Source organism: Chrysochloris asiatica, unplaced genomic scaffold (assembly GCF_000296735.1).
Source record: "Chrysochloris asiatica unplaced genomic scaffold, ChrAsi1.0 scaffold00141, whole genome shotgun sequence".
Classification (NCBI taxonomy): Eukaryota; Metazoa; Chordata; class Mammalia; order Afrosoricida; family Chrysochloridae; genus Chrysochloris; species Chrysochloris asiatica.
Window position 1 is genome coordinate 59,297 of NW_006408659.1, and position 72,089 is coordinate 131,385.

The window sequence follows — 72,089 nt, forward strand, 5'->3', positions numbered from 1 at the left end:
AACCCATACTGAAGGCTGTGGTCTTTGATCTTCATCAGTAAGTATTATAAGTCCTCTTCATTTTCAGCAAGGAAGGTTGTATGATCTGCATATCGCAGGTTGTTAATGAGTCTTCCTCCAATCCTGATACCACAGTTTTCTTCATATAATCCATCCTCTCAGATTATTTGCTCTGCACAGAGATTGAATAAGTATGGGGAAAGAATACAGCCCTGGTACACATCTTTCCTGTTTTTAAAGCATTCAGTGTCTGCGTGTTCTGTTCAAATGACTGCTTCTTGGTCAACATACAGGTTTCTTCATGAGCATAGTTAAGTGTTCTAGAATATCCATTCTCTGCAATGTTGTCCATCGCTTGTCTTGAGCTACACAGTTCGAAGTCTTTACATACTCTATAAAACACAAGTAAACATCTTTCTGATGCTCTCTACTTTCATTTCAGATCTATCTGACATCAGCAATGACCTGCCTCATTCCACATCCCATTAGTATAGCAGAGCTGAATAACTTATGCCTTCCAGGCCACCAGTATGGAACAAATACACATAATATTGAAAGAAATCTTCCATATTACACAGTGAAAAATGTGTGTCAGGCTGCACTCTAATACCCACTAGAGTGATCTAAAGCATTAAAGGCAGACAGAATGAGAGAGAATTGTAATCCTTGAATATCTTAAATTTGGGGCATCCACTTTAGATATTTTTATACCTCAAGTCTAGATATACACAAATAAGGAGATAAACAAAATGCCTACCCTCGAGTTTCACTTCCAATTTTGGAATGGTCCATAAATCCCTGAGATGCATATGGACCTCTATTAGATAGAGAAAGGTATTGCCTACTTGCTCTTGGAATGTGTGGGGGCAGTTGGTGAAAAGAGCCCACAATAGGTCAACCTCAAAAAGTATGAATGAGAATGACTTTCCCACATGACTGATTTTCCTGAGAAACTGAAAGTTCAGACATATGAAATAGAAGTATTGGCGCAGGAAGGATCATTTTACTTTACAAACATACAAAACAATTTCAACACTCAGTGAAGACTTGAAGAGGTTACATAGTTTAACCTTCACTTCATCGGAATCCATCCCTGTATGCAAGTCTTCCTATTCTTAGAAAATTCAAGTGTTAGAAATGTTAACACTTTTAGCTTCTCTCACCAGATGCTACTGTTAAAACTAACTCCTTACTGGTATCAAACTGAGGATCTGCATTAATAAAAATAGAGTATTTTAGAATCCATACATAATAGTAGGTCCCAAAGCTTGTATGTTGGCTTGTCTGTTATGGTCGGAGTCACTCATGGTGACCTTGTGTATAATACCTTGCATCATCTTCATGATCGTTGGTATGCTTGAATCCACTGTTTTGGCTATTGCATTTTTGAATAATAGAACAATTTTATTGAGTTTTTGGTGGAAGTTTACACAAGTTGGATTTCCATTAGACAGTTTCCTAATGTTCAGGGACATTAGTTACATTTATCCCAAAGTGTCAGCATTCGGTTTTTGTCCTGTTTGTTCTATTTGTAGTTCTCTAGTTACCTTGCCCCTTATCTTCTCATCTTTGATTTTGAGTAATTTTTTATCTTTTGTTCTCATACTGATGGTTTTTAAGTAAAGCACCAATTTTATGGGTAATAACTGCAAGGTTGGCAGTTCAAGCTCACCATGGGTCACTATGGGTCAGAACCGACTCAACAACACTTAACAACAACAACAATCCTTTATTTTGTGTGCCACTGTGCTATTTCACTAAAAGGTAATCTCAGGGTGAGATTTTCTTGGTTCAGAGTGTTTTAGAGTGATAGTCTGCTTCTATAAAAGTTTATTGTTAGTGTTGCTAGATACCATCAAGTCAATTGCAACTCATAGCAACCAAAGAATTTCCAAGGAACAGCTGGTGGGCTTGAACTTCCAACCTTGTGGTTAGCAGTTCAATGTTTATATTATGGAGTCACACCAGACCTTGGAAATTATAAAGCAGTTCTGTTCTTCCCTGTATGGCTGGTATAAGTTAAAATAGATGTGATAGCGATTTTGTTTAGACTGATAGACAGACAGACATATAAATGATAGATCAATAGATCAACAGATTGACCAGTAGGTAGATAGATATGCATCTTTCTTTCTCTTCTCACCAATGTACTCACCTGTACCTCCTCTTATACCAATGTGTCTGTACCCATCCATATGTACTCAAAGACTTGTTTCTACATTGGTTGTGCTGTGTGCTCTTTATACACACATTTAGTGTCACTTTTACCCTTACCAAAAAAATATAAATTAATGATAACAAGTCTCTACAATCCAAAGCATACTTATCTCTCCTTCTTCCTCTTCCTGGTAGCCACCAGAAACATTGGTTTCCTTATACACCTACGTATCAATTAGCAATTCTCTTATCTGAAATTTTGTATTTACAATTATAAAAAATCTACCATATGACTATTTTGTGCATTAACAATGTACATTTAGCAATGATAATTGCCAACTTGTCAGATAAGAGTAATGCTGATGATTAAGGTTATATATCAATTTGGCGGGATCATGATTCCCAATGATTTGACAGTTATGTAGTGATACAATTTGGCAGTTATGTAATAATATAGTCATCTTCCATTTAATAAACTTATGTGGTCATCCTACATTTTTGCATACTGTCAATCTTTGCATAATCTGGTTTCTAGAACCTAACTATGCCAATAAGTTGTTGTTGTTATTGTTGTTGTTATGTGCCATCGAGTCGGTTCCGACCCATAGCGACCCTGTATAGGGTTTCCGAGGGTGTAAATCTTTACGGGAGTAGAAAGCCTCATCTTTCTCCCGCGGAGCAGCTGGTAGTTTCGAACCGCTGACCTTAAGGTTCGCAGCCCGATTCGTAACCACTACGCTACCAGAAGTAAGAAGTGGGTATTATTACAAAAAAATAATTACATTAAAATGCAGTACTCAACATATTTTAAATATGTGAGAAAATAAGATATGTAAACACACTAATAATATAATCAGCACTGTGGCTGATAGCTATCATAATTTTAAAGACATGATGAGCATAATAGCTATTTTGAAGTACTGCAACAATGTAATATATATAAAGACATCTTTGTTAGTCTGTGTCAAATCACAGGTACTGCTGATGCTGCTTGGACTTGTCAACATTTGAAATAGATATAATGGCGTGGTACTTTGAATATATTTGATATGATTTTCTATCCAGATTCTCCTTAATTCTCACCAAATGATAGGGTGGGACCATGCAGAGAAGGTGTACAGGACTCTAAGTCTGGGATTGGTTAAGTTTTGCCCTCCAGCTATGTTTAAAGGAAGCCATCTTAGAAGCAGAGATGGAAGATCCCAGGACTATCGTGAAGGAAGAACATGAATGAAGCATGAGATCCCTACCTAGAGAAACTGTGATGGCAGAGGCAACAGCAGAGGCAGTGGCATGAAGAGACAGAGCAGCTTTGGGGTTTAGGCCTATGGACTGAGTAAAGCTGAATGCCACAGGTAGGAAACTGGCTTGCAGAATGTGTCCTTTGGGCATTCACAGACTGGCTAAAAGAGCTTTGTAACACTTGCCTGAGCAGGGCAGAGGCCAAGGGACCACAAGGCTGAGAGGCTGAAGACAAGAGTGAGGTGTGCCTACCATATGGAAGACATGAGGTGTTCCTGACTGGAGAAATTGCTGCATCCTGAGTTGATTTGGATCCAGAATTGTACCCTGTTCACTTCCCTAGTAAACCTGATAATCATGAGTAGACTTATTAGTTCTATATGGACATTGCAATGGGTTATCGAATCCGGATGTAAAGCAGAGAATGCTGTGGGAGGGAGGGTTGGTGTCAGAGTAGGGTAGAGAAGGTTGTAGGGTGGACGAATGCGTGACCTCTACTTATTAGGAATCAGCTGTCGATTGATTTTTAGTTTGATTCTCTTTCCCCCTTGTGAAGCCACGGGAAGTCCGACATGGTCTCCACAAGGCTATAGCAAATGGCAATGTTCAATTAAAGTTTAATGAAGAAATATAATTATTTTCCCATCCAGGTTAACAGCTTCCCTTGGATTCTCCGTAGGGGATTCCTTGTTTTCTAACCTCTGGATCAAACAACCTGTACAGTTCTCTTCTAGCACTGTGAGTCTGTCACTCCTAGATCTTCTCTAGTCATACATCCTGAGGAAGACCTTAATGGAACATGTGTGTGTGTGTGCCTCTCTTCAGGGACTGAATTTTAACAAGATATCAAAATAGTACATTTGCAAGTCTTGGCTGTTATACAGCAGCTAGCAAAGGAAAGACAGTTTTCCTACTTGAGATTGGTCAACCCGAGGTTCATTTGTCTAGCATTTCACAAAATATTTTCCCACATTTGTCCAATTGCAGTTTGAAGGCTGTAAGTAACAATATAAATGTGCCTTAAGGTGGAAAGTCCAACCCCATTTCCCTGAGTGATCTCCAGAATTGGCCATTACCATGCAGATGCCAGGAGTCAAGGGATCTCCCAAGATTTGCTAATTACTCCCCAGACTTTTCCACCAGCAATAAAAATCCCATTTGTTGCAGCTTGTTTGCAGAACAGCCCCCATTTCCACAGTGGTGGCATTAATTAGCAAAAACCTGTGAAAGTTACCAGAGTTTATAGGTTTTAAGGGAAAAGAAGAAAAGAACCCTGAGTAACTTCTAAATATTCCTATAAATGCTCCCACAGCCACCAGAGGATAAAAGTCCACTTGTCTTAGATGCTGCATTTTTTCATGTTTTTAGCCCTAAGTGGGAATTAATCTAGGTCTCAGGTTCTCATGATAGAAGTGATTTTAGAGAATCCAGAGTACAAAAAGTTGGTGAATTTCTCAAATAATTAATCATTATTTCATGATGGTCTAGTGACACCTCATGCTGAGGCTGCAAATATTCTGGATGGCCCCATTATTGGAGAGGAGAACCTTGCTCAGTGAAGTGCATAGACACAAACCATTCCTTTAGGCTTCCAAGAAGCTCCTCCATAATCCATCAAGAGGACATTGGTAGTTGGGGATGGGAAAGTGATAAGGAAAGTCCCTATCCTCCAACTGGGAAAGTACACAGTCTTTAACTTGAGACATATCAAATTCAGCACACAAGGAACTGAGGCTGATGGAGAAAAAAGTGAAGCGGGAGACTTTCTCATCAATGATATTAGCAAGTGTTTGATTCTAAGTATGTTGTTTTTTTAAATAGTGGTGGAAATGTATACTCTAAAGAAATAATGCATGCTATAGGGCATTCGCAAACCATGCAATCCCCTTGCACATTACTTTCTTATATGTGTTATGTACATTATATGCCAAAATATAGTCTACCACGACATTTACCTATTCAACAATTATACATATTCCGTTTAGTGATCTTGATTACATTCTTTATATTGGACAACCATCATCACTATCCATCTCCAAATTATTCCACTGCCATTAACCTACATTCACTACTCCCTAAAGTAAAAACTCTTTTCTCCCTCTTTTCTACCCCTAGTAACAACTAATAATCTTTGTTTGCTATATATGTTATTGTATATAAGTGAGGTGTAGTGTTGCTCTTTTACAATGGACTTAAATTTACTCAGTATGTTTTCAAAACTCATCCATGTTAGAGCATGCATCAAGGTTTGTTCCTGTTTGTAATATTCCACTGTGTGTCCGTATCACATTTTGTTTATTCATTCATCTGTTGATGGACATTTAAGTTGTTTCCACCTTTTGGCTATGCTGCATGAAAGTTTCCACTACAATGAATATTTGTGTACAAATTTCTGTTTGCATTCCTGCTTTCATTTCTTTTAGGTATATGTGGGTAAGTAAAAAAATATTGCTACTAGGGTTCCAGTACACATATGCATGGGTTTATTCCAAACAAAACATGTTTAAACATGTCTCTGCAATCAGAGAGTAGTTACAGACAAGTTCTCTCAATATTACACTTGTTTTAGTCTTATTAAAGGAGCTCTGGTAGCGTAGTAGTTATAAGTCAGGCTGCTAACCTCAAGGTCAAGCAGTTTGAAACTACCAATCATTCCACAGGAGAAATATCAGGCTTTCTGCTCTGGTAAAGATTTACAGCCTTGGAAACCCTATGCAGCATCGCTATGAGTTGGAACCAACTCCACGGCACACCACCACCCCACCACCAATCTTGTTAAGGTGTTTTCAAAAAAAAAAAAGTCTAATAAAAAAATAGTGGGATCCAAGGGAATTTGCTAGGCCAGTTAAATTCAAAGCAAAGAAGCCACTTAGAAAGTTACGGTGACCATTTCATGGGACTCACAAGGGGTCATCTTGATAAATGTTCTTGAAAAAAACTGGATGATCACAGAGGCTTCTGGTGAAGTTTAAGAAGCCTGAAAATTACTTTGGTAAGAAAAAGGCCAGAAATGTTGTGTTGAGGATTTTTGTTTTTCTCCAACATGACAATGGTACTTCCCATTCTTCAAGAGTAGCAAGGGAATTTTGTTGGGAAACTTTACCCCATTCACCCTATAAGCCGGATCTTGACCATTCAGACTTCTTTTTATTCCCAAACCTCAAAAAACATTTCAAGAGAACACGATTTGAGTCCCCCAGGGACACTCAAACTGTCATTTTGATGTGGTGTAAATAAGACTGCAGAATTCTTCAGGGAAGGATTAGAGAAATGTAAACATCACCTTTAAAGTGTATAGACCTAGATGGAGGCTATGTCAAGAAACAATAGCTTCACAGTATGGTTTTTTGTTTAATGAAGGTTTCTAGGATTTTTGTGGTGTCCTGGTGTGGTCCTGTAGGAAAACTGCTAGACTACAAGGTCGGTGGTTCAAACTCACCAACTGCTCCTTGGAAACCCTATACAGGGTCACTATGCGTTAGATTCACCCTTATATATCTAGGATTGGGATTACTGGTTACATAGAAGATCAAACCCACCAGATGCCCCTTTGAAATTCTATACAGTAGCACTATGAGTCAGAACGAACTCAACAACACTTAACTACAACATAGTAGTTCTATGTTCACCTTCTTGAGGAATGGTCAAACCACTATCCACAAAAGTTATACCATTACATTCCAACCAGCAAAAGATGAGGGTGATTGATGGTGGTGGTTGTGAGGTGGTTGGTGGATGAATCAGTTCTCACTTATAGAGACCCTATAGCATTTCCAAGGCTGTAAATCTTTATGGGAGCAGAAAGCCTCATCTTTCTCCCAAAGATCAACTGGTAGATTTGAACTGCTGATAGGGCAGTTAGCAGCCCAACACGTAACCCACTATGCTAACCAGAGCTTCTTATAGATGAAGATAATGTGAATTTTTTTTTTTTAAGATTGTTGTTAAGTGCCATCGAGTTGGTTCCAACTCATAGTGACTCCATATAGAGTTTCCAAGGAGAAGCTGATGAACTTGACTCACTGATCTTGTGGTTCAAACAGACCTTGCTGTCTAGTGCATTCATCCACATCGTGACACCAGGTGGTTTTATTTTCTAAGTGTAACAGCTTATCTAAAAGAGAAAATAGTCTATCTATCCTAGTAGGATAAGCACTGGACCGCAAGGTCATTTTGAACCACAAGGTTGGAGGTTCAATCTCAGCAGTTGCTCCTCAAAAACTCTGTACAGAGTTGCTATGAGTCAGAACTGACTACTCAGCACTTAACAACAACAACAACAACTCTAAGAAACCCAGGATTTCATCGCCTTCTAAGCAAGTGTAACTTTAGTTTTACTCCTGAAGGGTTAAGCAAATGGATAAATGGGTAATAAATCTTCTCTTTTACTTCCAATGAGTTTCAGAATGTTTTCCTCCCTAATTTCTACCCTGAGCCAACAATCACTGCTGACTTTAGCTAGGAATTTTATTTTTTAATTTTTTATAGCTGCAATGTGAGTTTCCCAGGCAGTTTTTATTAACTCCCTTTCATTGCAAAGCCTTGCAAGCAAAAATGGTCCTTATTTTATTTGGAGAAATCTATTTTGGTGACACTCTAGCCTCAGGGTAGCTATATGTCAATCTCTTCACTCCTTTTCCTGTTGAAACAAGCATGGGAAAGTTGCAAGACAAATGCCACACAAGGCAGGGCGGAAGAAGCTAGCTGCATACCAGCCTTCATCTTTGGTCAGCTCAAGACCAGAAAGTGAAATGAAAGCGAATGATGGAGAAATCCAACGGCATAAGGTGGAATAAAAATCCTGTATTCATACTAGCTTTTATTCTCAACAGATGGAAGGTTTTAAATTCTCACCATTTATCAACTTGTCCCTGAAATGCCATTGTTTGGGTTTTCACTGGGAGGCTGGAGTGCAATGTTTCCAATAAGAAGCTTGTCTTCTTAAAAAGGCAGTGGGAGCTAGATGCTTGGTGTGTCTGGGCAGCAAACCCAGTAAGTCCTGAACTCTCTTTTCACCATGATCCCTTCTTACCCACTGCCATTGAGTCAATTCCAACTCTCAACGGAATTGCTGTGTAGGGTTTCAAGACTATACATGTTTACAGAACTAGAAAACTTCTTCTTTCTCCTGCAGAGAAGCTGGTGGATTTTAACTACTGACCTTGTGGTTAGCAGTCCCACAATCCACACCACCAGGACAACACTCCTTAGATACAGCCAAATCCCCAGGGGTAGGGATTATTGGAGATCAAAATCCCAGCACATCAAGTTACAAAATGGCTGCATGGCAGCTGAACTGATCTGCACATGCAAACATCATGAGGCCAGGTTCCCAAGACACACACATATGAAGTCTTAGCTGCTTGAGAGTAAACATTTAAAACTTCAATCTTCTAAAGTCAAACTATAATGACAGGTGAGTACAGCTATCACTTAGTGAGTCAACCATTGTTTCACCTCCTTATATCTCCCATCAACACTACTCAAGCAGGCTTTATATAAAGATGTGGTGTGCAACAGAATTAGTTAGCAGAAAAACAGTAATATAACTTACTATGTTCTCTCTATCTGGCATAATCTGAGAAAAGCAAAGCTGGGAGGAACTTAGAAACCATTGAGTTCTACTTCTCATAATTTAGTTGATGAGTAATGGAGAAGGAACATTTCTAGTCTGCCAACCACCGGCTGAAATAAAGTTTTATTGGAACAGAACCACACCCATCCATTTACATGATGTCTATACTTTCACATTATAAAGGCAGAACTGAAGAGCTGTGATAAGATCATACAGTCCACAAAACCTAAAAGACGTACTATCAGTCCTTTAAAATAAATGTTTGCCAAACCTTGCTAGAGATCAATATGAGGAGAATCAGAATCTTGATTTTTCAACCCATGTTGCTGTTGTTCTCCGTTTTCTTAGGTCTTCTTCAACCTCTCCCTGCATTTTCATATGTTTTTTACATTTTTTGAATACTTTAATGTACAGGTGTCATAAATGTTTGTTAGTATATTATAGTTCTTTTTGATGCTACCTTAAGTGGTGTTTTCCCCATTTTTCAATTATTTGCTACTAAATATGCAAATAGAATGGTGGTGTCGTGGTTACAAGTTGGGCTGCTAACCCCCAAGGTCAGCAGTTCAAAACTACCAGCCGTACTGTAGGAGAAAGTTGAGGCTGTCTGCTCCCATAAAGATTTATAGCCTCAAAAACCCTAGTAGAGTCGCTGTGAATCAAAATGGACTTCAGGCACATAACCCCCACCACCTTGAATACTACAGACTTTGTAAATTCACATATCAGTTCCAACCACTTTTTTGTAGATTGCTTGTTAAGTGCCATCAAATTGATTTCAACTCATATCTATCCTATATAGGATTTCAGAGGAGCAGCTGGTAGGTTTGAACTGCCAACCTTGTGGTTAGCATTCCAGTGCTTATCCTACTGTACTATAGCTGGACTATTTAGTTCTAGCTGCTTTTTTTGTAGATGCCTTAGGAAATGCCTACATAAGAAAAAGAGAATGACATCTGTGAATTAATAGTTCTATTTTTCTTTTCTAACCTTCAAGCTTGCTTTTCTTTTTCTTGCCTTATTGCACTGGTATGATCTCTAGTACAATGCCATGACCTTAAGAGAGAAGTATTCAAAAGTCACTTTAGTTGGCTTTTACTGCTAAAGAGCTCTGGTAGCATAGTGGTTATGAATTGGGCTGAGAACCACAAGGTCAGCAGTTCAAAACTACCAGCTGTTCTGCGGGAGAAAGATGAGGCTTTCTGCTCCTGTAAAGATTTATAGCCTCGGAAACCCTATTCAGGGTTGCTATAGGATGAAATCGACTCAACGGCATTTAATACTAGGAGTCCTGGTTTGGCACTGTAGAATACATACTGAAATATGAACCTCAAGTTTGTAGTTCAAACCCACCAGCTGCTCCTCAGGAGCCCTACCTATACATGGTTGCTATGAGTCAGAACTGACTCAATGGCACTTAACATTAAACACTCAGCATTCAGTATAACATTAGCTGTAGTTTTCTCCTTGATTTTAGATTTTGTATTCTTCCATTTCTTTGTATCTTTCAGCAAAATGACTAAAGAGCCTAAATAATCTGGGATGGGACTGTTTACCAACTGAGTCCTACCACATACTCAGACTCACTAGAGCTGGTCTGCTTAACAAGAAGAGAAGGAGCTGTGGCCTTAGAGGGAAAATAGCACAAGGGAGTGGGCTTCTGGAGCATCCTGCCTGCCTGGCATAATGAATGGTGTCTCAGCCTTGTGTGAATTTGGTTCCATGCCAGGCTATGTATGCTACAGAGTTACTATATCAACTCTGAGCAGTTAGCTTACTTGCTCCTCTAAGAAGTATCCTCAGCCCAATTTCATAGATAGAAAAATCCAATGATCCCAACAATTACACACTGTTAAGTGCCATTGAGTCAGTTCTGACTCATAGTGACCCTGGATAGGGTTTCCAAGGAGTGGCTGGTGGGTTAGAACAGTTGAGCCTGTAGTTAGCAGTCTAGTGCTCATCCTACAGTACCACACCAGGACCCCAACAATTACATAGCCCCCTGCAAAAGTGTTCTAACGTCAAGGGGGATAAACAGCTATGCTTAGTTTTATGACAATATTTTATATTGCTCTCATCAAACAGAAAAAAAAGTATATTTAATTTACTGATATGAAAGTATCTACAGTTCAGTTTCAGAAATGGGTGTCTAAAAAAAGGGATTTGTTCATGACAGTTTTTGAAAGTAGTAGCACTGATGACAGAAATCTGAATATAAGGCAGTAAGTCAAAAAGTAAACCACAGAAACCTTTATTAAACAAAAATTTTTAAATGTAAAGCTATCTTCAAAAAACTAACTCTGAAGGAGAAAGTTAATGGCTATAACATGCAATGGGTAAGGTTTTCCAAAGAAATTCTCTTAGAACAGTCCCTGTTTCCCTCAAAGAATGAGCAGCTGCATTGTTGTGACAGAAAAAAATATCCTTGGCACAACTTCCCTGACCTTTTTCTCACCACTGTAGTTCTCACTTTTCTTACAACTACTTCCTAGTAAGCCCCATGATCATCCTGCATCCTTTGAGAAAATCTATTAAGATCATCCCTTTGGAGTCCCAAAAAACAGTTGCCATAATTTTTTATTTTTAATTCTTACTGGACCAATATCCCATGTGAATAAAGTTTTACTAAAAGTAATACAGAAACGGCTACAAGCATACATTGACAGAGAACTTCCAGAGGTTCAATCCGGATTCAGAAGAGGCTGTGGAACAAGGGATTATCATTGCTGATGTCTGATGGATCTTGGCTGAAAGCAGAGAATATCAGAAAGATGTTTGCCTGTGCTTTATTGACTATGCAAAAGCTTTTGATTGTGTGGATCGTGACAAGCTAATGGACAATGTTGAGAACTATGAGTAATCCGTAACACTTAATTGTGCTCATGAGGAATCTGTACATGGACCAAGAGGCAGTTGTGCGAACAGAACATGGGAACACTGAATGTTTTAAAATTAAGAAAGGTGTGCAACAGGGTTGTATTCTTTCACCATACTTATTCAACCTGTATGCTGAGCAAGTAATCCGAGAAGCTGGGTTCTATGAAGAAAAACGTGGCATCAGGATTGGAGGAAGACTCATTAATAACCTGCGATATGCAGATGATGCAACCTCTGCTTGCTGAAAGTGAAGAGGACTTAAAACATTTACTGATGAAGATCAAAGAACACAGCCTTCAGTATAAATTGCATCTCAAAGTAAAGAAAACAAAAATCTTCACCACTGGACCAATAAACAACATTCTTATCAACGGAGAAAAGATTGAAGTTGTCAAGGACTTCATTCTTCTTGGCTCAACTATCAACACTCATGGAAGCTGCAGTCAAGAAATCAAAGGACGTATTGCATTAGGCAAATCTGGTGCACAAGACCTTTTTAAAGTGTTGAAGAGCAAAGATGTCAGCTTGAGGACTAAAGTGCACCTCATCCAAGCCATGATATTTTCAATTACATCATATGCATGTGAAAGCTGGACAGTGAATAAGGAAGACAGTAGAAGAATTGATGCATTTGAGTTATGGTGTTGGAGGAGAATATTGAAAGTGCCATGGGCTGCCCATAGAACCAACAGATCTGTGTTGGAAGAAGTGCAGCCCAAGTGCTCCTTGGAGGCCAAGATGGCCAAACTTCATCTCTTATACTGTCATATTGTCATATTGTCATATTGTCAGGGGAAACCAGTTGCTGGAGAAGGATATGTTTGGTAAGGTGGAGCATCAGAGAAAAAAGGAAGACCCCCCCAGTGAGATGGATTGGCAAATTGGCAGCACCGATGGGCTCAAGCATGGCAACAATAGTCAGGTTGGCCCAGGATGGGGCAGTGTTTCGTTCTGCTGTGCATAAGGTCGCTATGAGTCAGTACTGACTCAATGGCACCTAACAACAATCTATGAATTCAGTGAAGGTTTACAGAGCAGATCAGTTTTCAATTCAATAATTCATACACATTTTTGTTTCATCTCAATGATTGCAATTTCCATAATGAAATATCCTTTCTCTCACTTCCTCCTATGTTTTGCCATAACCTTCTCTACTGATCTCTCTGCCTTGAATTTAACTGGTTCAGCAGATCTCCTTGGAAGTTGCTGTTGTAATTAGACCTTTTTTTCTTTTTTGTTTCAAAAAGAGAGTATCCTAATGAGACTTAAGACAATTTGTATTACTGAGAGAATTTGCCTGTAGTTATCCACTGATTAAGGGACATGTTTAAACATGTTCTGTTTCGAATAAACCTATGCATGTATGAACTGCAAGAGCAAATCAAAAATTACCCACACTCTGGTTCTCTAGTTGTAGAATTTATTGTTAGCAACTTTTAGAAAAAACAAATACATCATTTTTCAACATAATCTCCTTACTTTTCAATATACTTTGTCCATCTATCAACAAGCTTTCATATTCCTTTATTAAAAATTGTTTTAGGCTGGCTGAGAGCCATGAGTAATGCACCACTGTCTTCACTTCTTCATCAGAGATGAATCTTCATCCTCGAGGGGCTACTTTCAGGAGACCAAACAGGAGAAAGTGCAATGAAGCAAGATCATGACAGTTGAGAGGATGCTGTAGCACCTCAAATCTAAGTTTTTGCTGAGTGTCAACAGTGTGGGCAGAGGTATGTGGACATGCACTGTCATGCAAGATCACAGCACCCTTGGACAGCAGTTCACTGCATTTAATCTGAAGTTTAGGCTTCAGCTCTTCAGTGAGCTATAATGAGTACTGTTGTTTGTTGACCCTTTTACCTGATAGTATTCTGATACTGACCCATGAGAATCCCAGGAAACTGTAAGCATCAGTTCTCCAGCTGATGGTTGACTTTTGAACTTTTTCTTGGTTGGCGATTGGGATTGTTTCCATTCCACACTCTGCCATTTACTCTCATTCTCGTAGTGATGAATCCATGTCTCATCATCAGTAATAATTTTTGTTTTTAATAAACATGTACCTTCCTTCAAGTATCAGTCCAAATTCTGTTTGCAGATGTCTAAATGCTTCTGTTTATGCATTTTCATGAGTTGTTTCGGTACCCATCTCACACCAACTTTTCCAAAATTATTTCACAGGCAGAGTCATGGCTGATTTGCAAATGATTTACCACATAATCCACTGTCACTCATCTATGTGACAATCATTTCATATCCTCACTCAATGTTGTCATCAACTGTGGACATGGACAGATGTTTTAATATAACTAGAGTGTGGATAATTTTTTACTTACCCTCATATAGCCCTAGAAGTAATTTTTTTTATTTACCCTCATATTTTTGAGAATTTGCTTCTAACCTGGTAAAGGAATTCCATAGCTTTTCCTCTGCAAAAGTTAATATTTCAAGCTTAGACATTGGCTACCCAAAATGGGGGTGGGGGCCTTACACAGGCACAAAGTGACTGGCTTACAAGCTTTCAAGAGGAAGCCTAGATGCAGAGTGTGCAAGGGAAGGTAGAAGCTCCATGGAGTAGTATCCAATCTGCCTGGGCGGGGATGATGAATGGAGATAGGGATAAGACTCTTGTGGTAAAATAGTGAATAATTACTATCAGGACTGACTGTGAGGGTTGGAAATGTAAAGGTATACATTTTGTAACAAAAGGAGGGGAGTGGTTGATTTTACAATCCAGGAGTAGAGGTTTCTGGGACCATCAAGGGAGAAGAGCGGAGTGTGGGACCCTATCCAGAGAAGCAGTGACACCAGAGGTGGAGGCAGAGATGATGACGTGGAGAGATAGAGCAGCTGGGGACTCTAGACCCAGAGAGGGAGAGGGGCTGTGCGCTGATGGCGTGTGGGGTGGGGGGCAGGCTTGCGAGGTGTACCCTTTGGATGTTTGATGATGGATGGAGGGGATTGTAATCACTGCAATGAAACAAAATATGATAGGATGAATGTAAAGCTAATGTTCTCCCATGTAAACCATCACATAATTCACAATTAAAAACTTTAAAAAAACAAGTTAGGGCTTCAGCTATTTTTTTTTTTTTTTAATTGAAGCAGGTCCCAAAAATGATTGGCCAATCTACTGAATGATTTGAGATGATTTAAGCCACACAACCAAGAGAGTGTGCAAGCAAATCTCTTCTAATCACTTTCCCTACAGAAAACTCTACATGTCCCCATAGCTGGCATTTCCATCTGTATCCACTTACTTTGTACTTTCTCATTCAGCTTAGGCCTCCTCCCTCACCACTTGGCCAAGTCACTAGCTCATCTGGCACAGCACTTCAGCTTTCTCTAGCATTTCCCTTCCCCATTCCTCCTCCCAGCTGACCCTGGTTGTCACACTGCTAGGGGCTTGTCCTGCATGTAAAAGTATTTAACAGATGGAGGTAGCAAACAAAGGCTTGAGGGGTCTGAGGGTCTCCTTTCCAGGGCTACTGGCCTTGTGAAAGTTAACACGGAGTGAGAGTGCAGAACGGCTCAACTGTTTTTGAAAACTGCTTGGTTGTTTCCTGTGAAGTTCACATACTCCAGTCTCCTGACCCAGCAATTCTACTCCAGGAGCACTAAGGACATATGCCCAAAAACCCTTGTTCATAGAGTCTCATATGGCTTTATTTATCCTAGGCTAAATTGAGAAATAACCAAATGTCCATCAATAGTTGTGGTATATTCATACAATGGACTACTACTCAGCAATGCAAAGAAACAAACTCCTGCTTCACATATCTACAGATGGTTCTCAGGAATATTATACTAATGAAAGAAGGCAGACTCAATGCATTATTCTACTTATATGAAACATCTACAGCAGGCAGGTGTATACTTTAGAGACCAAAGTTTATTAGTTGTTGTTGTTAAGTGCCATCAAGTCATTTCTGACTCATAGCAACTCTGTACAGGATTTCTGAAGAGCAGCTGGTGGGTTTGAACTGCTGACCTTTTGGTTCCCAGTCCAGTGCTGATCCTACAGTGCCACACCAGTAGTAGTTACCTGGAATGGGAGGGAGGAATAAGAAAAGGAGGATTCATTGCTTAAGAGATACTAAACTTCTGTTGTTGTTGTTGTTGTTAAGTGCTGTCGAGTCGGTTCCAACTCATAGCGACCCTGTACAGGGTTTCCGAGGCTGTAAATCTTTACGGGAGCAGAAAGCCTCATCTTTCTCCTGCCGAGCAGGTGGTAGTTTCAAACTGCTGACCTTAAGGTTCGAAGCCCGATTCGTAACCACTATGCTACCAAAGCTCCTAAACTTCTGTTAGGGTGATGAAAAACTTTGGAAATGGATAATAATGATAGTCAAACAATATGACAAACATAATTAATGTCCATGAATTTTACATATGAAGAATGTTGAATGGCAAATGTTATGCTACAAATATGTTTACCACAATAATAAAGAAACCAGACTCGAAAGAGCACATATTGTTTGATTCCATTTATATAACATTTTATTGCTTCAGCTGCATGTGGACAAGTCATTTCCCACTCACAGGGACCCTGTATAGGGATTCCGAGCCTGTAAATCTTTACAACAACAGAAAGCCTCATCTTTCTCCCATAGACCAGCTGGTGGATTCAAACTGCTGACCTTTCAGTTAGAAATATATAGTGATAAAATTCAGAAGAGTTGTTAGCTGGGCTGGGCAGAGGGGCAGGGATTGACTAGAAGGAGGCAGAAAAGGATTTTCTGGGGAAATGAAAATGTGCTGTATCTTGATTGTAGTGATGGTTCCATGGAAGGATGTATTGTATAAGGATGTAAAAGGATATAAAAAATAATTATATATAAAACTGAAACTGTACACTTAAGACCTATGAATTTCACGCTATCTAAATTAATTCTCAAGAAAAAAATTAATTTAGAAAAAGCAAACCCACAGGGGAATGACAAAGTACTAATAAATGTATTTTCAGACACTTTTACTACTGGTCCAGAGATGATTTGCTGAAAACAAGTAAAAGTGCTAATGAACAGCTTTGTCAGTGGGGCTGGGACCCCATAACTATCTAACAGTTTCCAACCAAGAAACATATGATCTAAGCAACACCAATCTGAGCTTCAAACAATCGAAGCTTCAAATCAAGTTCATAATATCGTGCTCTAGTTGAATTGCAGACCCTTGATCCCTCCTAATCAGAAATTCTGGAGCCATTACTACAAACTTCAAATCAATGACACAGCTAGTTCCCTAGTCTTAAGTCCTGTTTTCCTATCCATTTTCAAGCCTTTGTCCATCCTCTCAGGTTCCTGGACGGCACAGTTTGCACTGAAATACTAATCAAAGGGACTGCTGATGTGGTGCTGTAGGATTAGCACTGGACTTCGAACCACAAGGTCGGCAGTTCTAAGCCACCAGCTGCTCCTTGGAAACCATCAGAGTTGCTGTTAAGTTGGAACCAACTTGACAGCCCTTTACAACAACAACACTGCCACTAACCACAAGGCTGGCAATTCAATGCCAACATGAACCCACTCAATGGCACCATGGAAAACAGAACTGATGATCAATTTCTAAAACTATAGTAACCAAGAAAATCTTGTGTAATTCAATTCTACTCTGTTACACATATCACCACCATAAATTGGAATTCAATAAACAGCAAAGAATTTGATTTTTGTTTTTCTGATCCAACTTCTCAACATCCTAGATTCATTCACATTCCCCATCCCAGTGGATGGGGTTAACGTAATGGAACCAATTGACAAAATGAGTAAGAACAAGCCAAGTAACACACAACAGTGCAGGAGATGTAGAAAATGTTCACTAAATATTAGATACTATTATGAACTTCCACTTCATTCTTTCCCTTCAATGCTTCTTCCCCAGTGCTTAAGATAACTGAAGATATGGATATATTTTCTTGACTTTTTGAGAATTTCCGAATGGGCTATAGGAGCCTCCCTGGGGAGATAAGAAACCAGATAGTTTTCCTTTATGGAACCTAAATCCTAACCCAGGTTCAACACACTTTAGAATTTCAGAGGGCTTGTAAACATCAACATGTGATTCTCAAGCAGAGGTCCAAGCCAGTATTGAGTTTCACCAAGCTCCCTAATCTGTTACCTGTCAGGACAAAGATGACACTGGTTTTCATGTTAAGACTTTATGCTTCGCTGTCCAAATTTGTTCCCTCAGACTCAAATGTAGTTCTTGGTTGATCAGGTGCTCAATAAATGCTTTCAAGAAATGTGTACTGGGCTGAAGAAAAGAGTAATGAGGAATTCAAAATGTGCTATAACATAGCTGCAGGTCTATATGAATTAAAAATTGTCGAGTCATGAGAGTTTTAATTTTTCATGAGTAGATTGCTTTAGCCATTTAAGAATCCCCCTTGTATATCTGTGTTACACAGGGCATCTTGGGCAATTAAGTTGAAGTATCTGCTATTATTTCTATTCTGAGAAAGTCAGTGTAACATAGGAAGAGTAGCAGACATTTGATGGACTAGTCCATTCTAGCCTCTGACCTGGAGCTCTGGTAGCGTAGTGATTACGAATCAGGCTGCTAATCTTTACGGTCAGCAGTTCAAAATTATCAGCTGTTCCGTGGCAGAAAGATGAGACTTTCTGCTCCTGTAAAGATTTACAGCATGGGAAACCCTATGAAGGGTCACTGTGAGTCGGAACCAACTCCACAGCACATAACAACAATAGCAACAATCTGCTATTATTTCTAGTCTGAGAAAGTCAGTGTAACACAGGAAGAGTAACAGAGATTTGATGGGCTAGTCCATTCTAGCTTCTGACCTGGAATACAGCGCTTAAAACCACTTCATTGTCTGAGCGTAGCAATTGACTACATTGCAAGGTTATTATTAAGAGCTTGGACTGTGCCTTGTGTAATGCTTGGCACACAGTAGGAGCACAGTAAACAGATATGTTTTTAAAAGTCATAGTGCTTCCTCTTTCTCTAAACACTTGGGACAATTGGCGCTGAGCCTCATCACCCTCAGCTCATCAACTCCAGTCCCAATTCAATCAATTCCAGGGTCAGAAAGGCTCACAAGCAAAGTAAAAACATGAGGAGTGTCTCAAGCTAAAAAGAGATGAGGTCATGTTCTGGTCCCACTGTAACTGAGGCCTTTAGGGACCTAGAGGAAAATAACGCCTCAAGTATCAGGAATAAGCAAACAAAAGACGAAACATGCTCTGAGCTCTAAAATTCAAACCTAGACCAAGTAATGATTCCAAACAGCCTCAAACTAGGACACAATGAAACACTATGTAGCCAGAAGCCTCCTTTATTTATTTCATTGGCAAACATTCCCTGCTGGGTTTTGTGTAAACATCGGTGCAGAATTTCCTAGCAGTACTATCTTCCGTGGGGCCAGCTCTCATTACCCTGTTTGGTTCAGATGGTTGATCTCATTGTCTTAGCAGTTCTCTTATCCCACTTACAAACTTTTTTTGGTGTGTTAGCTCCACTTGGGGACAGTGGTTTGGGTTCATACTTTGGATTAATAATATAGCAAGGTTTGGTTGTTCAATGTAACATTAGAGCAAGTGAAAAAGCCTTCCTCTAGAGAATGTAGAGCTCCTGTGCCATCCCTCAGCTTGTATGAGAAAGAAAATGAAAGCAAAGATATACAAGGGCTTAAAATGTACGTGGGGTTCCTTCCACCTTGGTAAGGCCAAGCATACATGCTGCTGCTACTATGTGCTGTTGAGCTGGTTCCAACTCATAGCGACCCTGTCGTGAGTTACTGAGGCTGTAAATTGTTGTAGGAGCAGAAAGCCTCATCCTTCTCCTCAGGAGTGGCTGGGTGATTAGAACTGCTGACCTTGCAACTAGCAGCCCAGTGGGTAACCCACTACACTACCCTGGCTCCACTTCATATATAATAGGAGCTCTCCTAAGAACTCCTAAGCCCTGGTGTGGCGCTGTGGGCTAGTGTGCCCGACTGCAAAGCTGTTTGCACTGCAAGGTCAGTGGTTCAAGCTCACCAGCTGCTCCTTGGAAACCCTATACAGGGTCATTATGGGTCAGAATCAACTCGAAGGCATTTAACAACAAAAACAACAATCCTAAGATCTTTACAGGTATTGGCTCATTCCATACAACAACAGGCACACACAATCCTATGAGAGACACTATTTTATTCCCATTCTAGAGATGAAGAAACTGAGGCACAGGGAATCAAGGTGATGTGGTTAATAAGTGTTTGTTGTTATTGTTAACTGCCATTGAGTCAGTTCTGAGTCATAGTATCCCTGTATAGGGGCGGCTGGTGAGTTAGAACCACTGACCTTTCAGTTCAAGCCAACCTTAAGGTTGATTGCTTATCCTATGGCATCATACCAGGTCTCCAATAAGTGGTAGAGCCCATAATTAAACCCAGGCAGAAGAGCTCTAGATTCGGTGGTCTTATCCTAGGAAGAAAAACTATAGGTTTAACTATATCTTGCAAACTATCCCAGTCCCTTTTCTGACTCCATTCCCCTTTCGTGAGAAAACCATTTATTGAGAATTTCTCATATCCTGTGTCATTTCCTTGTGCTTCAGATTTAAATAAAATATGGGTCCTCTCCTCTAGGTTCACTGCTCAATATGTTTGTCACCAATCACATTTAATTAACTAAAATTAAATAATATTTAAGACTTCCAGCACAACATTGAATAGGTACAGTGATAAAGGACATCCTTGTCTGGTTCTTGTTTACAAGGGGAATGGTTTCATTTTTTCTCTGTCGGAATGATGTTGCTTGTTGATTCTATATATATGCCATTAGTCATGTTGAGAAATTTTTCTTCTGTTATTTTTTTGTTGCATGCTTTTATCAGGAATGAGTGTTAGATTTTATTAAATGCCTTTTCTACATTGATTGTTTTGTTTGTGATGGATTATGTTGATTGTTTTTTCAAATATTGAATCATCCCAGCATGGTTGTTGTTATTGTTAAGAATCGGTGAGTCAGTTCCAACCCATAATGAAACTGCATAGAGTTTAATAGAAGTGGCTGATAGGTTTGGGCCACAGACCTTGCAGTTCAAACTGACCTTGCAGTCCAGTGCTTATCTGACAGTACCACACCAGGACTTCTATGAATCCCACTTGATCATGATATGTTATGTTCTTATATATTGTTGGATTCTTCTGGCTAGGATTTTGTTGAGAATTTTGATCAGAGATTCTAAAGGATCAGGAGTATCCTGATGAAAAGGGAAAAATGGATTTCAAACGCTCATGGACTCCTTGAACCATGAAGATTGGATGAACTCCTGAAATTATTGCCTTGAGATAATCTTTAAGCTTAAACCAAAAATATCCCATAAAGTCTTCTTAAAACCAAGCAGTAGTGTTGTACTTACCTAGTGAAAAAGGTCTGCCTTGAGCTTTATGCTCTTTTAAGAACTGCTTATATAGGATCAAATTAACAACAATGTGAATATTAGATAAAAACCTTAGGGGACAGTGAAATTATGTTGATGGGAGATGAAAGACTCAAAATCGTTTTGTGAGAATGATTGCACGACTTGAGGATATAATTAATGTCACTAAATGTACATGTAGAAGCTATTGAACTGGTGTGCACAGGGATTTTAAAAAGTTAGTGGAAAAATTGGAAGATAATGGAACCACCAACCTTTTTCCTAATAGTAATCTGTTTTATCAATTTGCTTCACCCAGGGACTTCTAATGTTAGAAGAAACCAAAACCCACTGCAATCAAGTCAATTCTTACTCCTAGTGACCCTAAATAGAGTTTCCAAGACTATAAATCTTTATGGGAGCAGACAGCTACATCTTTCTCTAGCAGAGCAGATGGTAGATATGAATCACCAAACTTGTGATTAGCAATGCAACCCTATAATGTTGTTAGGTACCATCTAATAATTTCTGACACATAGACATCCTGTATAAGATTTCATAAGCTGTAAATTGTTGTGGGAACAGGAAGCCTCATCTTTCTCCCAAGGAGTGACTGGTGGATATGAACTGCCAACCTTGTAGTTACCTGTTCAGTGCTTATCCTATAGCACACCAGCACTCCTTAACCCTAGAACAGAGAGGTTAATATTATTGATTCAATACCTACTAATTCTTCCTTCCTCTTTCCATTCTAGAAATATATAATTACCCACGGCCTTACTATAAAATTTGGTCATGGGACTAATGAAAGTATGTGATCGAAGTGGAGGCTTTACATTGATTGGTTAAATCATTTGGCTTGTTCTCTTGTGTTCCTGACCCTCACTCCAGAAAATAACTGCTCTTTTAGTGCCTATGATGTAGATTTGAAGCCACTGGTGGACTAAACTAGAGCTGCCACCGTGGATCTGCAAACTCTTGATAGAGAAAAGAAAAAAAAAAAAATTCTTTGGTGAAAGCTATTGAGATTTTCAGAGATTGTTTGTTACACATTACTGTAATAAAAGCAGATTAATACAGATATGATCTATACTTGATTCTCATTTCACAGATAAAGAAGTAAGATACAGATGGGTTAAGTGGCTTGACCAAAGTCATGCAGCTAAATCAGTGGAGAAGCTGTGGTTTAAACCAGGCTAGAGTAGGATATGCATGAAAATGTTTACAGGAAGTTCTGTGGCTCAAACCCACCAGATGCTCCTTGGAAACTCAATGCAGGGACACTATGAGTCAGAACCAACTTGATGGTGCTTAAGAACCATAATAATGATCTTACTGAATGGTATAAGAAATGGATAGAAGAGAAGAAGAAGAAAAAACAACAACAACAACAAACCACAAATCTAAGCCCTGATAATACATTTGGTTCTAAGGAGGAATCTCAGTTATTGTGCTTACCCCAGGAGTTAATTTCTTTTGTGCTAGTTGCTATTGTTGTTAAGTGCCATTGAATCAATTTCATCTCATAGTGTGTCCATATAGGGTTTCCAAAGAGCACTGATGGGTTTAAACTTCCACCCTTGTGGCTAGCAGTCCAGTGCTTATTCTACAGCACCACACCAGAAATGGTATACAACCTAGGCCAACTGCCTGAATTTAATTCAAATCAGAGGGTGCTGCACTTTGGGACAGGAGATTCCTAACTCCATCAGAGTTCAGCTATACCAAAAGCTACAATTTGTCACATCAGATGAAAGCAGACTAGTGAGAAGGAAAAGAGAACCCATCAGCCTTACGGCCTTAGGGGTTACAGCCCTGGAACAGCACTGGGTAGGGGGCTCACTGCCCAGAATATTTCAACAGTTGTGGACAAAGTCACAAAAGGCTCAGAACAAGGACTTAAAACTTTGCAAACCTCCCTAAACTCCCTAGCCAACATGGTCATGGACTGCCGAATTACATTAGAGTAACTATTGGTAAAACAGGGCAGGGTGTTTGCCCTAGTGACCACCATGTGTATCAGTTCTTCCAGAGAGGTTGAACTTAGACCCAAATGCTTACTTGCTACAAGGCACCTGGAAAATGAAGGCTATGACATTTGGACCCAAATTAAAAGACCCTTGCTGTCCTTGACTTGGGTTCTAGCTCCCCTAGGACCACTGGTGACCATCAGCCTGCTTCTTATTTTTGGCCTTTACATATTTTATCTTTTAGTTAAATTCATATGCTTCAGGAGCCCTGGTAGCATAGTGGGTTAGGCATTGGACTACAAACTGCAAGGTCAGCTGTTCAAGTCCACCATGCACTCTGTGGGAGAAAGTTGAGACTTTCTGTTCCCATAAAGATTTATAGTCTTAGAAACCCTATATAGGATCGCTATCAGTCAGAAGCAACTTAATGCACACCACCACCAAGATTCCTGGTGTGGAGCTGTAGGATAAGCACTGGACTGCTAACCACAAGGCTGGTGATTCAAACCCACCAGCCACTCGTTGTAAACCCTATATAAGGTGGCTGTGAGTCGGAAGCAACCTGACATTAATGAACAACATAACAACACTCTAAATACAGTGTCCTTAAAGAGTAAGTTTAGATTTCTTACTCAACGTTTGACACAAATATTGTGATATAATTCTCTGTGAAACATTGAAAGATCTTTCAATTCAGCTTCAAATGAAGATTCAGTTCTTTGATTTCCACATCTTTTCAGCATTCTTAGACAGCATGTCTATGAATGAACCAGCATTTAACATAGGATTGCTGTGAAAATTGTAATCAAATAAATACTAAAGTGTCCAATGATGTCAGTGGTTCAGGAAATGTGCACATGCTTTCCCTTTTCAAAAAATAGTGAGTTATCCTTGAAAAATATCTGATTTTCTTAACAATGGGAAACTCAGGGCAACTCTAACTACAAAACAAATGAAGAACATGTTAGTACAGGCATATTTCTAACCCCCATGTTTTAAGAGAGACAGATACATAAATTATAAATTGCAAGTTATGTTTCATTAAACTTTATATTGTTAGGTACACACTTTCTTTTTAATTTTCAAAATTAGTCATCAAAAAAAATTTTCCCATGGTTAATTCACTTATGAGTAAGCTTTACCTCTATGGCACTGAAATGAATACAATTAAGTCAAATTATTTGAGTACACACACACACTTTTTTTCCCCCCATTTACTGAATTTAGACTACAAGAAATTCTTGAACCTTCCTGGGGAATTTCAAGATCCAAACAAAACTTCCATGCACACCCTTCCTCAGGACAACTCCATCCATCATCCCCTGACACTGTGGCTGCTTTCACAGCCCTCAGAGAAGATAAACTTGTGACCCAGGCTGGGAAGCCGAGACTGACTCATGTTGAGAAGCTGGGTATAAAGGGCATACGGTATGTTAATTTATTCCTTCAGACTTCCCACTGTCCTGACCAAAAGCTTATTGCCACAGTTCCCCAGGGCTCTTTCAAGCCATTATACACCTTGCTAGAGATGCTTAACTATATAAAAGTTCCAAGTCACTAGTTTAGATTCTTTCCAGACCTCTTCAGAAGGTATCCCCTAAAGACAGTGGTATTGCAATAATGCAGTAAATAACCTCAGTGGGAACATGCCACAAAATACTTACTGGAAAGATGGCCCAGGATGGAAGAGGCATAACAAACAAACATATAGCTGATTTAAGTTTCAGCCTCTAGTTGTCTGAAATGCATTCTACCTCTTTTTGTCTACAAATGGCATGATCAAAATGATACCAAGATTGTTCCCTGTACCTCTGTGCTTGGTGGCTGAACTGTTCTCGTGTGACTCTTCGGAGATATACCACCAGTCCCTTTCAAAAGGTAGATGAAAAGGTCAAAATACATGGCACATCTACAAAAGTAAAATGAAACATCATCAGTTTATATATTCATTACGAGGTCTGCTATAGCCTGATCCTGCCCTAGGTGTGAAGGGAAATGTGCAGTATGCTGTGGCCTCATACCTTCCTGCAAGATGCTCACAAACCATTTACTCCTTCAACAAGTAACTGAGCACCAAACACAGGGTGTGCCCCAGTCCTTGAGAAAGAATACAAGGGCACACCTGTCACATTGCCTGAAGTCAAAGACTTGGCAGTCACCAAGGAAAGAGAAAACTGACAATAAATAATTCTAATAGCAACAGAGGAGTCTTACTGTGGCACTGTGGGTTAATGCACTGGACTGCAAGGTCAGTTAGAACTGCGAAGTCAGTGGTTCAAGTTCACCAGCCACTCCTCAGAAACCATGTACAGAGTCGCTACGAGTCGGAACCAACTTGACAGCACTTAACAACAACAAAAGCAAACAGAAAGTGAAAAGAGCCTGACAGAGACCTAGGAGTTCTGGTATGGCCCTGTAGGATAAACACTTGGACTGGTAACCACAAGGTTGGTGCTTCAAACCCACCAGCTGCTCCTCAGAAACATTATACAGGGTTGCTATGAGTTGGAACCAACTCAGTGGCACTCAACAGCACCAAGAGACACCTAGATAATGGAAAGGAGGACTGAGCTGACAGAGGGGATATTTAAACTCAGAGGGGGCAGGGTTCATCAGCCACCAGTCAGTTTGTCATACTGTGGTGGCTTAGGTGTTGCTGAGATGCTGGAAGCTATGCCATCAGTGTTCCAAATACGAGCAGGGTCACAGGTTTTGGTGAAGCTTCCAGGCTAAAACAAGGAAGGAAAGTCCAGAGACCTACTTCAAAAAATTGGTCAGTGGAAATCTTATGGATCACAACAGAATATTGCCCAATACTACAATTGTGATAGTGATACAGACAACATTTCAATCTGCTGCAAATGAGGTCTTCATTAGTGGCAGCTGGCTGAAAGGCAACTAACAACAACAACAAGGAACTCTCTACTGAGGAGGCTTTTGAATCGAGTCTTAAAGACAGGATTTGGAAATATACAGATGAAGAAAGGGCAATTTAAATAGAAGTAAACTAACCAAATGAGCAGAACATAAAAAGCAGGAAAGAGAGAAGAGGAGGTGGGGCTTGATGGCAAATAGGGAAAAGATGCAGTAAAGTTTGCCTTCAGCAAAACCACAGAATACCAGGCGAAGTGAGTTCAGGGTAGAGATCCAAGACTCTGAACTTGGTAGGATTATTTTAAAAGTTTGAAGGCTTATAGCTAGTGGAACTTGTAATAGAAGTAAGAAATCACATACTTTTGAATCTACCGGGCTCAGTGGTCCAGAGTTGACAACTTGGGTGAGACCAAATGGCAAGACCAACTGGGGGAGCAGACCCACCACGGAATAATGCCATGGGAACCTCGGAGCAAAGATGGACAATATACTTTGTCGGTTTTGCTTTGTTCTGGTTTTCTTTTTTTTGGTATCTGTTCATTGGCCCCCCACTGTTTGAGCACCTCCATTCTGGTGACTAGAGAGGGTGCTTGAGCGAGTGGACACCCCCCACCCCCACCACTGGTGGGTTCTTCTACCACGCATATGCACAGATACTCTCAGCCCAAGTGCTGGCCCTGAACTGTTTTTTAATAGGGAGAAGACCAGAACAAGGGGTGTGGAGAGGGAAAGAGAGTTTACAAACAAAACAGGCTGAAAAGAAAATGAAATCCTGAGGTACAGCATAACAACCAACAGTGGCATCTTGAAATTGATCGGGTGAGCTTGAAGGCAAGAAGCTGAAAGAGGACATTAAAGTCATACTCCTATTTGGCTACAGATTTTTTTTTTTTTTTTTCCTTTTCTCCCTCCTCTCCATTTTCTGTGATTATAGACTACAGTATCCAATTTTGTTGTTGTTGTTGTGTTGTTGTTGTTTGGTGGTTTTGTTTTGTTTTTTCTTGTTTTTTTTTTGCTGTTGCTGTTTTGCTGCTTTATGCTCTGCCTTCTATATCTGGGGGACTCTTTCTCTCCCTATATTACCCAAGAAGAGACAACAACTGCTGCCATATAGTCAAGCTACAATCACACTGTATAAAACATAAAAATCCAGGCAAGAACCAATACCAACTGCCATATACCAGAGAGACAGACAACACCTATGAAAGTTACTCTGAGTTAAGCAATAAGAAGAGTGAAAATAGAAACACACATCCTGTTTACATCTACCTGGAGGCAATCAGAAAGCATTAAAAAAAAAAAAAAAAAAAAAAAAAACCTTCCTCAATTAACTATTAAGGCCACAGATAAACACTAAAAAATGTCCAAGAAGCAAAAGTAGATGACTATATCAGCACATGTCCAGAAAAAAAGATAAAATGTCTGAGACAAATGACCTAGAGTTAGACCTGGACTACATTCTGGAAGGAGGGCAGGCCCTGGAAATGCCTGAGAAGGAATTCAGAAAAATGATTATAAAACGTTTTAAAACACTTTACAATGGAGTTCAGAAAAATAAGGAAGAATTCAGGAATGCACGAGAGGAACAATCAAATAAGATAGATACAGCATTGGAAACAATTCAAAACCTACAGAAAGAGGTCCAAATGATCAATAATAGAATATCAGAAATACGACAATACACTGAAAGGGCAAAGGAGTAGAATAGAAGACATGGAAGGCAGAACTAGTGAACTGGAAAACAAATCTCTCAATACAACTAAGATAGAAGAGCAAACAGAAAAAAGAATGAAAAAAGAAACCACATGGCTGGTGGGTTTGAACTGCTGACCTTGTGGTTAGCAGTTAAGTGCTTATCCTACAGTGTCCCAAAGTACTTAAGTATATCATATGGGGAAGAGATGGTCTCTTCAACAGATGGTGCTAGCAGAATTGGAAAGACTGAAACAAGACCTTTACCTCACAACTTGTACAAAAACCAACTCAGCATGGATTAAAGACCTAAATGTGAATCCCAGAATTACAAAGGCTATCAATGAAAAAATAGGGAACAATGTGAGAGCTCTAATGCAGGGCATACACAGACTACCAAACATTTTGAAATTTATAGAAACAAAAATAGATAAAATAGATTTAAAAATCGCATCAAAAGATTACATCAAAAGATTTCATCAAAAGAGTAAAAATGGAGCCCACGGAATGGGAAAAAAATCTTTTGCAACGACACATCAAACAAGGGACTCATTTATTAAATTTATAGGAACCTACAACACCTCTACAAGAAAAGGACAAATAACCCAATTAAAAGGACATGAATAGACACTTTACCAAGGAGGAGATCCGAGCAGCCAACAAACATATGAAGAAATGTTCAACATAGAACGCTTGTAAGTCCATCTTCTGCCTATAACTGATTGGAATACCTAAAATGGGGCCACAACATGCCCAGAGAAGGTGGCTTCCTGCGGATCCTCTGCATTACATATGACCATAGGTGGAATCCTGAACCCTATCCAGAATCTTCTGAGGTGGGAAATTTCTACTTGAGAGGACAAGCAGACCAGCCTGGAGCAGGTAGAAGAACAGAAAAAACTGCTTGAAAGAAACACCAACAGGAAAAATACGAAACAATAACGGTAGTCCAACTGATTACTATAAGAACAAGCAAGTTACTCACCCAGGAGACATTAAGGGAAGTGGTTGGGTCCCCTCAGGGCAAGCCCCCTGCAAAGACTAAGACTCAATGGGAATTCATGAGCAGACATGAGCTCTAATTGGTGACCATGTTTGTCACCAATAAGGGATAGTGAGGAGAAAATGCAATGAAGCTGCGAGCTAAGCCCTAAAACATTCAATAGACTCCTGTGAACCCCGGTGGAGACCTGGTTGGCCAGCACTGTAGCAAGACCTGGAGACTCTTGGGCCCAGAGTCAGTGACATAGCCACAAAGGACTAGAGTGGAGAGTAAAGCATCCAGCTGATAAGAAGAGAGGGCATATGCACAAGAACACCCACACTTGCAGATAATTCCCAGTTGACCTGGCTTCAATGGCTGGATGATCAGAGTGCAACTAGAAGAAAGAAGAGGGAAAAAGAGTAATCTGATACAATTTGATGAACTTGACCTACACCTATGGATACAGTAGCTCAAAAAAGGGAACAAATCTTTACATCGAGGATAATTCCCACCACCTCCATACACAGAGTAGACAGGTATGGGCAACTCGGACATTGGCTACCCAAAATGAAGGGGCTACAATGGCAAGAAGTGACTGGCTTACAAGCTTTCAAGAGGGAGCTTAGAGCCAGAGGGCACAGAGGAAGGTGGACTCTCCACTTAGTAGTATCCAATCTGTCTGGGCAAGGCTGATGAAAGGAGATTTGGATAGGTCTCTTGTGGTGCAATAGTGAATAATTGTTATGAGGACTGACTGTGAAGGTTGGAAATGTAAAAGTAGACATTTTGTAGCAAAAGGAAGGAAGTGATTGACTTTGTAGTCCAGGAGCAGAGTTCCCTGGGACCATCAAAGGAGAAGAGCAGAGTGCAGGATCCTACCCAGAGAAACAGTGGCACCAGAGATGGAGGCAGAGATGATGATGTGGAGCGATCGAGCAGCTGGGGACTCTAGACCCAGAGAGGGAGAAGGGCTGTGTTCTGAGGACCTGGGGGTAGGCTTGCAGGTTGGTTGATGATGTATGGAGGGGATTGTAACCATGGCAATGAAACTATATACAATAGGATGAATGTGAAGCTAATGTTCTACCATGTAAGCTATCACATAATTCACAATAAAATATTTTTTTAAGTCTTAGATTAAAAAGTATGAAAACAGAGAATTTATAAAAGATTACAGTTAAAGAAAAAGAAATTACAACGAAGAGTTTAGAGGTAGTGTACTTGTATGGAATAATGAGGCAAGTGTGTACATGGTAGATGGGAAGATGAAAGAAGTAGAATAGAGGTGCAGCTCAGTGGAATTGAGGTTAGAAATCGTGATGAGTGAAGTGACAATAAAGTTATTCAAGATAACTGCAAGACTGACGTAGAAAGAATTTGAGTTGGATGCCAAAATCCTTAATAAAATTTGAAGAGTTACCAGGAGGCAACTGATGACAGAGATAGGCAAACAGTGATATTTGTTGAATGTGAAGTCTCAAGTGATTAGGAATTTCTAATAGAGACTGAGGATTAAGATGGGTTTGAACTACTGATCTTGCAGTTAACAGTCCAGTGCTTATCCTGTTGTCTATTGCCGTATAGTCGGTTCTGACTCATATTGACCCTGTATAGGGTTTTTGAGGCTCTAAGTATTTGTGGAAGCAGAAAACCTCATCTTTCTCACATGGAGCAGCTGGTAAGCTTGAACCATCAACCTTGTGCTTAACAGTCTAGTGCTTATCTTATGAAGCAAAAGTCTTTGTATCTTCACCTCTAGCTTCATTCTAAGGAGCTCTGGTAGCATAGTGGTTACAGATCAGGCTGCTAACGTCAAGGTCAGATGCCCTTGGTCTCAGATGGTTGATTGTTGTAAGGATGCCTACCTCCCTGGTGTTATTGTTTTCCTGACTAGCTGTCTATTGTGTGTCTGAAAGTTGAGTCACAGGGGTGGTTCAATTCTAGGTCTGAAGGGTGTTGTCTAAGGGCCATAGTCTTGGGAGTTCCTGTTTCTTTTATTATTTTGAATTTTATTCTAAACTTCTCTTCCATTATATCCTTCCATTGTGATACCTTTTAAAGTGGTCAACAGTGGTAGCTGGGTACCATCTAATTCCTCAGGTCTCAGGATCATGGAGACTAGGATTCAAGTGATTCATTAGTCCTTTTGACTTTTTGTTTCAATATGTCTTTGGTGAATTCACTCTTCTTTTGTAATAACATCCTAATTCTTCTTCCCAAGTTTACACTCTCCTTCCTCTAATCCATATCACACACTGCTACAACCAAAGTCATTTTCGGACATCTGATGTTTTGACTCACTGGCCCTCTCAAAAATGTTGCACAGCATCTCTCTGCTGACAGTGGTAGTTTTATAAGAGGCTCCTTCCCACCCTTATAAATGAAGTCTGGTTTAGAAATTTCCATATGCAAACTATGTAAAATCAGGTTTTTCTGGTCACTGGGGAAAGTATCCTGAACTGCTGCCCTCTTATTTTCCCATTTGACTCCTAGAGCTCAGCAGAATAGATCTTGAAAATGCCAATTTTCTGAGTCCCATAGTCATAGTTCGTTGTATGTCGTGGAGTCAGTTTCAATTCATAGTGACCCTGTATAAGGTTTGTGAGGCTGTAAATCTTTATGGGAACAGAAAGTCTCATCTGCCTCCCATGGAGTTGCTGGTAGATTCAAACTGCTACTATGTGATGAACAGCCCAACTCGTAACCCACTATGCTGCCAGGGCTCCTTAATTTGGTCCCTCATTTTTTTCCAGTTCTTCTTATTACTGCTAAATATGGCCCTTAGAGTTGAGTCACATAAAACAATCTTGGAAGCCTCTGCATGCTGGTAGTTAAAGGAATACAGAGAGGAGATAGCAGTTTTCAACCTGGGACTTCAGTACTTAACTAGAAATCAAAGCCACATAGAAGGTTGAACCAATTTAGAAATTGAGAAGTTCCATTTGGGAAAAACTAAGTCTGAGGTCCTGGCAAGAATTCTAGATGGCAAATGTTGTTGTTAGTTGGCTCTGACTCATGGCAACTCCAAGTATAACAGAACAAAATGTTACCTGTTCTATCTTCATGACTGTTGGTATGGTCTAGTCCATTGTTGCATTGTGAGCATCTTCTAACCTAGGGGCTCATCCTCCAGCACTGTATCAGAAAATATCCTGTTCTACCCAAAGAAATTTCACTGCTTAATTTTCAGACGTACTCTTCAAGTCTTTGTTCCTTGTCTGTCTTAGTCTAGAAGCTCCTCTCAATCAAGTCCACCATGGGTGATCCTGCTGGTAATTAAAATATAGGTAGCATAGCTTCCAGCAGTATAGCACCTTGCAGTCCACAAAGGACTACAAATTGATAGCTGGGTGGTGAAGATGGCAAAGAGCTCTCAGGCATTTGGACAAAACTCCTACTGGATAAACACATATATGAGATGAGCACATTAAACAGTTAATCATATAAAGTACGGTATTTTTTATAAAGTTCAAAAGCACATTACATGTCCGACACCATTTAGTTATTTGTGTCCCTGGTTTATCTTCCCAACCCCCAAACATGACAGGTACTTAAGACTTAGTCCTGGAAACTCCATTCTTCTAGCTCCTTATTTTTCTACTTTGTTTTTGTTTTTTTGGTAAGTGCTATCAAGTAGGTTCCAAAGCATAGCATCTCTGTGTAGGGTTTTTAAGATGCAGCTGATGGGTTTGAACTGCTGATCTTGCCATTAACAGTCCAGTGCTTATCCTGTTGTTTATTGCCGTATAGTCGGTTCTGACTCATATTGACCCTGTATAGGGTTTTTGAGGCACTAAGTGTTTGTGGAAGCAGAAAGCCTCATCTTTCTCACATGGAGCAGCTGGTAAGCTTGAACTATCAACCTTGTGCTTCACAGTCCAGTGCTTATCTTATGAAGCAAAAGTCTTTACTCTATATCATCACCTCTAGCTTCATTCTAAGGAACTCTGGCAGCATAGTGGTTACAAGTCAGACTGCTAACCTCAAGGTCAGCAGTTCATAACTACAAACAGTTCCACATGAGAAAGATGAAGCTTTCTGCTCCTGTAAAAATTTACAGCCTCGGAAACTCTCTACAGAATCACTATGAGTAGGAACCAACTCTATGGCACATAACCACCACCATCAGCAGCTTCATTCTACTGCCTACCCCACAGCCCCATAGCAATTCCAACTGCCTGTTGGAAATGCTGCCTGAACTGTGAATACCAACCTAACTAATACTAGAACAAACTTGTCTTTGCCTGTCTTCTTTAACAGCTACTTCCTCCAAATGTCCTATTTCTTTCATCAAGAACATTCAAAGCCCCTGACTTCTCCTTACACATAGTCATCCTAAAACAGCCTTTCCCCCATATGTTGGTACCCTACTCAAAAGCCCATGGTGGACTGAATCAAAACAGAATTCTTAGTCCAGCTTTCAAGGCAATCCACAGGCCCACTGCAGTTCCCACTCTCCTGCATAATTCTGCTCCAAGGAGAACCATTTACTCTGATCCTCAAGTATGCCAACCTTGATTCCTTTCCATCTTCTCAAATGGGTTTGCATTCCTTCTTTCGGTTCCTTCTGTAAGAGTAAATGGACATATTAGCCATGGGTGGTATAAATGGTTAATGCACTCAGCTGTCAATTGAAAGGTTGGAGTCTGAGTCTACCCAGAGTCACATCAGAAGAAAAATGTGTGGTGTACTTCTAAAAAAATCAATCGTTGAATATCCTATGTAACATACTTCTACTTTGATATACATGGGGTCACCATGAATGAGAGGCTAAGTGATACCAGTGGTTCCATCTGCTGTGGATCATCCATCCCATCTTATTTCTTCTAGCTGATCCATACGTTGGCCCAGGTTTCATCCTGTCATGATCCCCTTTCTGCTCCATTCTTCTACACTCCCTAAACAAATGTATATTATATGGTATAGAACACTAGCCCTGGTGACTCAGTGGACTGCTTGTTGACACTTTGAACTCAGTAGCCACTCTGAGGGAAAAAGATGAGCAATCTGCTCCCATGAAGATTTACAGCCTCAGAAAGCCTATGGTCAATGATGAATCAGAATCAACTCAACAGCAATGGGTTTATAGGTAGTGTATGGTACGAGGGTTATAGTAATACCTACACCATAGAACTGTCTTGAAAATTAAATGATAAGCACTCAGTTACTGCTTTGGTTGTTGTTTTTGTTGTTAAGTACTGTCTGACTCATAGCAACCCTGCATAGGGTTTCCGAGGAGCAGCTGTTGGGTTTGAACTGCCAACCTTATGGTTTACAGTTCAGTACTGATCCTACAGCGCCACACCAGGACTCTATTACTGCTGTAGTGGTAAGTGCCATTGAGTTGGTTCCAGCTCACAGCAACACTGTATAGTGTTTCCAAGGAATGGCTGGTGGGTTTGAACTGCTGACCTTGTGGTTAGCAGTTAAGTGCTTATCCTACATTGTCACCACAGTACTTCCCAATTATTATTATCATCATTTTCATTGCTACCATTACTTTAGGCATTGGGTTATGCACTTGAGGCTATAAAAAGGAATAATTTACAGTCTCTGAGCTCAGGAAGCTCAAAAACCAATGGGGAGAAAGGAGAAGTGACAGACAATTATCATTCCAAGGATGAGTGCTTTGAGTTAACAGACTGGGAGAGAGAAATGGCAATTCTTCACCATTTTTAAATTTAGTTACTTCTTATTGGAATTTAAGGCATAGCCCTTCTACAAGACTGTAAGTCTGAGCAAAGCAAGTACTCTGTAGTGTCTTCTTGAGAAACTCATTGAAAACATTATTGTATTTTTTTAATTAGTAGTCTCCCAATAATTACAATTTCACTGCATAGGCAGAGATGTTTACTCATTTGATTATAATTCATAGTACTGTTATTATTAATAGGCCAATATTTAACATTGTGCACTGATAAGCCCTCACGCTTATGTGTGTACACATCAAACAAACACACTCTTCCCTAACCATAAAATGCACATATACTAGACACATGAAAAACCACTGAATCTGGGGCAAAGAAGAGAGAGAGCTCCAGTAATGAATGGGGTCTTAAAAGGTAATGAGCAGCCACCTAAGGTGGTCTCTCCTTGCACGGAGTAGAGAAGTGTGATGAAAATTGAAGGCACTTGGAATCATCAGTCCGGTGGATTAATGAAACACTAATGAACATGAACATCAGTTTCCATGACCCTGAAACCAAAAAAACTAGATGGAGTCTGGCTACCACTACCAACTGCTCTAAGAGAGATCACGTCAAAAGATCCTGGATAGAGTGCAAGACAATGTGGAACAAACTCAAAATCATAAAATAAAACCAGGTTTACTGGCCAGAAAGAGAGTAGAAGAACTCGAGACTATGTCCCTCAGCCACTCTTTAAGTCCAGAACTAAACTCTCTCTTGTGGCTTAATTTTCAGCCAAGCCGTAGAAGGTATACAGTAGAGGACAACACTAATAAAGTATGCTCACCATGAAATAGTCAAGCATTCAATATCAAAAGGGCACATTTACCTAAGGGCAAAGTTGAGAAGGGATGGTAAGGAAAGTTGAGTGTAATAGAAATAAGAACTACAGGTAGGAAATGAGAAAACTGTTGTTATATGGATGGGATTTCAATCACTGAGATAAAAGGAAGTGTATAATTTGATTAATGTAAAACTTATGCTCTGTTCTGTAACTGTTACTCAATTCACAATAAAAAGTTTCACACACACACACACACAAAAAAAAAGTTACAGTTTCAAGTCTGTCTTTAAGAATGGGAAGAATTGAATATGTTCATCACCTCATCAAACCTGGGTGTGCTCATCTGTGAAATGTGCATGCTAGAATGTGGTTCCTAGTTCTGGTTGAACAGAAGACTCCATCTAAGGGAGATTTTTTAAATTCACATTCCTGGATTCCAGTTTGGTATTACTGGGTCAGACCTTCCCTGAGAAGAGCCTGTGACTGTATGTTTTTGTGGGGGGTTTTCTTAATACCCCAAATGATCATGCTAAACCAATCGAGCTTGGCCATTTCTTTCCCATCTATGGTTCTTCTCTGCAAGTAGCTGCAGACAACCTGGAGTCAGGATCTGAGGTAGAGAGATCATTACAGTTCTAAAAGGATAACTATAATATGCTAGAAGTCCCCCACCCCTGCTTCATGCTCAGAGGCATGTTTTCTTTTCTCTCCTGAATTGCATTTTTGGATCAACATAAGCATTTTGGCTATTTACATTTCTTGCATGACAACAGCTAACAGCAAAGAAAAGGCCAAAGATTTTGATACCTCTTAAAGACTTAAAGTTGGCTTTGAATATGTGACATGAAATCACCCTCAGAGAATATGGTTCCAGTTGGTGAATTTGGTTTGAATCAGATGAATATCTTCAATTGTTTCACTTACTCAGCTGTGTTATTTTTAAATCTTATTGGCCCCTCCCTGTTTACATAAAAATACATTTACGGAATTATACTCCACTTTACTAGCTTTGATCGAGCTTCTTCTATAAAATGCCATTTTGTGGAGCTTTCACTCACTGGGCTTAAGAGGAAAGATCTTCGCTTTCTCCCAGAGGAGTTGCGGGATTTTGCTTTGCAAATTCTAGAGTAAAAATTTCTGTGGAAGAGCAAAACCACCTACAAGAGCTTTTATACTCAGAAAGCCTTCCAAGCTAATTCCCAGGAAATGGTTATTAAATATGACCACGCTGCCCCATACCATTTGAATGGGTGCTTATAGATAAACAAACAAAAGTCACAAAAATCCTACAAAAACTAACATCTTAAAAAGAAAGATGTTGTGATTCGTTCCCACAGATTTAAGCACAAGAAACCTGATCCCACGGAGCCCAATTTTCTGGTTAAGGCCTTTTAGCCTATAGAATGTGACTGACTGGCTCTATCTTTGGCTAGCTTCATGAACTTGGCAGAGTGTTCTGGCTTTTGTATCTCAGCATCCTCATCTGAAAATTGATAATAATAGTATCTGCTTTAAGATTTAACTGTGAGATTTAGTTTGGACATTATATATTATTTAAAGGACAGAAAAGAAATCCTGTCACATGGTACTCCATTGCTTTGTTAAGTGACACATCTAGTTGGCTCTGACTCATAGTGACCCTGTACAAGGTTTCCGAGGAGAGGCTGGTGAGCTTGAACCACCAACCTTGTGGTTCAAACAAATCTTGCAGTGCAGCACGACATCAGGACTCCATAGTACTCAATTAGTGCTAGCTATTATTTATTCTTATTCGACTTTAGCATTTGTGGCAAAGTAAATAAAAGAGTCCCTAGGCTCCATCTGTCCCATCAGCTCAGTAGTGGGAAGCGTTCTTCTTGAACGGTTTTGCTCTGGCTATACCAACAAGTCTGTTCTACCAGGTGAATAGCTGCCTTGGTAACTAGGTGGTAGTGGTTATTGTGAAGTACCTATGGTCTAGTCTATTCCAAATCATAGCAACCCTGTATAGGGTTTCCAAGGAGCCGCTGATTAGGTTTGAACCTCTGACTTGTGGTTAGCAGTCCAGTGCTTATCCTACAGTGCCACACCATTTTCTTCCTCAAAGAAACCCCCATTCTAGGATGACTGTCTCAGTCTTAATTAAAAACAACAACTTGATGTATCTATCCTCTTTCTTATCACCTAAGGGAGTCCTGATGTGATGCTATGGGATAAAGCACTGGACCGCAAGGTCGGTCTGAACCACAAGGTCATTGGTTCAAACTCACCAGCTGCTCCTTGGAAGCCTTATACAGGGTCACTATGAATAGGAACCAACTTGACCACACCTAACAACAACAACAAGAGACATCACTAACCAGGTAGTGTTTCCAAATGCTCCATATCAATTTGCCATTGTGAAGTCATCCCTAGTAATTTTTGCAAACTATTGCAGTGACAACATAATTTCTTCAGCTTGTCTCCTATAGCCTAATACTGTAGGAAAGTGGTAATCAATCAGCTTCAGGGGCTAGTATCTAGTAGGTGCCCAACAAATTAAGTAATTAAAATCTGCCTTCCACCCCAGCTACTAAGATATTCAGACTGTCTTAACAATTATCCATGATCTAAGATTCTCCTTTAAAAGAGAAAAGGAGCTAGCTAGAAAGGTAGGCATTTAAATAGAATTCCATTTCTTCTATCCTCAGATTCAAGCCTCTGTTTAATATAGATGGTACAATACAGAATTCTAAGCCACTGCCAAGGAAATGACAAGAAAAGAACTACCCAAGATTCTACATGTGTTATCTGGCAATTACAACATTGATACGTCACATGTCCCAGCATGTCTGAACAAGTCCAGGGCTTCCTTGCACCTGAAGGGCTTGAACAACATCAGTACCTTGACCGATTTCAGGTCTTTTCAAACTCATCTCCTACACTTAGCAAGGTGGCTGTGCAGTCAACAAAGGAAAAGGAAAACCAAATATTGCAGCAAGTTAAATCAATAGCAAGGATTTCAGGCGGGAAAAAGCTTATAACAAAGGTGGCAAACCCCAAAATGTCATTAATTTCACATTTAGGATTTGAAAATATGACTTGAAAGGATGATATTTACTTTAGAACCATACATAATTAAACTAGGATTCAATTCTCAGGAACCAACTCTCAAGAGCTGAAAAATAGAAAATCACCATTAGTTGAATTGTAATGGTTAAAATACATAGCAGAGTTGACTTCACGAAGTTTTTATTATGCCCCATTCATTGGAACACTAAAAGTTCAGCCTGTTTATGATGGTCAGAATTCTGACATTCAGAAGAAATATAATGAACCTCAATATTTAGCTAAAATCTCATAAGGAGAAAATACACAAACCTATCCAGCAAAAATTGAGTCTTGGTGTGGCACTGTGGGTAAATGCGCTAGACTGCAAAGCCAGCAGTTTGAACTGCAAGGTCAGCGGTTCAAAGTCACCAGCTGCTTCTTGGAAACCCTATACAGGGTCGCTATGGGTTGGAACTGACTCGATGGCACTTCACAACAACAACAACATCCAGCAAAAATAATGTAATTATTTAGAAGAAAATTCTCCCTAATGTTTCAATCTTCTCTGTTTCTACATATGTGCAAATAATGCAGTTTGATGAAGTAAATGAGTTGTGCCCATGAATTACGACTCTTCTATCCTTAGTATTTATAACTCCTAACAGATGACTGGGCAGAAGCATGCCAGCAAGGTGTATAGGACTTTATCATAGGGGTTAGTCAGTTTTGCCATCCTGTTGATTATAAAATGAGCCACCTCAAAAGCAGGAATGGGGGATCTTGTGACCATTAGGAAAGAAAAGCTATGTGGAACATGTCCTTTGGGCCCCCAAATCCCTGTGTAGAGAAATGGCGGCAGCAACAGCGGAACCAAGAACATGAAATAGAGCAGAGATGTGGGCTTCCCAGCCCAACAAGCCAGTAAAACTGAGTACCTTTGAGTAAGAGCCTCACTTATGGAGTGGGGTACACTTCCAGGCATTTAATCAAGGAAGCTGAGTTTACTAATTCACAAAGCTAGAGTTGAGCACCTTCAGGTTGAAATTTATTGTGCTGTGTCCTTGAGGCATTTATTGGCAGCACTAAAAGAAATAATCCAAGAAGCTGGATACATGAAGAAGAACATGACATCAGGATTGAAGACAAATTCATTAACCATCTGCGATACGCAGATAATACAACCTTGCTTGCTGAAAGGGAAGAGAACTTAAAATTCTTACTGATAAAGATCAAAGAAAGACCACAGCCTTCAGTATAGATTGCACCTCAATGTAAAGAAAACAAAAATCCTCATAATTGGACCATTAAATAACATCATGCAAAATGGAGAAAAGATTGAAGATGGAAGCAGCTGTCAAGAAATTAAATGACACATTGCATTAGGTAAATCTGCTGCACAAGACTTCTTTAAAGTGTTGAAGAACAAAGAAGTCAGTTTGAGGACTAATGAGCTCCTGATCCAAGTCATGGCATTTTCAATAGTCTCAAATGCATGCAAAAGTTGAACAATGAATAAGGAAGACCATAGAAGAACTGATACATTTGAATTATGGTGTTAGAGAAGAATGTTGAAAATACCATGGACTGTCAGAAGAACAAACAACACAATGTTTAAAGTATGACCAGAAAGCTCCTTAGAAGCCAGAATAGCGAGAATTTGTCATTCATACTTCAGGCATATAATCAGACGGGATCAATCCCTGGAGAAGGATATTATGCTTGATAAAGTGGAGGGTAAGGAAAATAGACAAAGTCCCCTGATGAGATGGATTGGCACAGTGCCAGTGGCAACAGGTTCAAGGACAACACTGATTTTGAGGATTCAATCGGTAGCTTGAAGTGAGCATGCATGTTATCATACTTCTCCTGTCTTACACATCTCTTGGGAGAGAGATGGCAAGACTTCTTTCTGTAATCTAATACGATACAGGCAGTGTTTCATTTTGTTGTGCATAGGGTCACTGAGTCGGAACTGACTCAATGACACCTAACAACAACATGAAAGGAATATTGTAAAACTTGCTTGAGCAGGATAAAAGCCAAGGATCCAAATAGCTGAGATGTCAAGGACCAGAGAAGACACGGTTGAGAAAAGATACTCCTGTCCCAAAGGACTGTATTCTGATCCTGAACTGTCCCCTAATAACTTTCCTAACAAATCTCATAATTATGAATATTGTCTGTGAGTTCTATGTGACCATTGCAATGAAGTATCAAACCCAGCAGAGAAGTAAAGTGCCATGGAAGGGACAATTGGTGACAGAGTAGGTAAGAAAGTTTGAGGGTTGAGGCATGTCTAACTTCTGCCTCATAGGAATCTGCTTTGGATTGTTAGTTTTCCTCCTTCCCCTTTGTGAAGTCAGAAGAGGTTAGATGCCACCCTCACACCATTCTTGCAGTCTTAGTCTGGAAGCTCCCCTAAAATCTGTTCAGCATCATAACAACACACAAACCTTTAGCAGACAAGTGGTGGCTATATTTGAGGTACATTGGCCAAGAACTGAACCTAGGCGAGAATTCTACCACTAAACCACCATTAGCTTCCTAGTATAATCCATTTTCTAGATAGAACCACAGTTTAATATACCTGATCCATTTTTATAACTCCTTCATACATATTTTTGTGGTCATTTCTGTTGCCAGGACTGTGCCCACTGAAAGAAAACTTTGTTTTTGGCCTGCCTAAAAGAGCTGCACTTGGCACATGTGTGAAAGACAATGGAACTCTGAATTGAAGCAGCTTAAAATTTGGATGTAAAAATAAATTAAGTTACAAAAATCTAAAGAATATGTTACTTAGAGAAGAGAAAAAACAAACTGTATATAGACTTGGGAAAGCTCAAAGAAGAGAAATGGTTAAAGAAACAGAGTTCGCCCCTCAGGGTGGTTGAGTAATATATGGAGTGTTATTAGATCAAAGTTCTTCGTCTCCTAGGAGAAAACAAGCACAAAATTGGCTGTAAGTCAGTAAAGAAAGATGTCAGCTTAGTTTTTAGGGTGAATTCTTGATATATAAATTGATACATATCATATTAGATTACAGAAAGAAGTCTCGTAATCTCCTTCCCAAGAGATGCGTGAGACAGTAACATGCATGACCACTTCAAGTTGCCAATTCACCCAGAGTTACAGGAACACACTCGAAGACTCCCGGGGTCCTTAGAGGTTCGACATTCTCTAATAATGCAACAACATGAAACTATAGAATTGACTGTTAACCCTCGTGTTAGCAATTTTGGCAAATTCCAAACTTTTGCTTCATACAAACAGGGTTAACAGCAAGAACAGATTTTACAAGAACATTTTACAACCAATCAGCACCTCATGGAATGAGAGAAATACCTGCTTTCTCCTTAATATGGTCAGTGGTTAGACATAGTTTAAAATAGACCCAAGCTGAGTGCAATTAAATGATTAGGTGTGCATGGAGCGGGGAACTTAGGGGGAGGGCCATGTGCAGAACAACCAAGAAAATAGCATTGCAGGAAGAAAGTGGACCTACTGTTCACACGGGGGTTTCGTGAACTCTTTAACCAAAGTCAATTGGCCACATTGAGGGAATGCTAGGTCAATCTTAACGCCTTTGGTCCCAAGGGAAACTTGTCCAGTAGCCAGAAAAAGAAGGAGCTAGAGAAAGAAAAGTATCTCCTTTCCTGTTACTACTATGTGCAGTGATTGAAAAGAAAAGGCATGCAAGAGAAAGTCTTCTGCTCACCTCTTAGTCCCTTTGTGGACACTTACTCCTGCCATATAATAGTGACCATATAGAAGTACAAACTCTGAAGAATGACAGAAATTTAGAAATGATCCAACTGGGGGAGTCGGGGAACATACTTCAAAACAGCCTACCAGCTATGGATGGCCAGTAGACCAGGAACTCTTGTTCCCTTCTCACACAAGCAAGTCACAATCCAGGCTAGAAAACCAGCTGGAGGGCAGCCCCATCTCTAGGACTCAGATAGTTGCCTCATCTTACACTGAGCTGAAATGAAACCCCTGCTACCTCCCCAAAGTTTGCAGCATCTCTCTGTTCAGAAAGACAACTCAGTATTCTATCATAATTACTGAGCTTCCAAATCATTTTGTACTCCATTGTAATTATGCTTTAAAACTTTCACACCCATTTTGTGTTCTAAGCCATGGAAGTCTATGACATACCACAGGAATGCAGAAATCATGGGACAATATAATTGATATCCCATGCGAGTAAAATTTTACTATAGGTAATACAAAAATGGTTGCAACTATACATTGACAGGGAATTTCCAGATGTTTAAGCTGGATTCAGAAGAGGACGTGGAATGAGGAATAGCATTGCTCATATCAGATGGTCTTGGCTGAAAGCAGAGAATATCAGAAAGATGTTTACTTGTGCTTTATTGACTATGCAAAGACTTTCAATTGTGTGGATCATGACAAGCTAAGGACATCACTGCGAAGTATGAATGTTCCAGAACACTTAGTTGTACTCATGAGGAACCTATACATAGATCAAGAGGCAGTTGTTCAAACAGAACATGGGAACACCCAAATGGTTTAAAATTAGGAAAGGTGTGAGACAGGGTTGTAATCTTTCACCATACTTATTCAATCTGTATGTTAAGCAAATAATACAAGAAACTGGATTATATGAAGAAAATCTTGGCTTCAGGATTGGAGGAAGACTCATTAACAACCTGTGATGTGCAGATGATACAACCTTCTTACTGAAAGTGAAGAGGACTTAAAATATTTACTGATGAAGATCAAAGACCACAGCCTTCAGTATGGATTGCATCTCAATGTAAAGAAAACAAAAATCCTCACCACTGGACCAATAAACAACATCCATATACATGGAGGAGAGATTGAAGTTGTCAATGACTTGATTTTGCTTGGATCAACCATCAACACTCATGGAAGCAGCAGTCAAGAACTCAAAAAACGTATCACATTAGGCAAAACTGGTGCAAAGACCTCTTTAAAGTGTTAAAGAGCAAAAATGTAAATCTGAAAACTAAGACAATGAATAAGGAAGACCATAGAAGAATTGATGCATTTGAGTTATGATGTTGGAGAAGAAAAATACTGAAAAACTACCAAAAGAACAAACAGATCAGTGTTAGAAGTATAGCCTGAGTGCTCCTTGGAAGCCAGGATGGCCAGACTTTGTCTCTTATACTTCAGACATATTAACATGAGGAACCAGTCACTGGAAAAGGATAGCATGTTTGGTAAAGTGAAAGGTCAGAGAAAAAGAGATGGATTGACACAGCACAGTGGTGGAGGCGATGGGCTCATAGCAACAGTGGTGGAGGCGATGTTGCTATGGGCTCATAGCAACAATTGTGAGGTTGGCCCAAGACTGGGCAGTGTTTCATTCTGTTGTGTATAGGGTCACTATGAGCCAGTATGGACTCGATGGCACCTAACAACAACAATAAGAAACCATGGAATTTTTTAGCACAGTTAAATCAGAAATCTTGGGTCCATATTATTCTGCCAAATAAGCCATGTACATGGGAAACTAACTCTGCTAGAAAACCCCAAGCTGTGCTTAGGTGTGCCACTGATATAGTCTTTGGTTTTTGTTTGCTCTTTTTTTAAAAGGCTTCTTCCTATACTTTTATGTAATTTCTTGGATAACCAATTAAAGTTTGTGATTCCCACTTGAACCAAGGACCCCATATATTAATTCATGTCCATTGCCATTGAGTCCATTCCAACTCACAGTAACCATATAGGACAGAACAGAACTGCCCCATAGAGTTTCCAAGGCTCTCATCTTTATATACGGCTGAGTCAAAAATTACCTGCACTCCAGTTATATTAAAACGCCCATCCATGTCCTTGGGTGATGGCAACATTGAGCATGCACATGAAATGATTCTGTCTAATGGATGAGTGGCAGTGAATTATGTGGAATCCTGGTGTGGTATAGTAGATTATGTGGCAAATCGTTTGCAAATCAGCCATGGTTCTGCCTATGAAATAATCCAAGACAGACTTGGGTTTCGAAAAGTTTGTGCAAGATAGGTGCTAAAACAACTCTCGGAAAAGCATAAACAGAAGCATTTGGATATCTGCAAACAAAATTTGGACCCATACTCAAAGGAAGTTAAATGTTTCTGTAAAAAAAAAAAAAAAAATGTACTGGTGAGGAGAAATGAATTCATTATTAAGAGCCTGAGGATAAACATCAGACTATAGGATGGAAACATCCTCAATCACCAGCCAAGAAAAGTTCAAAAGTCAGCCATCAGCTGGAAAATTGATGCTTACAGATTCCTAGGATTCTCAAGGACCAGTATTGGAACACTATCAGGAAAAAGGTTCAACAATCAACAGTGCTCCTTACAGTGAGATGCTCACTGAAGAGATGAAGCCTCAACTTTGGATTAAGCACAAAGGACTGCTATACAAGGTCATTGTGATTCTGTATGACAATGTGTGTCCACACACCTTTGTCCACACTGTTGACGCTCTGAAAATACTTCATTTTGAAATGTTAAAGCATCCTCTTTATAGTACTGATCTTGCTTGCTCAACTGGATTTTCACCTGTTTGATACCCTGAAAGTAGCCCTTCAAGGACAGAGATTCACCTTTGATGAAGTGAACACAGATATGCATTCATGACTTGCAGTTCAGCCAAAAACATTTTTTAATAAGGGAGTACATAAGCTTGTTGACAGATGGACAAAGTGTATTGAAAAGCAAGGAGATGTCAAAAAATGATGTATTTGTCTTTTCTAAAAGTTGATTAAAATAAATTCTACAGCCAGAGTGTGGATAATTTCTGATTCACCTTCCTAAAAACAGACTGAGATCTTTCTCCTGTGGAGCAGCTGAGAATTCAAGTCCCTTAGACCTTTCAGTTAGGAGGTGAGCATCTAACTTGTGCTCAACCAGTGCTCCTTAGAAAATAATTCAGAAGATGTGAAAAAAAAATTCTGCCTATTGGAAAAATAAATAAATAAATAAATTGAAACTTTTTTAAAAAAAAAACTGTTACTAAGCAAAAGACGGTTGCTCAAACAGAATGTGGGAACACTGAATGGTTTAAAAATCAAGAAAGGTGTGCGACAGGTTTGTATTCTTTCACCATACTTATTCAACCTGTATACTGAGCAAATAATCCGAGAGCTGGGTTATATGAAGAAAAATGTGGCATCAGGATTGGATATGCATGTGATACAACCTTGCTTGCTGAAAGTGAAGAAGACTTTAAATATTTACTGGTGAAGATCAAAGACTACAGCCTTCGGTATGGATTGCATCTTAAATTGAAGGAAACAAAAATCCTCACTATTAGGCCAATAAACAACATTTTTATCCACAGAGAAAAGATTGAAGTTATCAAGGACTTCATTCTTCTTGGATCATTTATTAACAATCATGGAAGCAGCAGTCAAGAAATCAAATGATGTATTACATTAGGCAAATCTGCTGCACAAGACATTTTTAAAGTTTTGAAGAGCAAAGATGTCAGCTTGAAAACTAAGGTCTGATCCAAGCCATGGTATTTTCAAGAACCTCATATGTACGTGGAAGCTTGGCAGTGAATAAGGAAGACCATAGAATAATTGATGCTTTTGAGTTATGGTGTTGGAGGAGAATATTGAAAGTGCCATGGGCTGCCAAAAAAACCAACAGATCTGTGTTGGAAGAAGTGCAGCCAGAGTGCTCCTTGGAGGCCAGGATGGCCAAACTTTGTCTGCCATACTTCAGAAATATTGTCAGGAGGGACCAGTCGCTAGAGAAGGATATCATGTTTGGTATGGTGGAGGGTCAGAGAAAGAGAGGAAGACCTCCAGTGAGATGGATTGGCAAAGTGGCAACATCAATGCAATGAGCTCAAGTGTGGCAACAATCGTGAGGTTGGCCCAGAACCGGGCAGTGTTTCCTTCTGCTGTGCATAAGGTCACTATGAGTCGGTACCAACTCAATGGCACCTAACAACAACAAGAAGCAAAAGATAATAAGAGGTATCCCATTTCAGAGTTGATAAAAGATCATGAGATTGAAATTATGCATTAATGCTTTGAAAACTGGACGCCTTAGTCTTCAGACCTCATTCTTTTAAAGCAAAGTGGATTTGAAAACTTGCTGAATCCAAAACTGACTCCATCTTATGTTTTTGATCAGTGACATTCTGAAACAATTACTGTTGTAATCAAATACGTATTGACTAGTTACAGCCCACTATGCCGTTACACTTCTAGAAAAGAAGTTCTTAAATCATTTCAATAGTAGAACAAAACAAAATGGCCTTGAAAATAAATAAACACTACCCAAAAGTCATGGTTTAAAAAATAACAAATAAAAAGAAGGAATAAGTATTTTTGTTTGGGAGCTCACAAAATTGGAAACAAAGCAAGTCAATAAAATTTCTTCCAAACCACCTTTCCCTAGCCCAGGAAAGCATTTTATGAGATAATGAAAACTACTAACCTTGAGTGATGTGATTAAGTAATAAAAGGTTGACTTTTTCTTCCTATGTAACTCCACAGGGTGCTTCCAAGGGCATTGCAAAGATTGAATAAAGAGTTAACTGTGACTTGGTGTAACACCAGATTACAGGTGTTCGTTAAGGGAGATCCAACTGAGATTGTTCCCTAGAGGAGCTAAACAACAATGTCATTCTTTTTGACTCTAATGGGCCAGTTAGCAAGCCCTGCCCTTCTTAGAAGGTTCTGTCCACAGCAGCCGTGGGTGCATTGCATCAGGCTCAGGTCTACAGGAAAAGCAAGCTTGTACACCTGAAGTCTCATGATTCAAAAGCGAACACTGTCTGGGTGAGAGAGTTTGCCTGAAGAACCAACTTGCCCTCTCTGTGAAGCTCAAGCATGACACAGTTCTGTAAGAGAAGCAATGTGGCCACTGCTGAGTGTGATGTAAGCCTTGTTGTTGTTAAGTACCATGGAGTCAGTTCCTACTCATAGTGACCCCGCACAGGGTTTCCCAGGCTGTAAATCTTTATGGGAGCGGAAAGCCTCATCTTTCTCCTGAGGAATGGCTGGTAGTTTCAAACTACTGACCTTGAGGTTAGCAGCCCGATTTGTAACCACTATGCTACCAGAGTTCCTTAGATGATGGTAAATGTACACCTCATGGGTCTCTCAGGGGGGACAGTGCAGTACACACAGAATCAACGCAGACTGCAGCTTCTATAGTGCCCGACAGCAAGCAGACTAATCCAACCAATAAATCATACCACCTAGCCAGGTCTTCATCACCCGACACCCTGGTCTCTTTGGAGCTTTGCAACCTTTTGATATTTCTATAATGGGATTACCCTGATGGGCAAAGAATTCCTGGAATCTATCACTTTAAAAGGACTGTTTCCAACAACTTTTATTTATTAGAAGGTGCTTTCATGGCAAATCCTCACATTTTTCATCCAGTGGTCAAACTTTATGTACTCTAAATTCTCTCTTGCCATCAATAGACACACATAAGACAGGAACTTCTTTACTTTATTTTTCAAAACTTTCTATTTTGAAATAATTTTAAACTTAGAGAAAAGTTGCAATACTACTACAAAGTATTCCTAAATATCCTTAACTCAGATTCACCAATTTACAATATTTTGCCATATTTGCTTAGTTCTGTTTTGTGCACTCTCTCTCTCTCTCTTTCTTTCTCTCTCGTTGTTAAGTACCTTCAAGTCAGTTCCAATTCATAGCCACCCTGTATAGGGTTCCCTAGGATCAGCTGGTTGGTTGAACTGCTGACCTTGCAGGTAGCAAGTAGTCCAGTGCTGAGACTACAGCACCACACCAGGACTTCTCTCTGTCTCTCATAGATACATATAAACATGAACATACATATATAAATGAAGGTAAGTAAAAAGTATTGCTACAAACTAGAAACTATGAAGCTATTGTTTCTCTACATACCCTCCATTTAGGTTTACACACTTCCGAGTGTGGTGTTTCCACCTCACTAACCCTCCCTTAGGGCTCTCAGTGTGGTGCTGTAGGATAAACACTGGAATGCAAATCATAAGGTTGGTGGTTCAAACCCACTATCTGCTCCTCAGAAATCGGATAGCTCTGAGCTGGAATTGACTCAACTGATAAAACCACAACAACGCTTCCTCAAGGAATTCTGCACTGTTCAATTTATACCAAGTCAAAATGGCAATTGGGGCATCCTCAAGAGACTAAAATTGTGCCCCTTTTAAATGTTCTTTAAATATGGGTTGAACAAGAAGAGTCTGAAGGGGCAAGATCATGACTGTAAGGTGGATAGGGTAAAATTTCTCAGTGAAATTCTCATAGGAGAGCCCTTGCTACCCCTGAAGAAGGAATTGTGATAGGAATAAATTCCTGGTCACAACATTCCTGGCCTTTTCCTCATCAATGCATCTTTCAATTTTCTTAAAACTTCTTCCTAATAAAACTTTGTGATCATCCTGTGTCCTTGGAGAAAATCTATTAAGATTACCCTTTCAAAGTCCCCAAAAAATTCACCATAGCCTTCTATGAGTCCTGGTGTGATGCTGTGGGTTAATGCACTGGACTACAAAGTTGGTTAGAACTGCAAGGTCAGCAGTTCAACCTCACCAGTCGCTCCACGGAAACCCTGTACAGAGTCACTATGAGTCGGAATTGACTCGATGGCCTGAACAAAAACAACACAATCTTCTAAAGCTGACTTCTCTGCCTTGAATTTAATTGGTCCAATTGATCCCCTCAGAATCCAGCCATGGTTTTGATTGGACCTTTTTTTTTTTCTTTTGAAGTTACCCTAATGAAACTAAAACAATTGCATTACTGAGAGAATTTATCTGCACCCATCCACCGATTATAGAGACCTATTTAAACATTTTTTTGTTTGGTATTAACTTGTGCATATAGAAGCTAGATTCCTAGTAGTACTGTGCTTATTGTATGGAGCCGCTGTGCTCCTGTATGTACATAGATATACATAAAATATGGATATGGATTAACACAAATTGCCATCAAGTTGACTCTAAATCATGGTGACCCCACATGGGTCACAATAGAACTGTGCTCCATGGGGTTTTCAATGGCTGAGCACCAGGCATTTCTTTCTTAACTTAAACTTCCAAACTTTCAGTTAGCTGCTGAGTACATTATTCATTTGCACCTCTCAATGACGCCATATAGTGTATTTCCTAAGAACTCTCTTACATAACACAGCAGTTATCAAATTCAAGAAAGTTAACACTGAGGTAACACTTTTATCTAATCTATAGTCCATATACAAATTTCATCATGTGTCCCCAGTATAGACCTTTACAATAATTATTTTATGATAAAGAATTCAGTTTGGGAGCACATATTGCATTCAGTTGTAGCTTCTCACACTTTTAGTTGTTTTATAGAATGTTCCTTTATTTGGATTTCTCTGACATTTCCTTTTAATTAGACTCAGACATAGCATTTGAAGATGGAATACTTCATAAAGTATTCTCTTAGTATCCCATCTCAGGGTACATGATATCCATTTGCCCCTATCTTGTGATTTAAATTTTATCTCTTGATAAAGATGTTGTCCCATTTCCTCACTGCACCATTAACAATTCTTCCATTTGAACTTTTAGTTATTTTTGAGATTATGTAATTATTCTTTCCTTCACTGAACCTTCACTTCTAGATTTATAATCCACTGATGATTCTTGCCTGTATTCGTTTTTTACTCTGATGGTTGTGTGCTTTTTTTAAAATTATTTATTTTTAACATAAATTATATTGGATTCCTGGTGTGGCACTATAGGATCAGCACTGGACTGCAAACCACAAGGTTGGCAGTTCAATATCACCAGCTTCTCCTTGAAAACCCGATACAGGGTCTCCATAAATTGGAACCCACTTAACAGCACTTAAAAACACCAACGTATTGTAGAAATTTAAATCACTAAACACTGCCACTAGGTGAGAGATTGTGGTCAGCACACAATTCCCCGCCAGTCTGGTTATCCACAGGGTGAGGATATCGCCAAAAGGAAGGAAGGGAAAAAACATACACACACTACAAATGGGCTAAGGAGTCCTAATGACACGGTGGTTCCAGTGATTTGGAAGGTCAACTTTGCACTTGAAGGTCAACAGTTTGAACTCACCAGTGGCTCCAGAGGAGAAAAGATCTGGCGATTTGTTGTTGTTAGTGCCATCGTGTCAGTATGGCGACCCTGAATAGTGTTTCCAAGGAGTGACTGGTGGGTTTGAACCACTGACCTTGCTGAAAGCAGCCCAGTGCATTGGAAACCCTATGGAGCAGTTTTACTTTGTCCTCCAGGGTCATTATGAGCTGGGATCCACTCAACAGCACATAACAACAACAGATGGGCCAGGTTGGCCACAACATGCTTTCCTTTTATCCTAGTTTCAACAAAAGAGTCCTGACCCCGGAGGTAAGAGTCCAAATCTGAAGTCACGACACCATCTTCTACTCCTTTGATTCAATATCAAGCATTTTTCATTATGATTACATGCAGTCACTAGTCCAGGGCATTTCCTCTCTTTTGTTTAAATTGCCTCTAGAATAAACATCTCAAAACATAGGATGGTGGCCAACGGAAGATAATCTCTCAGGGGAAAACAATGGAATCCTCACAATTTCCATCAGTAAGGGGAGGAAAATGACAAGCTGCCATTCATTTCCTACAAAATTGCTCCATAGTAAAGCTTCTCAGATTTAATTTCATGAAATGAAAGTTCATATTTCAAAATGTTAAGTTGTATGTGACAAAGAAATCCTATTGCAGCATTTCCCAGGGGAAAAAAACATATATGCATACATAATATGTACATTCTATAGACACATAACACTTGTCCTTGTAAAAGAAGCCCAGGTATCCCCAAAACTTTGAGAACTATTAATTCCCAAGGGAATACTGTGCTATAACACATGAAATTAAAGAAAGAGAAGCTTAATGCTTAGGGAATCTGCCACTTACCCTCTTGGGATTTATTGTAGTCACTAAAAATAAACATTTCCTTGAGGACAAATAGAAAATGTGAGGTGACAATTAATTCACCAAGAAAGCAAGTTACTTTCCAAGGGGCAAATAAATTCTCACTTCAAGGTGTTGGAATATCCACGTGCAGAAAAGTCTCCCCAATATATAGGTAAGAAAGCCTACAAACGTGAACATTATTCTAATAAAAGTTGAGTTTGAATTGAAGTTAAAGAAATGAAGATGATGCAATGAAGCCAATGTATAGGTACCGATCTGGCCAGTATATCATTAGCAATTAGCTAATTAGAATCTGACAACACAAGTTGTCTTGTAATCAAATGGGGATTTGCTTCTCTTTCTCACATTGGCATATATTGTGTAGAAATACTGTATTAGAAGACCAGCAGTCCATGCAAGTGAAAATGCCTACTGGTCATGAAAAAGCCAACTGATTTACACACAGAGAGAAAGAATTGTGCCGTATTGGGTTAGGTTGGATCGTGTTCTGTCTTATTGCATTTGAAAAATAGAAGTAAATTAGGTATCATTATACAGTCCCTTTACTTGACAGGCATGTAAAAAAAAAAACAAAAAAAAAAAAAACAGTTTGAATGCATAAAAATTTAAGAAATATTTAAATACCAATTCATTCAAAGAATATTTATCAAATTCCTACTTTGTGCCAAGAACTGGGGCAGTCTCTAGATGTATGTTGTTATTGTGGTTGTTAGGTGCCATCGAGTCAGTATCGACTCATAGCGACCCTATTCACAACAGAACAAAACACTGCCTGGTCCTGGGCCAACTTCAATGTTGTTGCCACGCTTGAGTCCATAGGTGCTGCCACTTTGCCAATCCATCCCCCTGGGGGTCTTCCTCTTTTTCACTGACCACAATCTTACCCTCACAAAAACTGCAATCTCATCATGAAATTTATTATACTAACATAACTGTTGTGGCTGTTAGGTATTGTCAAGTAGATTCCAATGCATAGAAACCCTACACACAACAGAACGAAACAATGCCCGGTCCTACATCATCCTCACAGTTGTTGTTTTGTTTGAGCCCATGGTGTTTGCCACTATCAAGCCATCGTGTTGGGGTCTTCCTCATTTTCACAGACCTCCTCTTTACTAAGCATGATGTCCATCTCCAGGGATTGGTCCTTCTTGACAAAATAGATGAACTCTCACCATCTTCGCTTCTAAGGAACATTATGGTTGTACTTTTTCCAAGACAGCTTTGTTTGTTCTTGTGACAGTCCATGCTAATTTCAATATTGTTCTCCAACACCATAATTCAAATGCATCAATTCTTCTATGGTCTTTTATATTCACGAGACAATCGAAGATATCGTGGGTTGGGTCACATGCACCTTAGTCCTCAAACTAATATCTTTGCTCTTAAACACTTTAAAGAGGACTTTTTGTAGCAGATTTACTTAACGTAATACATCATTTAATTTCTTGACTGCTGCTTCAATAAGTGTTGACAGTGGATCCAAGCAAAATGAAGTTTTTGACAACTTCAATCTTTTCTCCATTTAGCATGATGGGATTTATTGATCCATTATAACATCGTAGTTATATAAATATATTATAATCATATAGTTTTTGAAAGCTTTCATAAAGATCAGTACTGTCTAGGATAAGTATAATATGAGGTATATAGGTAATTTTCATATTTCTAGTAGCCACATTTTTTAAAATGTAGAGAGACATTTACTAAAATACTTAATTTATTCTAATTCATGCAAAATATTCTAATGTAACATGTAATCAATGCTTTAAAAATTGAGTTGTTTTACATTCTTTTACCATGCTAAGTCTTTAAAATTTAGTGCTAAATTTGTAACAGAAATGTTTTATCTGCATTTATATTTCAGGAAAATTCATAGTTAAAGTATATTCTCATATCCAAGTTGTTCCAAACAGTCTTTAACGTTTCCGATAATAGGGTCAAACACTTTAAATTTGTATTTAATTTAATACAACTAAAATACTCAACAGCATTTAACTGTTTCTCCAGTTGTATTAGCTCCAGGTCAAGTACTCCATAGCCCCATGTGACTGGTGGTTGCAAAGCTGGTGGGGAAGCTCTAAATGATATGTTATTTTCATAAGAATTACATGAGCTAGACATGTCAGACATTACCACCTGCACTGTTCATATGGAAAACAAACATACCTTAGAGACGCTAAATGACTCATCTGAGGCTGTAGAGTCACCATAGAGAACAGAAGAATCAGGATTCAATCCAAAAAGAAAAAAAAAAAAAAAATTTCAAAGCCTAATGATCTTCTCCTAAAACTGGCAGCTTTTAAAAATAGTTCCCAGCACTAAAATTGTTGTTAAGTGCCCTCAATTTGGTTCTGACTCACAGCAACCCTGTATGGGCTTTCCCAGGAATGACTGATGGGTTTGAACTGCCAATTTTGCAGTTAGCAGTCCAGTACTTATCCTACAGCACCACACCAGGTCTGTATTTGTTGCTGTTAAGTGCCACCGAGACAGTTCCTACTCATAGTGACCTTGTATAGGGTTTCTGAGGAGCACTTGGCAGTTCAAATCACTTTGCATGCAGTGCTTATCCTACAGCGCCATACCAGAACTATATTGTTATTGTTGCTGTGGTTTGTTGCTGTTGTTAACTGCTATTGAGTCAGTTTCGACTCATCGTGATCCTGTGTAAGGTTTCCAAAGGGCGGCTGGTGAGTTTGGACCACCAAACTTGTGGTTCAAACCAACCTTGTAGTCAAGTGCTTATCCTCCAGCCCCACACCAAATGTCTTCAAGTCTGTACTGACTCATAGCAACCATGTATAGGGTTTCTGAGGCAAAACATATTTACAGGAGCAAAAAGCATCATCTTTCTTCCAACAGAACTGCTGGTGGATTAGAACAGTGCTTATCCTACAGCGCCACAAACACTCCTTTGTATTAGGACATGGTATTAATCAGAGTTCTGGTGTGGTGCTGTAGGATAAGCACTATATTGTTAACCATAAGGTTGACATTTCAAACCCACCAGCTGCTCCTTAGAAACCCTATATAGGATACTTATGAGTCAAAACAGACTCAACAGCATTGAACAACAACAAGTATTAGGTCAAGTTGCTGTTGTTGTGTGTTGTCACATCCGTTTCAACTCATAGCAACCCTGTATAAGGTTTCCAAGAGCAGCTGGTGAGTTTGAACTGCTGATTTTGTAGTTAACAGACCAGTGCTTATTCTACGGCACCACTCCAGAATATTAGGTCATAGACAAGGTTCACTGTCAGGCAAATACATTTAAATTTCAGCCAAGTCAGAGATGACACACAAATGATGTAAGGGCTGAAATTAAACATAAATGTATTCTGCTAGCCAGGTCTAGTTTTTCTTTAAAAAGACTGAATTTGAGTACTTCTCAGTGGGACTTGTATTTTCGGTTTCGCAGTGGGACCCCTTCACCCCTTTATTACGCAAACACATTCAGCTTTCCTCACTGTTCCTTTCATGACCCCGGATGCATTTGAATTTTGCATATTCTATACTGATGTGGTGCTGTAGGATAAGCACTGGATTTCTAACTACAAGGTTGGTGGTTCAAACCCACCAGCTGCTCCTCAAAAACCTTACCCAGTGTTTCTAAGAGTTGGAATGGCTTAATGACACTTAACAACAATAAGACAATTGGGCAGTATTAAGGGTTTTCAACCAGATGAAGTGAATGATCCAAATTCTGCTTTCAGAGGACTACTTTGGTTTTGATGATTATGCTCAATCGTAGCAGTAAAGACTGTAACAAAGGAGAATACTGTAACTACTCATCCTGCTCACTTGGATGAAATGAATATTAGTGTCTTTCAAGCACCTTTACTCCTCCTAATTATCATTAAAACATATTTTGATCTCAAAAGAACTTTCCAGGATATATAAAATGTCAGTCAATGGCTCCAAAGAATCTTCCACTGAACTGATAGAACAGGTTCCAAATGGTTCAGGCATGGCTGAAGCAGCATATGGATTATATAAGTAACCAAAACTCTAGCACATGGGATTGTGACTCAAGAAGGGAAAAGGCAGCAAGTGATGCCCTGCTCAAAGATGACCACCAACATGCATTCAAACAAGTGCAGTGAGCCACCATCTTTGAGCAGGTCAACTGTCCAACTGTCTGTTTCCTTCCCAGGTCAAAATCTCAGGCACAGGAGATCTGCTTGCTTTGTAATACATATGGTTCCATTGACCATGCCTCTCTGTCACCATCATGTGAAGAAGCCCAGATAAACCTGCTAAAAGAAGAGAATTCTCATGGAGGAAATCTGAGATGTCCCATTCAAGGTGGTCCTGATCCAGCCTATCCTCAAACATGCAAAAGAACCTAGCCTAGAAAAGCAAAGCCCTTACCTGGCCCATAACTAGCCAGAGACACATGGTGAGCCTAGCTGGCCAAGACAAAAAGCACAACCCATCTTTTAGGCCACAGAGTTTGGGGTACTTTGTTATGCAACAAAATAGCTAACTGATCTGTGAGGCAAAGTCCTTACCATCTGTCCTCTGTTCAAGAGAGTCTGAACAAGACAACAATTCTTGCACAGGAGGAAAACATCTGTTATTTTGGCAGATAAATTCATGTCCAGACTTTCACCACTTGATCTCATAGGGGTTTGTCACAGGCCCACAGCTGTCACAACAATGATAGAGCAAGGTGATGGCCAAAGAAGACAGCATAAGATGAGATGTGAAACCCCAGGCCTCAGACAAGACAATAGTTAACAAAAATATAAAGTGACAATGCTTAACAGCATTGCATAGATGAAAGATATAAACCCAAACTTAAAGGATTTTTATACTTTGTTCATTCAACACAGAAGACTAGGCCAAAGTTACAGAATTTGTTCTTTTGATTGAAAAAGGGAGATGCATGTAATCTGGTATTTTTCATATTTCCCATAATATCCTTCAGTTGTTGTTGTTAGGTGTATTAAGTAGGTTCGACTCTTGGTAGTGGTGGTGGCATGCTGTGGAGTTGGTTCCAAGTCATAACGACCCTTCATAGGGTTTCCAAGGCTCTGAATCTTTATGGGAGCAGAAAAGCCTCATTTTCTCACATGGAACAGCTGGTAGTTTCAAACTACTGACCTTGGAGTTAGTAGCCTGACTTGTAACCACTATGCTACCAGAGCTCCTTCTTACAGTGACCCTCCATATAACAGAATGAAATACTGCTTGGTTCTGGATAATCCTCACAATTGTTGCTGAGTTTGAGCCCATTGTTGTAGCCAGTGTGTGGTTCATTCCTATTGAAGGTCTTACTCTTTTTACATTGACCCTCTACCAAGAACTTACCAGTTTTCCTGGGAATGGTCCATGTCAAAAGTATGTGAGTCTTCCTATCCTTTCCTCTAAGGAAGGTTTTGGCTATACTTCTTCCAAGACAGATTTGTTCATTCTTCTGTCAGTCCATGGTATATTCAGTATTCTTCACCAACACCATAATTCAAATGTATCAATACTTCTTCCATCTTCCTTATTCATTGTCCATATTTCACAAGTCTATGAGGTGATACAATGGCTTGCGTCAAGCACACCTTAGCCCTCAAAGTGACATCTAACACTTTAAAAAGGTCTTTTGCAACAGAGTTGCCCAATGTTCAATATCGTTTGATTTCTTGACTGTGGCTTCCATTGATGTTGATCGTGGATCCTTGACAATGTCAAATATTTTCTCCTCTAATTCAAGTGAAATCCTCAAAAGCAATAAAAATCAGATCTTTTAAAGCTCACATATACAAAACCAAAATTAAGGCTTCCCTGATAACTCAAAACAGCTCATGCGAATCTCATCCCCGATGAATTCTGATATATTTAGAATAGAAATGTTAGAAAGACTAGTTTCTCATGAGATAAATAGATCTTTGGGCTCATAGAATATTCACAGTTTTGACACCAGTTACATTCCCTTCTGCTTGTAAAGCAATGTCTGCAATGTGAGAAATTGTCTGGAGTGGTGGGTCACAGAATAGCACACCATATGCTCAGCAATTCATGAACACAATGGCCTCAAGTCAAGGGTGACACTTTGATTAAGAAGCTCTTTGCAAGCTCAGCTTTAGATGAATGTAATGGGTACATTACATTCAAAGGCCTAAAGAGTTACTTCTTTTGTGTGACAGACAATTATTTCACCCAGACAGAAGTATGAACAAAGCCTGTCAAAATCATAGTTTCCTCATGGCTGCCCATCAACAAATATATGAAAATTGAGACAAGAATGAAAAAGTCAGTTTCCCCATTAGAGCAAGGATAAGCACTGGACTGCTAATAGCAAGGTCAGTGGTTCAAAACCACTAGCCGCTATGTGTCAGAACTGATTTGATTTAACAACAAACCCAATATGGTTTCTATAACTTTCTTAAAGATTGTCTCCTTGTAATAAAATGACAAAAGACATCAGCAAAAAAGGCTGAAGTGAAGAAGCCACATTATATAATATTTCATAAAGTTATTTATATCAAAAGTGAAAAGAAGGAGAGAAAGTCATAACACAGATTCCAAGACTGTTTCCCACACCTTTAGACAATTCTCCAACCAGGTCTAAGTCCCACGTTTTTATGATAATCATAAAACAGCAAAATGTATGTGGTTTCACACAGATGGGAAAGTTTTTAGCTCAAAATATCTCTATTTGCAAATATATCTATTTGCAGATGTTTTCCTCCCCATTTTTAGTTAAATCTACAGTGGATCAATGTGGAGTGATTGTGCAGATCCTAACATTTGACTGCTTTCATAGAAGCTTGGTGACTCCCAGTTCAAGTTGCCTAGCACTCTGGGACTGCCCTCTTACTGTGAGCAGTCAGAGATGATTAACCGAAAAATATTCCTAAGTTAAACATTGATTTGCCTCCGCCTCCATTTATTCCTATCTTGTATGACCTTTCCAACTCTTTGGGGTTTTTTAAACAAAAGAAAGCAGGCACCAGTGGCTTTGTATTTCTCAGGGAAAAGGCAGAATTCTGCACTTGTTAGTGCTTGTGGTTTTCTCTTATAAAGAAATGAGCAGAGTACTGGTACAATGCAGGAGAGACGATTTGCTTCTCTGTACACACACATACACACGCTGCAATCATAATTTATATAAGGTCTTTTCTCCTGTGTTTCATTTTAGTACCTATTCTACTTCAGTATTTAGTCCTCACAGATTCAGAAGGCATGAAATTTGGCTTTGTTTATGGATTGAATTTTCTTGAAATTTCTCCTCCTTGTGTTCTTGCTATCATTTAGGGAAAAAGATGAGTTTCAATTGCCTATTTTGATTCATCACCAAATCCTGTTGCATCTACCTTTGCATCTACCTTTATCAAACCCCTGCATACCTTGTCTTTAGCTCAGTCCTAACCACACTTCCCTGCACTCTGAATCTTCATTTCCAGGAAGAATGTCACAACAAACTTCTAGCAGTTCCTCCTTGCTGCTCTTCCTGCAAGATTAAGATTATTCACACAAATTGCTATTGTTAAGTGTCTTTGAGTCAGTTGTGACTCACAGTGACCCTGTACAGGGTTTCTGAGGCTTTTAAATCTTTATAAGGGAGCAGAAAGCTTCATCTTTCTCCTACAGAGCGGCTTGTGGGCTCAAACCAAAGAACTTGTGTTTCACAGTCTGGTGCTTATCACATGGAGCCACCTTCCTCCCAGTTTACACAAGCACACTGCTATTATCATATTCTTTGCTACAAGCATCTATAATGACTCCCTATTGTCTAATATCAAGGTCAAATTCCTCTTTCTAGTGCCAAAATCCTCCCATAATCTTGTTTCATTTTATCTATTCAATCTAATTTCTGGCCACTCCTTGGTACAGAACCTTCTTCCAATTAGGCTATTTTCCTCCAGGCCATCCCTTCTCTGAGGGGTATTTCTATTATGAACAGAATACAGTTCTTATTCCAGATGTTCTAGAAATGAGGTATGGCCGAGTTACTTCTCTGATCCCTGTATTCTAAGCAGAAGGAACTAACACATACCACCTCTGGGGGGAAGAATTTAAGAGCCAATGCATCATCCTCATCCCCTTCTCCTATTGTCATAAGGGCCTGTGATCTTGTACATGGCAGAGACTTCATTGCCTGGATCCCTAAGTGAAGATGAGTTTCTACAAAAGTGGTTGCCTTCTACGTGTGCTGGGCATAAAGCCCAAACAAAATCCTATTGCTTTATGTCACTGAAATTTGGAGATAGTTGCTACCATAACATAGTGTAGCCACTAGCTGGTTCCTGCCTCCAATCCTTGTCCTCAGATCCAGGCCCTCATTCTACTTTTCCCCGCTCTTTCAAGTTCTATTCACACTTCTGAACCCAAGTTTTTACTTCTCCAGGAGGCCTTCCTTATTTATGCCATACACAGTGATCTCTCTCTACACAGATATATCATACACTTTAACCCTAATTTGGAGTACTGGTATGCCGCTATAGGATAATCACTGGACTACTAACACCAAGATCAATGGCTTAAATTCATCAGCCACTCCTCAGAAACCCTATGCAGGGTCACTATGAGTCAGAACCAACTCAATGGCACTTAGCTTAAGTCCTACTTTATCAATTATGAGAATTTATTGAATTTCTTGTGTTGGGAACTGTTTGGAGTATAAAGGCAGAAGAGATATGATTCCTATGGTCAAGGAAACAAGGACTAGCCACAGATGGATCCAATTAGAAAATCATATAGTAACAGAAGATAAAACAAATATTGTCTAAATGTGAAAATGATCCATTGCTAAACTAGTAACAACAGTGCTAATCAGTGAGCATCTAGAAAGACTTATAGGAAGTCCAGAGCATCTCTTGAGTAAGATACAGCCAGAGCAAGGACATTTTAGATAGGAATTTAAAGCCAAAGTAAAACTATAGAAGAGGAACAGTTTAAAGCTGGACCTGTTCACACAAAAAAAAGTTTTTCAGAAAAATGTTTGTACTGGAAAGTACTGGAAGGAAATATTAGAAAAGTTGTTGTTAAGTGGCTTCGAGTCAGTTCCACCTTATAGTGATCCTGTATAGGGTTTCCAAGGAGGAGCCGGTGGGTTTGAACTGCTGACCTTGTGGTTCACAGTCCAGTGCTAATCCTACAGCACCACAGCCACAACCATAGCTTGAAGAGTTTGAACTTTGTCACTGAAAGAATGAAGAGTTGCAAAGTTGTCTACCAGAAAAGTTGTTGTTAAGTACTGTCGAGTCAATTCTGACCCACAGCAACCCTGTATAGGGTTTCCGAAGAGCAGCTGGTGAGTTTGAACTGCTGACCTTGCAGTTCAAACGGCTTTGCTGTCTGGTGTATTAACCCACAGTGCCACACCAGAACTCCACCGGAAGAGTAACATGCAAGGAAACTTTCTTGGGGTGATAAATATGACAGCTGCAAGGTGGATGCATTGAATGAAGGTAAAAGAATGGAATCAGTATGTAGTATATCATTCTTCTAGAATTTAATTAATGTTAACGTTGTCTTTCCATGCATCAATCAGTCAGTGCTATATAACAAATGGCCCCCATGTCAGTGGCTTAAAATAATAAAACAAAACACTATTACTGTTTATAGATGTATGTGCCAGCTGGGCTGTTTTTCCAGTCTTAGTAGAACTCACTCATGCATTGTAGTCAGCTGCAGTTTAGGTAGGCAATTCTGTTGATCTTGGCTATGTTTTTTCACGTTTGGAAGTTGACTACAGACTTGTCTAGAATATCCACCATTGAGGCAACAAGACTCTCCCGTATGTGATTTCTCACCCCAGCAAACTAGCCCAAGCTTGTCATATGGTACATAAGGCCTTGTCAGACCCAGCCTAGGAAAGGATACAACATTACTTCTGTTTACCAAAGTGACTCACAAATCTAATCTAGATTTGTGAGGAGTGAGAAAGCAGACTCCACCTCTCAAAGGGAGAAGCTTCATAGTCACATTGTTAAAAGCAGGACCTCAGAGAGACCACCAGCAGCAAGAGAAACAGACATAGAAGAAAGCCTACTGGCCCATGTTCTGCACATGCTATTTTTCAGCCACAAGTTTACAATGTGCATTATCACACTCACCATTTAACAAATGAGATAATTGGGCAGTCTAGTTGTTAGTAACTTACTTAAGATTATATATGGACTTCTGGTGTGGTGCTTCAGGATCAGCACTGGATTACAAACTAAAAGGTCTACAGTGCAAACCCATCAGCTGCTCCTCAGAAACCCTATATAGGGTTGCTATGAGACGGAACTGACTCGACAGCACTTAATAACAAAGGTCATCTGTAGTTATGTGGCACTATCAATATTTGAATTCCAGACTAATTCCAAAACTCACTGAATTGTATTTTTGATAGAAATCATTATACTGAAAAGAGAGAATAAAAGCAAAGATTTAAGGAGAAAGAACACTATGCTGAGAGCAAAAGAATTAAGTTCAAGCCCTGTTATGTATGCAACATATACAACTGTTTCATAGAGGCTAGTTCTAAAAGGTCTTCACACAAACCATTACATAAATTCTTACAAATATATTTTTACCATAATTTTAACGTCCTTTAGCATCTAAGGAACCCTGGTGCTACAGAGGGTTAAGCATTGTACTGTTAACTCCAAGCCCGATGATTTAAACCCATGAGCTACTCCAGAGGAAAAACATGACGCAGTCTGCTCCCATAAAGATTTACAGCCTTAGAACCCCCATGGAGCAATTCTGCCCTATAGGGTCTGTCCTAGAGGCTTGTCATTAGTTGGAATTTACTTGATGGCAAGTGGGTTGGGTTTGGTATCGGCATTGTAGCATCTAGAACAAGGAGATGAGCAACAACAGGGGAGAAGATCATTTAATACTGAAAATATGCCATTAAAAATAAAATACATCCAAAATATAGGTCAAACATTTTACATGTATTGTTCATGAGAAATTTCACTAACTATAAACTGATGAGTGTTAAGAAATTATTGTTAATATTTTTAAGACATGATAAAAACTGTGAACTACAAGGTTGGTGGTTCAAGGCCACCAACCTTGGTTGATGAGGCTTTCTGTTCTTGCAAAGATTTACAGTCACAAAAACTCTACACAGGGTCACTACACATCGGAACAAACTGACTCAGTGGCATTTAATAGTAATAATGCTGCTGCAGTTTGTTAATATAAAATGTTATTTTTCAGAGCGCAATAGCAATGGATGAGATTATTTATAAGTCAGAGACTTGTCCCAGAAGGTCAGTGGGTATTACTGAAACAGGATAGACAATGAGCAGGTAATTATTGAGGCAGAGTGTGGATACTACGTGTCTGTTTGAAAGTGTCCATGATTAGATGTTTTCATGAAAAAAATGTTTTTCTGTTTACTTAAATTACTCCACATATGGGTACACTTTCTTTAAAATAAAACCTATCTGGTATTTCAGGAGCACTTCCAGTGCAATAGATATGGCATATATTGTATCTGCATATTATTTCTTTGAATATTAAAAATCAATATCATTTCAAAATAGGACTAACTAGAGTGTCCTAGGTTGTTTCTTTGACATAACTCCTCCTCTTATTTTAACTTCGTGTTTCAATTTGTACACATTAACCACTGACATCCTACCCCACCCCAGCTATTGTTCCCCAGTAATCATTCATTCACTCTGGTCTGAGCCGCTTTCTCACAATATGTCTTTCTGGGGAGCAGAATATGGAGGAAGGCATGTGTTGATTTTGTGCAGCCCACATTCCTGAAATGTTAGTGCTAAGCACAGAATTTGACCTGTAACACAGTGAAGAGTTCAAATGCAAACTCCAAAGATATCTATCCCACAGAATAAATGCCAATAAGCAATTTCCTTTTCCCAGCCTACCAGAGATTTTCAACAGATAGCCCATAGCAGACAGAACCCGTGCCAATATTTTATAACCCATAACATTTCTTCAAGCAATTGTACAGATTTCCAGCCATCCTTTGATCAGTCTTTGTAACAGTTAACGCCAGGCCCTCACCTAAAAATGGTTCCTAGATATCATATACAAACATAAATATGGTATGTGTGTGTATGTAGAATATAGATAAATAAGAACTGTAAACTACAATACATGTATCTACATATGCATACATACACAGTCACACAATAGAAAAGGTCTGGCCTTCAGAAAGCCTCTCATTAAAGCGTTAATCTGTTCCACCACATTCTTCTAAGACGGAGCGATCAGCATTCTAGCCAGCCTCAATGTCCAGCCCTAATAGGACTGATAAAAACAGCTTAAGTAATTGGATTGCTATATGGGATTGAATGTCTGACAACAAAAGATAGCCATCTCTATTCGATCACCAAATCTTTGTTCCAGGAATGAATTCATTTAGCAATGCACTTAGAGCCTCCCTGGCTAGGGAGAAATGACATACTGAGGACACAAAAGCTGAGCCAGCTGATGAGCCCAGAGACCAAGGCTGTGCGATTCCAAAAAGTTAATTACAGTGAACAAAGGCAGCAGACGATGACTTGTTGAGTCATTACCATAATCACATTACTGCACAGGGCTCTGGTTCCCGGCCAAGGGCAGCATTGGCTACTTCTCATTCCGACCATGTACCACTTAGTACTCCTTTGCCACCTGCAATCTAGTATGGCACTTCATGGCCAATATGCTTGTAATAAGCCCAGTTTGTTGCATGTCCTAGACATGTTTTGTGTTTTGTTGTTGTTGTTTTTTAATTAAAAAGATTTTCTTCTGGCAAAAGAACCTACACATAACAGAGATGTTCTCAAGTAGTATACAAAAACACTGGTTCTAAAATGAGCTCATATTTTTGTCTAAATCTGAGGCTCGGGAAAGCACTGCTGTCCATTAAAACATTAATTGCTTAAAAGGACAAATAATGTATGATCTCACTTATATGAAATAATATGAATAGGCAAATGGCTAAAGACCCAAGCTTATTAGTGGTTACTAGGGACAGAAGGGAAGAGGAAAGGGGAGAGCTGCTGTTATAGGAAGTAGTGCATTTGTGTTCATAATGATGGGAAATTTGGCAATAACATATGGAGGATGGCTATCCTACAGGATTCGTGTCATTGATGTTGAATTGGCAAATGTCTTATACATTTCAATACAATGGCACAATCATGTTTTTGTATGAACTTCAAATAGGTGTAAAACAGGGTTAATATAGCAGAAATCAGAAGACTGATGAACAACTTTAGACCAGTCTAAAGAAGATTAATAGAAATCAGAATATGGACATCAAAAACCAATCCGGAGTGAAAAGCAGCGAGAAGTACTCACACTCAGTGACTCTGAATCAACATTCCAGTTAATATTTTCCTAGAAGCTTTGACATAGTTATTTCTTGACCACTGGGTATTTAGTTTCCTCAGTAGTGTGACATAAATTATTTCCACTTTAACTTCTTTGGGATGGTTTTGGTCTGTCTGGAAACACCACCAGTCAGCAAGTGAGAATGGCATCTCATTTTATAATAAACAGAGACTTGGGGATAGTAATCATGTCCCAAAATATAATAACAGAGCAATAATAATAGAAGTCATATTATTAAATTAGAATTACTTTAGACATGCCAACTTAAATAGGATTCTAAAGAGCTCCAAGCGAAATTCTGTTTCAGCCATATAAGAGGAATCGGATCATTCATTTTACATTAAAATGGAAAAAAATAGCAAAGCCAGGATACCTCTGCTTTGTCAAATAGTAGCAACAAAGAAGCCCAAATACAAATGTCTCAACATCCAGTCTAACACTGTGGGTCTTTAAAGAGCTTCTTTCAGCCAAGACTCCTTGCCCAACTTGGCACAGTATTAGAATCCACTTCACCATTCAAATTGTCAGTTTGGATCATAACAGAAAATACACAATCAAATGTTGTCCAAGGTTGGCATGGCCTCCCCTTCTAGATGTATCATACATGCCAAATGGAAGACACAGCTTCAAGTGCTTGAAATTATAACCAGGGGAAAAAAACCATGGGTAAAGAACAAATTTTTCAATTTAATATAAAGTCATGAGCAAAGCTTTAGAGGATTTTTTACTCAAGCCTTCTACCAAGAGAAGGAGGCTTTGCTGAATCTTCCAAAGACTTTGCCAATGTCTTTGAGAAAATGTTTCTCGATTTCCAATCCAGAGGTCACTCCTTTGACAAGGAACAATGGTTTTCTCATCAGCTACACCATGCCTGTGACTGCCACATTCTGCAAACCTGAAGTCACTGTGATTTTTTTTAAATGTTGCTTTTGAGTCAATTGTGACTCATAGTAAACCTACGTAGAACTGCCACAGAGGGCTTTCTTGACTGTGATCTTTATGGAAGAAGACTGACATACCTTATTCCTACAGTTCTGCTGTCTGAAGAGCCAATCTTTTGATTAGCAGCTGAAAATGAACCACTTGTGCCACCCATGAACTTCACCGTGATGAAATAGACCTCAAATTCACCATGATGAAACATCCCAAATACCTGCTTAGAATGCTTTTTGTTTGTTTTCTTTTTTTTCTAAAGGGGACTGGAGGCCCAACAGATTGTATGTCAGACAATCAAAAGCAATAACATTAGTCAAATCTTTTTAGCCCAGTCACTTCTTAGGAAAGGAAGTAGATCTTTCAACCGAAGTGAAGCTCATTCGCACCATGCTAGTTTGGAATGCTCTCAGGTGGGGATCCCCCCACTTCCTCTGCATCTCTAAGCTTCAGGTTCCTCTCCTTCGGGCCTCTCACTATGTCCTGCCTGATTTGGACAGTTTTGCTTTTTCAGGACTATGTAATTCTTCTCTGCTGCCTTATGTCAGGAAGTCCTCGAGGGCAGGGATGGTGTGATGTGTAATCTACCTATTCCTGTAAACAGTGTCTAGAACAGAATGTTGGCCACTGAGTTGCCATTGAGCTAGCTCTGACTTATAGTAATTTTATGTACAACAGAATGAAATGTTGCCCAGTCCTGTGCTCTTTTCATTGTTATATTTAAGTTGATTGCTACACATATTGAGTTCCTTCCAAACTAGAGGGCTCATCTTCCAGCACTATATCACACTATATTCTATTGTGAGCCATAGTTTTCAGTAGCTAATTTCAGAAGCAGATGGCCAGACCTTTCTTATTAGTCTTAGTCTGGAAGCTCCACTGAAACATGTCCACCATGGGTGACCCTATTTGAAATGCTGGTGGAACTGCTTCCAGCATCATAGCAATCTTTAAGCCACCAGATTAGGACACACTGACAGATAATGGTGGTAGCACAGAATGGCATTCCATAGATATGTCACCCTGGTAGCATAGTGGGTCACACGTTGGGCTGCTAACCTCAAGGTACTTTGAATCTACCAGCTGCATCATGGGAGAAAGATAGGGTTTTCAGCTCGTGTAAAGATTTACAGCCCTGAAAACCCTTTGCAGAGTCGCTATGAGTTGGAACTGACCCCATGGCACACAATGGCAATGATACGACTCATTTTGAATGGAAGTTCAAATAATAAGCAGGTAAAATTCGTTTTACCTATACACCATTTAAACATGCATTCTTGAGTTACATTTGAGGTCATCACCAATTTACTAAACATTTGAGGGGGGAAGAAAAACACAGGCTTTTAAGTTCCATGGCTTGCAGTCTTTCTAAAGCACTTAAGGTGTGACCAGTACCCTGACCACAGAACTATATAAACCCCGAACTTGGCAGTCACTCACAGAGTTACAGGAAAACGTATGCCCGCACACACAGTCCTTCTTACAGTAGTAAATAGTCCCAGCACCTGTGACTAACTGTGCAGTCACGAATTTCCTGAGACCACACCCTGGCTTCTCACCCATCTGCCCCTACCTGAGATGACAAATGGAGGCACTGAAGGCAGCTAGACAGATGGACCCACGCTGGCATTTCACTCCCCTCTCTTCTTACCCATCATTCTCAGCTGTGCCACCTGACCCTGTGCAACATGGGAAAGCTTTTTTGTTCTTTGCAAGAGCTCTGAAAATCTCTGATCCAAGAGCCTTTCCTCATTTTCTTGGGCTCCTCCTTGACCTCAGGATGAAGGTCTAACAAGAGTTCAGGTGACTTCTACCCTTAACTTTTGATACCTAGAACAGTCCCAGGCCTGGTTTCACCTATAGTTGATTAGCTGCCCCCAGAGGCTGGTGTCTGATTTTCTAGGCCTTTCCCATTTAACAGGTGTCCACAGAGGATCTGCAAATGAATTGTATCACCAACATTTGTTAATCAGGAGGTTTTATATATGAATTCAGATGTCTAACTTCTCTTTAGAAATCAGAAGATTTGGCTACCCCTGGTCTGCATTCCTACCTGGTACCAATGAGCTAAAGCTGGCTAATAGCTGTCCTTTTAGACACAGAAGCAATCCTCCTCTTTGTTAATGACCCCATCACTGCCTGTTGTCTCTAATCTAGGTCATGGCTCATGTATGTGCCTATCAGGTTAAAGGCGGGTGAGCAGTTCACAAAACATGTTTCCTCTTCTTTCTGAGTACACAATGAGACACTATCTCCCAGCCTCCCTTACAGTTAGGTGTGGTCATGTGGTTAAGTTCTAGCCAATGCAATGTGAGCAGCAGTAATATGTGCTGCTTTATGGTGAGTGCCATAAAAACCCTCCCACATGTGACCCTCCATGTTCTTCTCTCCTCCACTAACTTTTGGTAAGGAAGCCTTAGAGGTATAGTAGGTTACATGTAGGGTTGCTAACCCCAAGGTCAGCAGTTTGAATCCACCAGTTATTCTATAGGAGAAAGATGAAGCTTTCTGCTCCCATAAAGATGTACAGTTTCGGAAATCCTATTCAGAGTCACTATGAGTCAGAACTGACTCAACAGTACCTAACAAGCATAAGCATCTTTTGGCAAGCAAACCCCATTTTGAAGATGCAGAGTCATGGGATGGAAGGTCCTCGACTGGGAGATGCACTAAAATCACTGCATTTTGAGTTTGTTATAGCAGCTAATAATACTCCAATACACCTCTTTGATCTACTCGAAGTCGTGTTTGTTCAGAGTTCTCAAACTTACATTGATGCAGATATAATTAACCCCCTTCAATGCATCATTTTTTAGAGAAATTTCTCCAGCATGGACTTAAAAAGATGTACTTCTTCCCAGGACCTCTCAGGTTAGTGACTTTGACTAACGATATTAATTATGCAGTTCTGACTCTCTGAATTTGCCAGGCCCTTAACTTAAATCCTCACCTTGTATCCTGGAACATTCTGATTCTGGTCTTTATGTAGTATTTCTTAGTAAATCAATGGACAGTTATGGACAGCAGAATTAAAAGAAGGAGTCAGAGTCTTTGGTAGTTGAAAAAACCTATTGTGGTAGGATAGTATCAACATAGATTTATTTCCCTCCACACTCCCCTTCCCTCTGCGAGGTAACCATGGTCTAGTAAATGCTCATTTACTTATCCTGGCCTATTTCCATGAGATATTTACTTGAAACTACAATATTAACTGAGGAATAAGGGTGGGGTGGGTGAGGCCACCCTTGATAAGGAATATAAAATCAAAGGGCATGAACATATTCAGGAACATCCGTATGTAACCCGACCTCTTTGGTATAAGGAGAATTCCTCTACTGGACAACCATATGCTCTTCACCTACAATGTACCTAATGGCAGCATTTCATACAAGCTAGTTGAAGAGAAGGAAGAGTATTTTTATGATACAAGGGTATCTCATGTAACTCAGGATTTCAAAATGTAGTGAAGCATTTTGAGGAAGACGGAGAACCATCAGAACAAATGCAGTGCACTGCTTTCTCTTACTTTGTTTTTTCCAAATGCTCTTGGATTTCTGTTTTACTATCCACATAGACCAAAAGTGCCTGCACCAGCCCCAGAGCCCACAACTGCCCTCTCCCCAAGACCTTTGGGACCTTAACATACCAAGAGCACATCAACCACACCATGGCTTAGTGTAAACTCAAGCTCTATCATATTGCAGGAAACCTCACAACACATACTTCCTTTCTTGATGAACCACACCACTGAATGCACCACTGGTCACAGGACAGAATCTGATTGGCCCAGTTTCCCTGCCAGTTTTCTGCTGCTGGTCCAATCAGAAACCAAGCAAGAATAGGATTATTTTATATAAAGATAACATCAAGGGCTTCAGTAGGGGTGCAGATTAAGTTAGTGTGGCAGAACCAGCAATATTTCTGGTTCCCAAATTCTTTAGAAACTTACTACTCCTCATTCAAAGTGGTGGTTTGTGTTTCTTGCTCTTGAATTTGGGTCAGGGTTATTATTGAGTGCTTAACTAACCAGTAGAATATGGTTATGCAAGAAGTGACTCTATGTGACTTCCAAGACTAGGACACTCAATAGATGTCAGTCTCTCTCTCTTGCCCTCTCGCTCCCTGCCTTTGGGAACTCAGTCACCATGCTGTGATGAAACTCAGACTACATGGTATTCCCTTCAATAGTTCCAGCTGAAATTTTAGCTTACAGCTAGCATCAACTACCAGACATTTGTGCCAGTCTTCAAATGATTTCAGGTTCATCTTCAAGTCACTCCAAATGACCTTTAAAAAAAGGAATGGTGAACTATCCCCACCAAGCTATGTCTATATTGCAGCTACATGAGCAAAATATTGTCACTGTTGACCATTTTGCCATTCGATTGAAGCTAATTTGTTGTAGAGGCATAGTAACCGGTCTCATTGAGTTTCACCAAGTCCCTAGTGTTGCCCCTGCTCACATTTGTGATCTCTTGATTCCTGAAGACCTATTTGACTTCTGGCCCCTAAGGTTCTACTTTCCTTGTCTGGTTCTCACCTCTCTGGTCCCAAGCCAAGAATGAACACTGCAGGCCTGAAGAAAAGCAGGTTCTCATTTATACCATGCTTTATAGTCTATTAAATTGAAGGCTTTATTTTCCGAGTTTTTATTGTCATTTGTTGGCATGACTAAATACATATACAGAGACAAACCTAAAGCCTTCAAAAAATATATCTAAATTATAAAGGTTCTCTCAAATACAGTATTCTTTATACAACAACTCACAGGAATTTCTTGAATCATTCTCTCTCAAGACCTTTGGGATCTTAAAATACACCTTAATCACACCATTTCCAAGTGAAAATTCCTGCTCCATCATCCTTCAGGAGGTCTTACAACACACGATTCTCTTCTTGGTGCACTGGCAGTGGCAACACCTCTACCCTCACCTTGCTTTATTTTTAAAACTATCCTCCATTCTCCAGCCTATTGGCTTTATAAATTCTATAGGATTTATCTAGGCTACTATTTCCAAGGAGTCTTTGTGGTCTCAGAACAAAAATTCCTTTTAGAGCAGGTTGCTTTATTTAGTGCAGCATTTCTCCAATACATGCCCCTAGACTAGCAGAATCTACATCACCTGAGAGCTTGCTAGAAATGCAAACTCTTGGGGCCCTCCAGACTTACTAAACTAGAAATTATAAGGTGACTCCAGCAGTCAGCGCTTTAACAAGTTTGCCCCGGGGTCTTAGTGCATGACAGAGTTTGAGAACCACTGGTCTAGTAGAATTATCAGGTCCAGTCTAAAGTAAAAAATCACATCAATCACTTGAAAGAGAACATGATATGAAGAACTGTACATTAGGATGCAGGGAAGTCAAAAAGTATTGCTACTAGGGGGGGTCCTGTTCATATATGTATGTATGTGCTTATTCTTAACAAAACCTGTTTAAACATATCTGTGATCAGTGGATGGCTGTGAATGAGTTTTCTCAGTAATACACTTGTCTTAGTCTCATTAGGGCACCTGCAAAAAACAAACAAAAAAAAGGACCCATCAAAACAATGAGTTTCAAGGGAATCTGACTTTCGCAAAGTTATGGAAACTGTGTTTTGAGATTCTAAAAGGGATCATCTTAGACGTTCTCAAAGGACACAGTATAATCAAAGTGGCTTATTTTAAAGAAGTTTTAAGAAATTGAATACAGCATTGGTGAGAAATAGACCAGGAAAATTGTGACAGGAAGAGTTTTCCATGATGACAGTGCACATACTCATTCTTCAAGGGCTACCCTGTAAGAATTTCATTGTGAAAACTTACGCCATCCACCCCATACCCTGGATCATGCCCCTTCAGAACTTTCGTTCTCCAAACTCAAAGAGTCCAGTTGTGGGGCTATGAGTTAATGTTATGGACTGTAAAGTCAGTTTGAACCACAAGGTTGGCGGTTCTAGCTCACTGGCCACCCCACAGAAATCCTATAAGTGTTGCCATGGGTCACAACTGACTCAATAGCACTTAACAACAAACTCAAAGAACATTTGAAAGAAATATGATCTGACTCCCTTCAGGTTGCCCCACACTGCCCCTTTGACATGGTGTCATTAAATAGAATGGCCAGACTTCGCCTCTCACACTTTGGATATATTGTCAGGAGGGTTCAGTCCCTTGAGAAGGGTATCATGTTTGGTAAAGTGGAGGGTCAGAGAAAAAGAGGAAGACCTCAAACTACATGGACTGACACAGAGGCAACAGCAACAGGCTCAAATGTAGCAATGATTGTGAGGTTGGCTCAGGACAGAGCAGTGTTTCATTCTGTTGTCGGTACCAACTCAGTGGCACCTAACAACAACAGCAACAAATTGAGAAGGGTTAGAAACATGGAAATGCTACTCTGCAGAAGTGGTAGACATAGATGGAGGATATGCTGAGAAACAATTTCTTCACATTGTCGTTGTTGAGAAGTGTCTACAAATCAGTTCTGACTCATAGTGATTATGTATGGGGTTTCTGAAGAGTGTAGGTGGAAGATAGGCTGGGAAACAATTCTTCATATTAGTGATGAATAAAATATGGTTTTGTAGCAATACTGACTATGATTTGTAGCAATACTTTTTGACTTACCCTCATATAAAATTTTATCTAGGTAACTGAGTAGGCAAAAACAAAACTACTCTGAGGTATCACAGAAATAGCAAATGTGGAAGAAGTTGGGCTAATAGAACAAAGGAAAT